This window comes from Aedes albopictus, chromosome 3, assembly GCF_035046485.1.
Source record: "Aedes albopictus strain Foshan chromosome 3, AalbF5, whole genome shotgun sequence".
Lineage (NCBI taxonomy): Eukaryota > Metazoa > Arthropoda > Insecta > Diptera > Culicidae > Aedes > Aedes albopictus.
The window spans coordinates 71302512-71374600 of record NC_085138.1 but is presented as its reverse complement, the minus strand read 5'-3'; positions in this window follow the sequence as shown (position 1 = coordinate 71374600).

Below are 72089 nucleotides of genomic sequence, written 5' to 3'. Positions count from 1 at the left end.
CTTTGGAATGCGGTTTCTGCACTATCACATCCAGTTTTAATTCTGGGTGATATGAACGCGCATGGTACAGGGTGGGGCGAACCATATGACGATAATAGAGCGGCCGTTTTCTATGATTTGTGCGACGATTTCAATTTGAACATTTTAAATACAGGTGAAGTGACACGTATTGCATCTGACGGCAAAGAAAGTCGTCTCGACCTATCACTGGGGTCAAGTTCACTATCATTCGATTGCTTGTGGAAGGTAATCGAGGATCCTCATGGTAGTGATCACTTACCCATTATAACCACCATAAAGCATAGTGAAAGGTCAGACCATCCAATTCAGGTTCCTTTCGACCTCACAAGGAATATCGATTGGCAAAAGTATGCAGAAGCGGTATCTTTTGGCATCGAATCATTCAATCCCCTCCCACCTTTGGATGAGTATCGATTCCTGTCTGAACTGATATATAAGAGTGCATTAGAATCACAAAAACGACGTGTTCCAAGTGCAACCTTCAAAAGAAGACCAGCCACACTAGGCTGGGATGATGATTGCACCCAGTTGTATCTTAAAAAATCTGATGCTTTCAAAACTTTTCGTAGGCACGGTACCTCAGATCTTTATCAAGAGTACGCAAAGCTCGAAAGACAGCTGAGAAACCTGCTGAAAGCGAAGAAGCGTAGTTATTGGCGACACTTCATTGAGGGTCTCTCAAGAGAAACTTCAATGACAACGCTTTGGAGAGTGGCTCGCAACATGCGAAACCGCTCTTCTTCTAATGAGAGTGACGAATACTCCAACCGTTGGATATTCAGCTTCGCGAAAAAGGTCTGCCCAGACTCAGTCCCAGCACAACCGATTTCTTGGGAAACATCCCCAAGAGACGGTTCTCTGGACAGACCCTTTAGTATGCTGGAACTTTCTATGGCTCTTCTTTCATCAAACAATTCCGCTCCGGGACGCGATATGATCAAGTTCAATCTTCTAAAGAATCTCCCAGATATCGCGAAAAGACGATTGCTGGACCTGTTCAACTCATTCATGGAGAACAACATTGTTCCGCATGAATGGAGACAGGTCAAAGTAATAGCTATTCAAAAGCCTGGTAAACCAGCGTCTGATCATAATTCATACCGCCCAATTGCTATGTTTTCATGTTTAAGGAAATTGTTGGAAAAAATGATCCTATCACGACTCGATCATTGGGTCGAATCGAATAACTTGCTTTCAAATACACAGTTCGGGTTCCGCAAGGGCAAAGGAACAAACGATTGTCTAGCGTTGCTTTCAACAGATATTCAACTGGCCTTTGCGGAAAAGGAGCAACTGGCTTCAGTTTTCTTGGATATTAAGGGCGCCTTTGATTCAGTTTCCATAGGAATATTGTCAGAAAAACTGCACAATAGTGGACTTCCAGGAATTTTAAATAATTTCTTGTATAATTTGTTGTCAGAAAAACATATGAGTTTCAATCTCGGACAACTGACAACTTCCAGAATTAGTTACATGGGCCTACCCCAAGGCTCATGTTTAAGTCCATTGCTTTATAATTTTTACGTGAAAGACATTGATAGTTGCTTGGAAGGACAATGCACGCTAAGACAACTTGCAGATGATGCTGTGGTTTCTCTAAAAGGCCCACATGCAGAAATGTTGCAAAGACCATTGCAAAATTCTCTAAATAATCTGTCAATCTGGGCAAGAGATTTAGGGATCGAGTTTGCTCCGCAAAAAACTCAATTGGTTGTGTTTTCTAGAAAGCGGAACCCAGCCCAACTGAAACTCAATCTTTTGGGAATAGAAATCGACCAGTCTTTGACTTCGAAATACCTTGGGGTCTGGTTTGATTCAAAAGGCACTTGGGGTACCCAAATCAAGTATTTGGTGCAAAAATGTCAACAAAGGATCAATTTTCTACGCACAATTACCGGAACATGGTGGGGTGCTCACCCGGAAGACCTCATAAAACTTTACAAAACGACTATTCTCTCTGTTATTGAGTATGGCTCTTTCTGCTTCCACTCAGCAGCAAACTGCCACCTAATAAAGTTGGAACGAATTCAATACCGTTGTTTGCGTATTGCTCTCGGCTGTATGCACTCAACACATAATGCGAGCCTTGAGGTCCTGGCAGGGGTGAAACCTCTCCAGAACCGATTCTGGGAGCTCTCGCTAAGGTTACTTATCAAGTGTGGAGTGAGCAACACACTTGTCATTGAAAACTTCGAAGAAATGCTCAGTCTGAACACTCAATCAAAATTCATGAGAATCTATCTGTTCTACATGTCATCTGACATAAGCCTACCAAGTTATAATCCTCCCCGTGTACACTTCACTAATGACAGTACCTCTGTGAAATACGATCTGTCCATGAAACAAGCTATTCATGGAATACCAGATCAACTTCGATGTATATCTATTCCTCGCATTTTTAACGAAAAGTACCAAAATGTCAATTCCTATAAGAGATTCTTCACTGATGGGTCTCGCATAAATGGATCCACTGGTTTCGGTGTCTTCAATGAAAATTTCACCGCCTTCTGCAAACTTCAGGAACCTTGTTCGGTTTATGTTGCTGAGCTGGCAGCAATCAATTTCGCTTTGGGGATGATTTCAAACATGCCCGTAGACCATTTCTTCATCTTCTCGGATAGCCTTAGTTCGATTGAGGCACTCCGGTCGATGAAACCTGTAAAACATTCATCTTACTTTCTTACAAAAATAAGGGAGCAGATGGGTGCACTGGTCGAAAGATCATACAAGATTACCTTTGTATGGGTCCCCTCACATTGCTCAATTTATGGCAATGAGAAGGCGGACTCTCTCGCAAAGGTGGGCGCACAGGAAGGTGAGATCTATGATAGAAGAATTTCACATGATGAATTTTTCCATTTTGTTCGCCAGAGTTCTCTTCAAAGTTGGCAAAATGATTGGCGAGATGGCCAGCTGGGACGGTGGTTACATTCCATTATTCCTAACGTTTCTTTGCGAGTGTGGTGGTATGGTCTGGATGTAAGTCGCAATTTCATTCGCGTGATGTCAAGACTTATGTCCAACCATTACTCGCTAGACGCGCATTTACACAGGATTAACCTCGCGTTGAGCAATGTTTGTACTAAGTGCGGTTCCGGTTATGATGACATCGACCACGTAGTTTGGCAATGCCCGGATAATGACGCCTCCAGAGCGCTACTATTGGATACCCTTGAGGCCCGAGGTAGACAACCCTTTGTTCTTGTGAGAGATGTGTTGGGGACCCGCGATGTCACATATATGGGATGTATTTTCGACTTTCTTCGCTCTGCTGGTATAAAAGTTTAATTCGCTTGTGTTTTCTTCTCCAGTTTTTTTTTTCTCTGTTTTGTCCTCTTTGTGTTACCAAGCTACTCCTGGCCATCCGGAAGACCAAGTCCCACAACAAGTTGGTACCAACACCACAAGGCACCGAATTCGCTAGCAAGATGCGATTCACCCCCGGATGAGCAGCAGTGAAACCTTTGGCCCAATCCTTACCCTGTCCATCCCTAAAAATGTGACCTTCTAACCTCGAGCTGCCACGAGTACCCTGGCTTCCACCCATTACTAACAGATATCATTAAAAAGTTATTACTCTGTATAATGTATACTATTAAGTACAAAGAAAGATCCTCGGCTCCGTAAAGCGTTATACGCGATTGAGCCCCAAATAAACGAAATAGATAAAAAAAAAAAAATACCAGTCGCACATTGAAGTTGAGAAGCAGTTGAAGGAGAATATATAACGAAGCTACACCCAGAATTTCCAAGACCACAAATCTGAAGAATTGGGGCCCGTGGCGTAGTTGGTCACACGTTCGCTTCATATGCGGATGGTCATGGGTTTGATTCCCAGCCCCGGCACTTGCAATTTTTCGTCAGTTGCTTTTCCCCCGAGAGCAACTGACACTGACCCTCTTCTGAGCCCCATGGCTCAAACGGACCCGGATACCTGGACATCGGCGAACTGCTACTCATAATGGACCCCCAATCGGACTGGAAAGGAACAACGGCCATCCATCATCCTCCTTGTGCTCATCATTCTACTAGGTATAAAGTAGAAAAAAAGTGAAAGCAGCAGAAAGGCAACCAGTTCGATAAAGTAGAATAGAATCTAGGCACTGTACAAAATGTAAGTGCAGCTGTCAATTGAAATTGCTCACGTAGTGCCCCAGTGGACAATAGAGCTGTAAATTAGGTTAAGTGATGAAGAATAAAAAAAAAAAATCTGAAGAACCAAACGACGGTTTTTGCTGAAAAGTTTATCGATTGGTGACCTGCTGGTACCAGTCAAATATGAGATATTAAGCACGACCTTACAGTTGACGTCGAAATACGTATCTGTCATAGGATACAAACTCATTTTTGGAATTCAAAGGAACAATATTTAACTCGATTTCATACTTACTGTTCTAGCCCTTTCACTAAACTGCCCATAAACACAAAACTGTCTCCTGTTGGATTTCCCATTCACATGGGACTATTATGCTTTTATGGGTGGAGTAATAAAAAAATATAAAAAGTCGGAAAGCCATGCTTGCAATGGAAAAACTGTCTTTCGTCATTAATGTGTACTCCGAAAACATAAAAATATCAAAATTTTCAAAAAAAAAATGTTCTAGACCCGCCGATAGAACTTTCTTATTTTGGTCTCAAATGAAAGGTGGGACCCTTAGCTTTCGTTTGATGGATGTTTTAGCGATACCGATTTTTGTAAATTAATGTTGTCCACCAGACACACCGTGATGGTGCACATCAGTATTCTTATCAGTGAGGACATGGAGTGCTTCGAAATACGCGGCACAAGAGGCATACGCAGGACTGCCAGGATGGCCTCTATGGTCAAATGGCAGCGCGCATGGGGCAGTTCCACCAAAGGAAGGTGGACCCATAGGTTGATACCGAGGGTAGATATTTGGATTAATGGTCGCCATGGGGAAATTACATTTTACCTGACACAGGTCCTTACAGGTCATGGTTGCTTCCGACATTATCTACACCGTTTCGGCCATGCGGATTCTCCCGAATGCCCAGTGTGCAATGGTTTAGACTTAGAGGAAACGGCGGAACACGTTTTGTTCGGTGCCCGCGTTTACGCACAATGCGTGACCGCATGCTTGCCACATGCGGAGAGGACACAACTCCGGACAATTAGGTCCAGAGGATGTACAGGGATGAGTTTAGCTGGAACGCCGTTTCAACAGCTATCACGCATATCGCCTGGGAGCTACAGAGAAGGTGGCGCGTGGACTCGGAGAATGGCTAGTCCAGATGTAATACAAGAGGTGGTTCAGGGGTTCGAAGTCGGCTTCGTAGGTCATACCGGTGCCCTGCGGTCGAAATCGACCCGACCCTTACAGCGATTAAGTGGCCGCGGAGAGAAAGTCCCGGTAGCGGTTCTGTCGTGGCGTCGGTCTACTGGGTTGGATCCGAGCCCGCGGTTGGAAAGGGGTCCCCGGCAAGTGTCGGGGTAGGTGAGACCCCGCTATCTGCAACCTTCGGGTGCATCTGATAGGGCCTGAAGGGTAGTGATACCCTTCCTTTGCGGGCAGGTCAGATCGGGTTGCACGTGGGCATCAGTTCTTGATGTCTGCCAAGCAGTTGGGCGCGGGCGGGGTTTACCCTGCCCGCCTTCTGAGGACAAAGGGAGTGGCGAGGACCACTCGGGAAACTGGCTAAGCGCCAGCATGTTACCGTGATGGACTCTCCAGAGCGAGTCATCGATGTTCGTTGCTGGTAGGCTACGCAGCTAACCTTGAGAGTGCGATGTGCACTAACCCCTCTCTGAAGCAATACCTTCTTGCCAAGAAGTGATTCCGGAGAGACGAAGTGTTTGGCGATCATATGAATGTGTTTTAGTGGGTCGAGGAGAGAGTAGTCCTGGCTTTTACTAGTGTTGTAGAAGACGGCCTTAACCCCACACTACCCTAACCTTCCTGTTAGGGTGTCTGTTGAGCAGACTTTTCCCCCTATGGTTTAAAGAAAAAAGAAAATAAAACCATTTGTCCTATTCTTCACCCTTACGCTCTAGCCTACCAAAGCTTGTAGATATAAATTCCATGAATTCGGAAAATCTGGCTTAAAATAATTCAGGAATTAATGAATCCATCAAAAACCTCAAAAGTTTTACCATGTTTTCACAAAAGAAGAAATAAGGTTTTGAGGAACATGACCAAAAATTTCTTCAAATCAATGTAACAACTCTATTGACTTCAACACAATTGTCTTATATCCTTGAGCAGGTTCATATCGGTAAATTATAGCTGTTGAGTTTTATGACGTTGAACCTTAAGTTATTTATCTCGGTATCATTATATACCCAATATTTCATAGAATTGTCTCAGGAACGGAGAATCTACCACAAGGATACAACTACTCTAGTCTAGTCTACACATACACAGCCATTCATTAAATTCTGGAAAAATCGTGGAAAATGATAGAATCGACAAATTCCAACAATTTTTGTTGTCATTATTAATGCTCGCAGTACATTCGAAATACAGTACAAGCAGCCAGGCCTACTGTGCTGCGTTATTGGTTTTATAATGAAGCCATTGAGTGGGGACATCTCGTAGTAGGCCAAAAACGTTAAATCGGTGGGGATGACGATGCTAAGAAGGTTAATGTCACCCCTTGGTCCAATGCAACCTGGATTGGAACACAGGTATTTACTCTGTGCCGAGGCTTAAGCGCCTTTCATCGATCTCTCAAATGAAACAAAAGAATATCTTCTTTGTGCGGACGACGACAATAAAAAAAAAAAACACTTTAAAATCTTCTATCACTAATGTCCCCAACATTGTAAACATTTTCCGCTGGAAGGTGTAACAAATTTTCACGACCCGATTTTCGAAAACAAATACTCAAGCGCGACACCTTTGTCACAACGGTTTTTTTTTATCGTACAAATTGTGCCGAAGGGTCTCAGATTTTCATGAATCTTTTTCCATTGGCAGGGCTCATGTATATACGAACAAAAAAAAAAATTGAGAAAAATTCAGGGTCACCTATTTTCCCGGAAAACTCAGGTGGCTTTTTTTTTGTTTTCCCCTGACACCACTTCCTTTGAAAAATCATAACTCAAGAACGAAGCATCATAGGTACAAAGTTTTTTTTAGAATATGAAAGCAAATATTCTCAGAAATAATAAAAATACGAACTGGAAAAAGTTTTCCACAAAATTTTTCGCAGTTGAGAAAATTCGTAAAGAAAAGTCGGAAAAACAAAGCCCGAACTCGTGGAAAATTTTCAGAAAATATATTTTTGAAAAGGTTGTTTCATAAGCTTTAATCACTGAAATTTTAAAAATGCACTTTTTTTCGTTCCTGAGTTGGCCAATTTTGTTGAAAAATGTCCAAATGTGTCATATAAGCCTTTTCTTTGAAAAATCATAACCCAAGAACGAAGCGTCGTAGAAACAAAGTGTTTTAGTGAAAATGAGAGCAAATTTTCTCAGGAATCAAAAAAAAAAATATAAAGTGGAAAAAGATTTCAACAAAATGTTCCACCATTGAGAAAATTCATAAAGAAAAGCCAGAAAAGCTATGCCTGAATTCGCGAAAAGAGGTTCGAAAAAATATTTTTGAGAAGGTGATTTCATAAGCTTTGATCACTGAAATTTTTGGAATGCACTAACTCAGTCAATTTTGTGAAAAATTACCATGGACACTCCCGTTCAAAAGTTTGGGGTCACCCCCTCAAAAACATGTCATTTTTTTAGGCCCATATCTCCGCCAATTTGCGTCCGATTTCAAAACCCTAGGTTTCATTCAAAAGATAATTAGTCAAAGAAACTTTGAACATGATTTAAAAGAATTAAATAATTAAAGAATTAAATTTGAAAGAAAGATGACAAAGATATCAACAAATCACTTTTCCATGTTTTACGATAGTGACCCCAAACTTTTGGCCGATGACATCAAGGATTAATTTACTTAATAACTTTTTCTCTAGATTTTTTAGCTAAGTTCTGTAAAAAGCAGTTGAAAGCTAATAGAAAATGGGTCATATTACCGCTCTCATCTTAAAATTTGGTCGACCCAACTTCCAGCGACACTGCCGTAAGTTTATATTCATTTTTTAGAAAATTTGGCAACTTTGGGTTAAGTTAACATACAATTTTTTTTGAAAAAGTTTCTTTTAAATCATTTTTTCACCTTAGATACCAACAGCTCACGCAGCGCATGAGACGAGCTCCCCGGGAGCTAGCCGCTTAGCTCGCACCCACCAGATTTTCGTGAGCCTCCTAGCAGCGCAGCACACTGCGATTTTGAAGAGCTGGGAGACAATTTGGTAGGAGGCTCGCTGTCACATTTATGTACACATGAGCAATGGGAAACTCTGATCACTACACACAAACACCTCTATTCAAACCCGAGAAGTTGAACCGGGTTGCGTCTAAAAATAACTTTCGCTTCTCTGCTGAGCTTCGCGTCCTATTGTCTACTGGGGCTGTCCATAAACCACGTGGTCATGAGGGGGGGGGGGGGGGGGGTGCGGCCAATGAGCATTTTGTATGGACGAATACAAAATTTTGTATGGACCAATGACCACGCGGGGGGGGGGGGGGGGGGGGGGGTGTTGAGAAGTCCCAAAAAAATGACCACGTGGTTTATGGACAGCCCCTACTAGGAATTTTCCACTTGCAAACTGCACACTGCCGGATGCGGGCTTTTCAGTGCACAATGGGTCTAGAGTCGTATTTACGAAGACAAAAATGTTTCTGCCAAGTTCCGTCATTTTTTTTTTGCATTATTGTGAAATTAGTACGGTCACTCTAGTGTGGCTTATCCAAAAATCTATATCTATATCTATATCTCGGAACTCTGGTTACTTACAAAATTGGTGTAGGTCAAGGGCTTACAGTTAATGGTCTACTTGTTTCAAAATTTCACCACTAGGAAGCGCTAGTTACACATTTCCCAAATTATGCAAATGAATGATTTTTTTCGTTAAGTAATCAAAAAGCTGTAATTTTGTTTTCTTTGAAGGTATTTAAGTCAAGTCAAAGGTTTTTCAAAGAGCTATGTATTAGTCATAAATGTGCAAAATTTCATTTCATTCAGTTCACTTAATCATGAGATATAGGGTAAGTGTACCAATTATGGCTATAGTACCAATTATTCGCCATAGTTGATTTTCACCCTTTAACGATGTTAATCAACAAGAAAAAAATTGTGAACAACAGATCACGTTCACAAAAGATGGTCGCACTCATTTAAGCTCCACATTTTGCTGAAATCATAGTAGAAATGAATCATTTTCCTTAAAATTTCGGCTTCCTTGCACCCTTTTTCGCCATAGTGTACCAGTTACAGCTAACCCCATAAGGAATGCATGCAAATAGTGCGAAAACGAACCGAAGTTAAAAAATGTAACCATAACTGGTACAGGGTTCCTATCATTGGCACACGCTGTAATAAATACTAAAAGTAGTTTTAGCTCCGTTTCTATATTTTTCCTGTAAAGTATGGAAACTTAGCTGTCTTTTAACTTATTGATGACATTCATTGGTCTTCTCGTTATTTTTGTATAAATAACTTTCCTTAAGTAGTGCCATAATTGGTACACGCACCCTAGTAGTTTAACGAAGAACCATCAAATTTGAAACATTTTACTAGAGTCGCTTAATGTAAAGCTATTAAATCGAGCTCAAATTTGTATCATTTATAGCTAACTAGTTGTGCAACTAGCAAATAAAATTTGAGAATTTTCCCTACACTTTATAAAAAGTTACAGCTTGCTGAATATTTTTGAGATAATTAGTAAAAGTTGCATGCTTCTACTAATTTGCAACTAGCGCCGTCTACTGTCAGAATATTGAACCAATCAGCTAATCAACTGAAAGACCTTAATAAACCAAACAACATTGCCGAGGAAATCAACTTTCTAAGTGATCAGAGTCCTGGGATATATGGAATATAATAGTTGATTTATCGTCAGCGCTACCTAGTGGTGGAATTTCGAATCAAACGGCCCAAGTTTCCACTAACGAACTTATAACATTTCTAAATTTTGCAAAATAAGGGACGGCCTATTGAATATTGAAGCCTTTACCACTAAAGGATGTACATAAAATCTAAGGTCTATTTAATCGAGGGTCTACTAAATCGAGGTATACCTGTACTTCAAACTCACCCACAACATTCGAAGATCCACTATATTTAATTTCTATTAAATTGTTGATTGATTGCTAACAAGTGCATTACGTTTTTTGATACGCATGTATTTACATTTTATAGGGATAGGCGAGAGAAGGCCTTAGTTTGATTCTTAGTCATACAAGATTTCTTTTTCTATGTAAATTTTAACCATGCCCTTTTTGAATGCACTTGAAAGATTTGCAAGAGAAATATGTGTTTGGTGGAATGATGGTTTTAAGTAGACAGGCGTATTCCAAAAGCAATACACACAAAAAAAAATAGCACTACAAACCAATATGCCGTTGCAAAAAAGGAAAAGCTCCTTTTCGAACATCCATTTTCATGCAATATCTTCTAGTATCGAACTATGCCACCACAAAAACAGAGCTCCATTCGTGAGAGCCGCTTTGTCTTGCAAGCAACCTAGAACCCCAACCGAAAAAAGGCATGGCAGCGGAAACTACAACGACGGCGATGACAACGTGTGGCGCCACCTGGAGATAATGTAACCATTATATTAAACACATCGTGCTGCTCTGCTGCTTGCGTGCATGGTGCAGCATTAAATGAGAAAATCCAGATAATAATCGAACCAATAACCGGAGCTTGGGACTTGTGTCCGCTTCGAACAACTACGACGACGACGACGACATGGATTCTTTCTCGCTGGCTGGATAGCAGCCAGTTGCCAATACCATCGATAATGGTTCGAAGCTTGTCAAACACGCGCTGACAATGGGTTTCGGCGGACAGAATGGGTTGTCGTCGCTCCTTCCGGCTCCGGTGTTCATATCCAAACTAGAGGAGGACAACAGCTGGCGTGTTTTCCTGTTGCCGAACCTTGGCAACTAGTAACGACGATGGGTTCTAGTTCTAGTTTCTATGGATGGGAGTCTAGCCGGTCCGGTTTTGATTTTGGCTACAACATAAGCTCCAGTAAAATTTTGGTTCACTTCCATCATTTGTGTATTTGCTTTGTAAGTGTTCATATCGTTTCGTGAAGCATTGTGCCTGTGCGATCCGACTCGATTAAATTTTCCCCGATATCAAACATGTGTTGCACGGGGATTCACCATGCCACGACCGTGTTCCTCCTCCTCATGTGACGACGGTTAAGACTCAAGACGTCGTCGTCGTCGTCTTTAGCTCAGGTTTGGACATGCGTGCAGAAATGTGGTCCCACGTCGTTAAAAAGAAATTGCACGGAGAATATTGGCGAATGGGATAAATGAATCACCCTTGGACCCATTATTGGCGTGTTGGTGGAAAAACGGACGTCGGCATCGGGCAAATGGCTGGTGAACTCTATGACTTCATGGAGAGTAAGGACCGGTACCAGGCGCGTCATTCGCCATGATTAATTGGCGGAAACCAAATGGCTGTTGTTGCCGCATGTGTAAGCGAACTTGGTTATAAAACCATCTCAACATCTCATCTTGATGGCTCCCGGTCGGTTGGATGGTGTTACGACGATCTAGTCGTTTTGGCGTAAATGACCGGGATTACGGCAAGATGGCGTGCGCTTGATTTGCTGTGGCGTTCTTGTGTGGGACGATGAGCAGTAGTAGATGTCGATTTATGTCCGTCCAATTTTGGGATGTTTACACCGATGGCAGTTTGGTGCTTTGGACTGAAATTTATTTTCTAATTCTAGCAGCCAAATGGACTATTTGAGCTGAGTTTGAAGGATGAAGGTTGAGGGAATGCATTTCACCAAGTCGTTGGCAATTAGATTTGTGTTATGATTCGAAGAACATTAAAAATGGGGTGCTCTAATCCCTTATTACTATTCCAATAAAAAATAACTGAGCTTTATCTAAAAAGTATATGCTACAACGAAGAACATATAATCGTGCAGCTATTCAGTACGATTATGTTGAGCAAGACCATGTACTCAAGTTCAATTCCTAGTACGATATGGGATGTTTTCGAAATAGAAGCTTTCCTAAATTCCGTGGATATTCAGTGTGCATGAAAGAAAATGAACTTTTTGCCCATTTTTCATGAAGTTCTTTTACACTGCTCTATCTTATTTCAAAATTTTCTTCGTTTCCACAACTTGTTCAATTACTAAAGGTACTAAAGGCGCTAAGTGTTCAGAAGGGAACTCTTACGATAAAAGGGGATTTATGGGGAAGATTTGAAAGGTTGTTGAGGAGTGGTAGGAGGGGGGGGGGGACTTCAGATGGTGATGTAAGAAATCTGTAGGAGGTAAAACGAAACCCAATATAAGTGAACCGGTAGATTTGAAAAGTGCACCAACCACTGAATGGATAACGTGCGACTATGTTCAACACATTTTAACTCACGATTGAACGGAGTGATTATCTATCCTTCGAAAAAGGCTCAATACATGTAGCCAAAACGTTAGGTGTAGGACATAAATTCGTTTATGATTACGCGAAGACTGGAAGCCGAAAACCCCCGTAACATAACCACAATCATAGTCGATCCCCATACACGCTTTTATGGAGATATAATTTTCAAAGATGTTCTAGATAATCCAAGAACTTACGCGAGTTAAGGCTTTAAGCTCAACAAGCAATATCAATGGAATATTGTTACATTAATGATGCGTTGCAACAGCCTACAAGTTCATGGAGCATGGTTTCATCATCCAAGAATTTCCACGAGCAAAGAGTTTAATATCTACAAGTGTAATGGATGGATTTTTTGTCACATTACTGATACGGTGTGACATCCTACAGGTCCATGGAGCATAGTTCTGCAGAGTTATTTTCAAAGGTGATCTAGTGCATCCAAATCCAAAAACTTCCGCGAATAAAGGCCGCAAATGTTCCTACCTACCTCAAATGTACATACACTGGATACAGCCCGAGCAGGTATCACTTGAAAAATATTGGTCATATTCAGAGTGATATACACCTAAACCTCGTTTTACATCCACTATTGACTTAGCGAAATAAAATTCTACTGCCAAAATAATAATTAAAATTGACTTTTTTATATTTTTGTACACTTCTCCTAATCACGGAAATGTTTTAAAAATTATAAAAATGTTGAGTTTGCTCATTATCCTGGCGGTAGAATTATTTGTCGCTTAGCCATGCATGGACGTAAAAAAGGACGAGGTGTATGTCGTTTCTGTAATACGAAAGGTGAAACCTCGGAACATCTGCTTTGCAGTTGTGGTGCTTTATGCACGTGCAGTGTATAAACCTCTGTAACCTGTGAATTTCTTGGGGTTTATTAATTCCAATGCACCTCACTGGGAGACGACGCGTCGTGTTAGAAGCTGATTACTTGACACATGGTAATTAGCTGGCTAGATGCGAATATCAAAACGGGACATGCCACAAAAGTTCAGCTTATTGGACGCAGTAGCTTGATTTCCCCAACAAAGGGGGGGGGGGGGAAAGGCCTCAAGATCTATAAGCAAAATCAATAGGTTATTGTTACATTACTGATGCCGTGTAACATCCTATAGGTCCATGAAGTATGGTTCTGTAGAGAACTACAGGGGATAGACAAAATGATCGGGACAAGTAAAATTTTCACTTTTCAAAAAATGTTCAACAAGCTGTAACTTTTCGAAAAGTGCATCAAATATTCTCAAATTTTTACTGTGAGTGCATCAACTAGTTGTGCATCAGTGGTTCAAATCTAAAAAAGATCGAGCCATTCTGTACGAAGTTATAAAGATTCTTGAAAAAGGTAAAATTATCCGATAGCCAACTTTGAGCTGTTATATCTCCGGATTCAATGAACCGATTGAAATGAAATTTTGACCATTTATGACTTATATAATGAACTCTGGAAAACATTTGACTTAACTTGAAATTTTAAACAAGAGACAAAATTATAGCGATTTTAATTTTTTCACGATTTTTTAGTAAATTGGTCCATTTTTAATATGCATTCTATAACTTTTTTTAATTTATTGGTAGCTATGTTGTTACTTTCCTTCAAAACACATTTATATATAAGTCAGTTAGAGGGAAATTAAATGAACTATAATTTGCATCTTGAATTTTGAAACGATGTTGATATTTTGGAAAATTTGGTGTTTTATTAGAAAAATAATCTAATCGTTATAATTTTCTTCCGTGTTAAAAATATTAAGTTAAGTTAATGGTTTTTCATAGCTCATTATATAAGTCATAAATGGTCAAAATTTCATTTCAATCAGTTCATTGAATCCGGAGATATAACAGCTCAAATTTGGCTATCCGATAATTATACCTTTTTCAAGAATCTTTATAACTTCGTGGAGAATGGCCCGATCTTCTCTAATTTTGGACCACTGATACACATCTAGTTGATGAACTTACAGTAAAAATTTGAGAATATTTGATGCACTTTTCGAAAAGTTACAGCTAGTTGAACACTTTTTGAAAAGTGAAAATTTTACCTGTCCCGATCATTTTGTCTATCCCCTGTACTATCCAAAAAAAATCTAGATCATCCAAGAGCTTCCGCAAGTAAAGGCCTTAAGGTCTAAAAGCATAATAGTGAAAATTTGTTACATAACTGATGTGGTGAAACATCCTACAGATCTTTGGCGTTATGTAAACTTGTTCTAGGTCATTCATGAAATTCCTCAAGTAAAGGTCTGAATCTACTAGCGTAATCAATTTTATTGTTATTACATTGCTTATACAGTGTAACGTCATACATATTTATCAAGCACGGTTCTATAGAAAAGTCATTTTCAAAGATGTTCTAGGTAACCCAAGATCTTCCGTGAATAAAGGCCTGAAGATCAATAAACATAATCAATGAACTTTTACCGATGCGGTGCAGCATCCTACAGGTCCAAGAAAGACAGTTCTGTAGAGTCTTGATTTCCAAGGATGATCTAGGTCATCCAAGTAGTGTAGAGTAGTGATTTCAGAAGATGTTGTAGGTCATCAAAGAACTCTCGCGAAAAGTAAGAGGTCCAAATGAAGATAGTTTCCTAGAGTACCAATTTCCAAAGATGCTCTAGGTCCTCCAAGTATTCTTGCGTATATATGCCATAAAATCTACAAGGGTAGATTACTGATTTGATGCGTCATCCTACAGGCCTATGAAAGATAGTATTGTACAATAGTGATTTACAAAGATTTTCCAGGTTTAGGTTATCCTAGTGCTCTCGCGAATATTGGAGTTAAGTTTTAAAAGCGTAATGGTTTCTATTAACTATATCTAGTCGCACAATCCATTGATTATGCTTGTAATCTTGTAGATCTCAAGGCCACTACTCGTGGAAGTTCTTGCAGAACCTAGAAGATCTTAAAATATTATTTCTATACAGAACTATGCTACATGGTTCTGTTGGACGTTACACTGCATCAGTAATGTGACAACAAACCATTGATAACGTTTGTTGATGTTCAGACCGTTACTCACGGAAGCACTTGGATGACCTAGAATATCTTTAGAGATAAGATCTCTTCAGCTCAGTGCTCTATGGACCTGTAGAATGTTGCACCATATCTGTTATGTATGAACAATCCATTGATTACGCTTGTGAGCATGAGCATGATTAACCGCCTGTGGTTGCTCCTCTGTTATTGCAAGGACAACTGCATTTACACAAAAAAAAATCCAACAGATGATGCTTGCGATTAGCTTTCTCCTCATTGTGTAAATACTGGAATCCCAATACTTTTCAATAAGCAATATCAGCGCTGGCCGCGCCCGAATGCAGGTCAATTGAGAATTGGGAAGGAAGTGATGATGTGAATCTTGCTTAGGCCAATAACCGAGGAGTTCTCTGCGTTACTACGAGAAATCACTAGGAATTTGGATAGGGAAAAGGGAGATGTGTTGGGGATTTCATCTTGGTAAACGAATGCAATCTTTTATTCGCGATTATACATGCACTTGCGAAGAAATACCCTTCTAAACCTTGAACAGCGAAAACGATCTATTGTGCATCAAAACTCAGCCCACAAGTTATGTATTCACAACTAAGGAGAACACAATGCTAAACACCTCTAAACACCCACGCATCTCTCTAAGCAGAATAATTTCTTCGAATGAGTGTAATCAGTTTTATACACTTTACGCCCTATTTTGCTTATCCTTTGACAGATACGTGTATTTAGACTACCACTTGTGATCTTCCTCAGTGTCAGTTATCCACACACTCTCAATCGCCACTCGCAACGGAGTCACTTTCACTTTTTCTCTCTGAAGCACACCGGCCTCCATTCTGCAATTCTATCAGAAATATATAATCAACTACATTATAGATTTTCGGAATTGACAGTCACACTGCATCCGTAATGTAACAACAAACCATTGATAACGCTTGTAGATATTCAGGTCTTTACTCGTGAAAGTTCTTGAATGACCTAGAACAGCTTTGGAAATAAGTTCCTTACAGAAAAATGGTTCATGGATCTGTAGGATGTTACAACGCATCAGTAATGTAACAACAATCCATTGATTACGCTTGTAGATCTCAAGGCCATATTTCGCGGAAGCTCATGGAAGACCTAGCATATCTTTGAAAATGAATTCTCTTCAGCGCGATGCTCAATGAGCTTGTAGGATGTTGCACCGTATCAGTAATGTAACAACAATCATTAGAGAATATTAAAGCCTCGTAAATATTAAAGCCTTTACACGCGGAAGTTCTTGGGTGTCCCGGAACATCTTCTTGGTGGTGTACATGCTCCATGGACTTGTGGAGTGTTGACAGTCTCCTTCATCCTTAGCTTCGTCCGTCTAAACATTCCTTAATACCCAAAATATTCCCTGAACCTAGGGGCGGTTGTTGTTTTGGCTCGGCAGCCTTATTTGATCATTAAACAAACTACAATTTCCTCGCTCCGACGTTTTGATCCTGGTTTGGGACCTTCCTCAGGGATAAAGAATTGTTTACTCTTGTCCTAAAACCAATGATGCCTATTATCACCTCACGAATGCTCAATCAACTTATCAATTGTATTTTAATCGTTTGCGATTGAACTGTAGCGGTGAGCAGAGGCCAAAAGGTGGCAAAACGAACATGATGTAACTCAAAAACGATTTTGCACACATCTGTCAGTGCCGCCACATGCTCACCCGAACAGCCGAACAACACCGAATGGGTTGGTTTCAGAAGCTACGGCACGAACGCTCGACACGCAACGAGAAGCAACATTCGCATGTACCGACACCACAACAATAACGTTTCCAGCCTACGATGCTTCGCGATAAGCTGATCGAAAAGCATCAAAAGCGATGAAAAGACAGGCTTGGCTGGAACGCAACAGCTCAACGGCGAACAGGAGCAGCCAACAATGCTGATCAGTGTCGAGTCTGTTCGTGTGCTATTCGTACGGGAGGTCGCACACTGGGGCAGGATTGAAAATACACGGAAAAAACCTCTAGCTCGTCAAGATGTCGAGATCCACACTTGGTGTCTTCAGAGAAAATATTTCTATGAACAAGGTCGATATTCTGAACGGTAGCATATTTTTCTTACGTTATTCGCATAAAAGTCCAATAAGTCATTTTGGCCATCTTTCATTTTAGCGGTATGGTGTCTTCAACAAAGTTGTTCGGCTATTTATGCTAAAAAAGTTTGCCGAGAACGTCAAATTTCCAAAGCCTATTGTTCTTGAGATATTAGTCGTTTTATAAAATACCTACCTAAAATCAAGTTTTTTTCATTAAATTACGTTTGTAAACAAATTGAATGTCCGTTTTCGGGGTCCGGTTCCGGGTATCCCGCCGGCAGTGTCCAAATATAAAAGTGATCCAAATCCATGCATGCGACACATCAAATCGCAGCTTTTTCTATAACCTGATGAACGGTAAATAGGAAAATAGTCGCAGATTATATCTGAACCGGTAGTGTTGCGGAACCGGTTCCGAGTGTCCCGCCGGAAGTGGTCAAATATAAAGGTGAACCAATCCCATGCATGCGACACATCAAATCACCACTATTTCTATAACCTGATGAATGGTAAACAGGAAAATGGTCTCAGACCATATCTGATGAGGTAGTATCCGGAACCGGTTCCGGGTGTCCCGCCGGAAGTGGTCAAATACAAAAGTCAATCAAACCCATGCATGCGACACATCAAATCGCCGCTTTTTCTATAACCAGAGGAATGGTAAGCAGGAAAATAGCCTCAGATCATATCTGAAGTGGCCGGAAGGGGCCTAATTCATACATTCGACACATCAAATCGTGGCCTTTTCGATAACTTGTACGATCAGCAAGAAAATAAGCTAAGCCAACATTAGAAACTACTGATAGTGTTCCGGAATCGGTTTGAGGTGCTCGCTGAAAGTGGCCGAATGTAAATAAGAACCAAAAAAATATTCGCGACACATCAAATGACTTTTAATGTATCCAGATGAACGGTTACCAAAAATGAGCGATTTCGGTTTGTATTTAGGGATGGCGCAAAGGGTTCAGAAATTTTTGCTAGGACAAACTTTCAAAAAACATTTCAAATTTAATTTTCAAACTTAATTTTTCTAGACTAAATCGGTGATTCTAGAACCCAATCGGGCCAAATTTGTGCTCAATATTGTGATATCTCTACTGGTTTCTGAGATATTTATAAAAAATCTAGCTTTTTAGTAGTTTTTGGGTTGGATACCAAAATATGACAGTACACTAAGTGTACTGGAAAGGCTATATGTTCACTCCAAAAACGACTTTTTGATAGAAGGCCCGGAGGGTCAAGTCACATATACCAATCAACTCAGCTCGACGAATTGAGGTGATGTATGTGTGTGTGTATGTGTGTGTGTGTGTGTGTGTGTATGTGTGTATGTGTACAAAAAAAACTCACATCACTTTTTGGCAGTAAACCTCAACCGATTTTATTGACCGATGATTCATTCGACGCGGAATCTGGTCCCATTGTTTCCTATTGAAAATGGTTCGGATCGGTCCAACCGTTCCGGAGTTATGGCCATTTACGTGTTCCGGACCGGTACCCTTGGAAGGGGCTATACATAAAAATGTAACAAACACATGCATGCGACGCATCAAACTGCGGCATTTTGGATAACCTGGTGAACAGTCAGCAAGAAAACAGTCTCAGACCATATTTGAACCTCTAGTGTTCCGGATTCGATTCCGGGAGCCCCGCCGGAAGTGGCCAAATATAAAAGTGAACCAAATCCATGCATGCGATATATCAAAGCGCGACTTTTTTGATAACCCAATGAAAGGTTGGCATAAAAAAAGACTCAGACCATATCTGAACCGGTAGTGTATCGGAACCGGTTCTGGATGTCCTGCTGGAAGTGGTCAAATATAAAAGTGATCCAAACCCATGCATGCGATATATCAAAGCGCGACTTTTTTGATAACCCAATGAAAGGTTGGCATAAAAAAAGACTCAGACCATATCTGAACCGGTAGTGTATCGGAACCGGTTCCGGATGTCCTGCTGGAAGTGGTCAAATATAAAAGTGATCCAAACCCATGCATGCGACACATCAAACTACGGCATTTTCGATAACCTGATGAGCAGTTAGCAAGAAAACAGTCTCAGACCATATCTGAACCGGTAGTGTTTCAGAACTGGTTCCGGGTGTTCCGCCGGAAGTGGCCGTATATAAAAGTTGACAAAACTTTTGCATGCGGTACATCAAATCACGGCTTTTTCGACAACTTGATGACCGGTTATTGAGGAAGTAGGCTAAGACCACATTATGGACTGTCAGTAGTGCCGAAACTAGTTTCCTCCGAAAGCGGCTAAATATAAAATTGAACCAAACCCATGGCTTTTTTGATAACCTAATAAACTTTAGCAAGCAAATAGGCTCAGACTATTTAAGAGACTATCGGTAGTGTTTCGCAACCGGTTCCGGGCCGGAAGTGACACCAAACCCATGCATGCGATACCTCAAATCACGGCTTTTTAGGTAACATGATGAACAGTTGCAAGAAAATAGACGCAAGCCCTATCAGTGTGCTATGGAACTGATTACGAATGTCCTGCCAGAAATGATCAAATGTAAAAGAGAACCAATACATGCGACATATCGATGACTTATTCAGTAACAAGATAAACGGTTAACCAACAAATAATCTCAGACCATATTTGGGAGAACCGGTAGTGTTCCAGAACTGGTGACAAGACGGGTAACGCGTCGGAAGTGGTAAAATATAGAAAGGAACTATACCATAGTGGTGTTCTTAATAATCTGATGAACAGTCAACAAGAAAATAGTCTCAGGCCACAGTAATTCGGAATCGGTTGCGGGTGTGATTTGATAGAAGTGAACCAAAACCATGCATGCGATACATAAAATCGCGGCATTTTCAAAAAATTGCCAGTTAGCAAGAAAATAGCCTCAAATTACATCAATTTCCGGCTTTTCAGGTCACGTGATGAACACTTGACAAAAACATAGTCTAAGACCATATTTGAGACAACCAGAATCAGTTCCAGGTATCCCGCCGGAAGTAATCAAACATAAAATTTAACCAAACCCATGCAAGCTGCACATCAAATAGCGGAATTATAAAGGTTAACAAAATAAATGTCAAAGCGATAAATCAAATTGTGGCTTTTTTGATAGCATGTAAACGTTGGGTAAGATTATAAATAAAGAAATGATCAAAGTCTTCATATATGCGAGAGAACGAAATCGTGACCAAAGCGATCTCTTCAAATCACACCATTTCAGATTCCTGCGGTGTAAATGTATAGTAGGATGGATCAACGTTTTATATAAAAATATAATTTAATCGCATCAACCTTATACAGTTTTTCAATCTCCAATCTCCTTATGCTTCTAAAATTACTGCTCACAATTTGGGTGCGGCTGGTTGAGCCCTCACTCTTCTCATTGCGATTGAAATTTGAATGAAAAATTTACATTTTCTGCATTTTCCTCGTAGGAAGGTCAAATTTTACATGAATCGTGTTACCAATGATAATAAAATATAGCCTGAAGTGTGCTGAAATAAACATTGGCGTAGATCACAAAGTGATCTGTGATTGTGAATAAAGTTAACCTTCATCAAGCATTTGCTGACGCTCACCCCGCTGCCGTAGTGGATGGGATGGGGTCACAATGACCCCAATGCACGACTAGAGTTAAGGTGGTCAAGCAGTCAACTGAGAGGTCTGATCTTTTCCTACTCTGTTTTGTTGTTGAACATAACATCGGAATATGTATAATCAATAAGTTTCGAAAATCGATGATGGCTTTGTTAAAATTGTTACTAGTGTTTCAGGATTGCTAGTGTTTTCAGGATTCAAGATCATTTTGGCTAACGTCGAAGAAAAGCTTATGAGTACATATTCGACGAGAAAGGCACTATCACCACTAGGTGGATTTATCTGGGTTTTTTATTTTGACATTGCCTAATGGTGTAGACATTGACACACAAACAAAAGTTCATATAACTATTGATTCTGGAATTTCGTACGGATCGATAGTTTTTCGGAAATCGAAAAAACGGATGTTGCGTTCGGGCAAATTCCAGACTTTCTTATATGGCGCTACTCGTAGCTCCTGGATTCCATTGGTAATAATGTAAGTTTTTTTTCTATGGTCGAAGGATCATGAAGGCCACCGTAATTTTCCTTTTCGATATGCCATGCCGTTAAGTCGCTGATTTCGCCTTTCTTTGCCATTTTTCTCATTGAGCGCATATATTTCACCCAAATATTCTTTTTGGTGGCAGCAATAACCACCCGCAACCTACTGTGATATGAGTTAGAGCTTACGTGCATGCAATAGAAACCAAGACATTGTGTGTGCAGGTGATATGGGTACCTTATTTGTACGATGGTGCAAGCATTATCACGCATACGGTATATCAAATCTAAAACTTTAAGATGTCATCCTTGTAGTTGCCAGCAGTTCCCGTAGAAAAGTTAGATTTCTAGACCAAGAAGTCATCGAAAAAAGCTTGAATGAAGGCCTATTTAAAATACCACTTTTTAGGCTCGATGAAACATTACCTTGATACTTTTTAGAATCTCAAAATCATATCCATCATTTTATATATGTGTTATTGGAAAGAAGTATCAACCTTCAAGGATCAACGAAGCTGGTCGCACTCGTGATTGATTCGCGAAGCCGCTCTAAATATTTTCCAGTTTAATGGAGCGCATTGACACGGCTGATGGCTCTGCTTTTTAGCAACAAGGAAGCATAAAACATTACTTTCTGATGAGTAATTATATGTTTTGCTAATAAAATCGCACTTAAATGCACTTCCAGCACCTCCACAAGACCTCTATTTTTTTCGTGAAATCATGTTTATTTTATTGGAACTTGATTGATGAAAACAGTTTTTATAAAGATTACAATTGTGCGACACCTTGGGCTATAATCCCTGGCAATTTATTTGTGGATTTTTCCGCAAATTACTTTACAAACTATTCCAGCAATACCATTAGTACTTCTATTCTATTCTATTCAAGTGCTTGCACAGCCAGTATTGAAAAGCATCCTGGAAATACCAAAATTTCTTCCGATATTTTCTTGTCAGCATTAATATTTGCAGCATATCAGAGATGATGTGACACAAACATCAAAACGGCCAGGCCCACTGTGCAGACTAATGGGTTGGAAGATAATTCAAAAAATTAAGGCAATCAGGTTATCCACTTATGAATAACATGATTGACAAACTTTTTTTGAATTGAATGAAGGAAGAAACGGGGACAACCGTACCAACCGTTTCGTTTAGGGGAATGGTGCTTGAATATAAAATCGTTGGGAGTGGTACTGCTAAGAAGGTTAATGCACACTCCGTTGGCGTCTCTTCCTCTGGGATGGGACACAGGCATTTCTCCATATGTCCGGCTTCATAGCCTAGGCTTAAGCGCCATTACTCGCTCTCTGAAACGAGAGAAAAAATTTATAATGTTCCCTTCCCCGGATGTACAGAAAAATAAACACTAAAATAGGTAAATTGCTACAAATACAAATGGCAGATACATTGAAAATATTAATTTCAGAAAGTCGTATGATGATTTACAGAAATTAATTTCATCCTCATCCTGGGTTGGATGTGGCTATTATCACAACAAACCACAATTGCAACAACACGAAGTCCAGCACGAAGTAAACCTAAAACGGCTCTGTTGCTACTACGAAAGTCGATGGACGAGATCAAATATGACCATGAGAAACTTGTGGAAACTGCAGCATCGGCAGAACCGGGGAACTTTTTGCACTTTTTTGCAAATTTTTATGAAAATATTAAGCCTTCATATTATAGAAGCAATTATTTTTCAAAATGGTTTTAATCGTAGTTTAACAGTATTTGGAAACGTTCAACCAGTGACCAGTAAGAGATTAAGTGTCTCTCATCGCCTTCAATACTGCACAATCGCCCCCTCTTCCCGCCTCAAGCATCACCCAACTATTCATCATAGTTGAAATTGCATATTAAAAGAATGATTGGCGTCGGCTTCGCATTTTCACACACTGCTGTTTCCTTGACCATCAAGATCGTCCTGAAGAACCAGGAAATTCATAATAGGCGCAATTCACACGTGTACCCTGATAAAAATCAAGCACTTGTTCCGCCGTCGCATCAGCGCTGTAGAAATGCATTTCGGGAGTCCAAATTACAGTACAAGGTATAACATTTACCATAAAATATAACCGTAATTGTGCGGTTGAAACTCATAGTTGGGATAAATATGACTCGGACACGGATGATATGATATCAACTATAAATGTACCCACGGGAGCATCCCTAAATGACGTAGCATTGTTTGGGCAGTTCTAGACATCCCTCCCCCATCTCAGCATATTTTCCATTTCAATATATGACCCCACACACTATCAAAGATTCCCCCATCCCACTCTAGTGCTGCATCATTTATGGATGGTTTCCAAATAGAACTCTCTCATCGGTTTTTGGAATCCCACGTCGCGTCGCGTTCTGGCATCGGTACCTCTCACTGTAACTCGAGCTTGATCAGTTCTTTCTCTGTCCACGCAAACACGGAGCTTTTCTCTTCTTCACAGATTTCTAGTCACGCTTCCGGACCTATTTTCTCATCTTTTTTCCACAAACCATGCTATGAAATCTACACTTCCGAATATCACTTTAATAAATTTTCACCATTAAACAAAATTGATTTATACACATAATAAAAATCTTCCAGATCACAAAATTTAAAATTAATGAAATTCAGGGAACTGACGGATAACTCGAGAAAAACACGCGGGCGAAATTTTTGCGTCCGTACTCGGGCGCAGCACACTACGATCTCCCCAGCAATACCATTAGTACTTCTTAACAAATTTACGAAAGAATTGTTGAAAAAGTCATCGGTTGAGTTAGATACATCGTATACCTTATTCGTAAAAATTGTCCCTGATTCCGTTAGAGAATAACTGAGAAACTTCCGGGAGAATTTCAGAACAAAAGCCATGAAAACCCTTGAAGAAATTACTGGGAAAATTACTCGAGGATTTGATTTTGATTTTTAGAGAAAGTTGCAGAATAAATTCCTAGCAAACATGCCTGCGGAGTTTCTTAAGAAAAGATGTCGTAAAATTACTAAAGAAAATTCCAAAACAACCCTTGAAAGTTGCAGAAGCATTGCAAAAGTAATTGTGTGCAAATGAGTAAAAAAAATGCAGGGAACATTTCTTGACTGATGATGATGATGATGATGATGATTGTGTACCCACCATCAGCGCAAGGATTACCTATGGCTGCAGAGTCATACCGGAACGGAATGATCTACCTGATGGTTTGATGTAGCAGGGTAAGCTAAATTCACTGGAGACCTTCGGAAAACAACATGATAATTGTTATCTCGTGACAAAGTCTGGCCACCCCACGAACATTTGCCCGGAAACCAGTTCATTTAACCGTTATGTGGCCGGCAAACTTTTTGCTTTTTTCTACACCGTGTATTTTAAATGGGTGCTGGGTACCCGGGTACCCTGCCGGCCACATAAGGGTTAACTTCCTTAGGCTACCCCTCCGAAATCCCCATATATGTCATGTTCAAATATGAAAAGTAATAATATGGAACTCACCGGGTAATCCTGACCAGCTGGTTTTCTATGTTTGGCTTTGGTCTCAGCATGCAAACGGTCCAAACCATATTAAATGTGCACTCGTTCACACCACTCGCTGATTCTCCGATCGTCCATCGAAGAATCCGAAAAAAATACATAAGCGAGAAAACCCGACGCACTGAAAAACAATCTCTTGGATACTAGCATTTCCGAACTCGGAATAACGACGAACACGAGCACCACGACGCGGGCAATGTGGTCTCTTGCCACCGAGCCATCGTCGATCGTTTACACAAAGTGCGAACAAAAAACACAAAGAAAAATACGAAAACGCGGGAACGACGAAATGCGGTTAGTTTCAGCCTCCGCGCCCTGCTTGTCACTGACGACCATCGACCTTTCACTCTTCCATCAGCGTTCCACCCAAGTACGAACTAAACATACAAAGAAAAATGCAAAAACACGGTAAAGACGAAATGCGGCATGTTTCAGCCTCCGCGCCCTGCTTGTCACTGGGAACATTTCTTGACTGATAGTGAAATACTACTTCCTAAGAAATTTGTATAGGGCCTCTACAGGAATTTCTAAAGAAATTGCCTAAAGAACTCTCTGAGAACATTTCTGAAAGGATTTCTGAAGAAATATCATGAAACATTGCCAGAGAAATTAATAGAACTCGGCGAATTCAGAAAATTTTTAAAAAAATGGACTACTTTGCAAATGAATTGTTTAATATCTTCCTACGTGTATTTCAAATACACTTGTATAATGTTTAAACAAATTGTCTAACAAATTTTTATAGTTAATACCGAAGAATTTCCGAAGCAAATTTCCATATGAATTCCTAGAAAAATATGCCAAAAATCTCGGAGCAATTATTACGGAAAATCCTTAAGGCTCATCCGGAAATTTCTTCAGCGATGGCTTCCCCCAGTAATTGTTAAACAAAAACCCTTGGCAAAATAGACACGAAAATGATAGAAGAAATTTCTGGCAGATTTTATGAAGAAATTACAGAAGGAATTAATAGACAAAAAACAGAGGGATTCTTGTGAAATGTATCCTAAAATTCCTCAAGGAACTTCCTAAGGAAACCCAGAAATAAAAGGCGGATAAAATTAAAATCTTATTTCCTGAAAAATAGATACCTGCACCATCAAAGGAATATCCGGATCAATTTCTACAGAAATTTCTAAAAAAAATCCTGAAAAACTCCCTGAGATCATTTCAGAAAACCAACCAAGATAATTATATACATACAAAGGAAGTAATGTAACTGTTATGGAAATTCTTTGAGACATTTCCAGATAAATTCAGAAATGAATTAACAAATTCATACATAAGGAACAATTGTCTAATGTCTTCCTACTTTTAATACCAGAAAAATTCTCAAAGAAATGGCCTGCGAAATTCCTGAATATAATTTCGGAGAAATTCCAAAGCGAGTTTCCGGACAAATTCTTAGAACATATACCAAAATTCTCGGGGGTGTTTTTTCGGGAAAATCCTTGAGGCTTCTTCTTCTTCTTCTTTATGGCTCTACGTCCCCACTGGGACTTGGCCTGCTTCGCTTCAACTTAGTGTTCTTTGAGCATTTCCACAGTTATTAATTGAAGGGCTTCCTTTGCCTGCCATTGCATGAATTTGTATATTGTGAGGCAAGCACAATGATACACTATGCCCAGGGAGTCGAGAAAATTTTCCCGACCGGAACGGGAATCGAACCCGCCGTCTCCGGATTGGCGATCCATAGCCTTAACCACTAGGCTAACTGGAGAAATCCTTGAGGCATTCTTCCGAAAATTCCTTTGAAGATTTCATCCATGACATCCTTCAGCATTTTTTAAGAACTCTCTGGTAATTTCTTCTAAAATTTCAACATAATTTCCGTAAAGAATTTCCAAAGCAAATTTTAGTAAACTTGTTGAAGTTTTTTTTTCAGAAATTGGTGGAGATATATCGGGAGGAAAAACCTGGAAGAATTTCTACAGGGATTTTCATAATAATCCTTAAGCCGATGTTAGTGTTCACTGATTTATTGTTCAACATTACCCCATAACCTTCTCATTTCCCTCTCATCAAACTTAACAAGCGCAACTTAACTTTTCTAATATAATCCGAACTGTAATCATCCTCCGTTACCCGTAAGCTAACGAATGAGCTAATCAAATGTTTCGAGATTCATACAAAGCGGGTTCATTCGGGCAAACTGTTGAACAACTTCACAACGGGCCCCATCCAGTAGTTCCCATTTCATTTGTATGAATATTCATAGAATTAAATTTTTGATTGCGCTTGCAACTGTGCAATAAGCCAACCACAGCAGCAGCAGTAGCGGCTGTGCAACAGCTTCCGCTTTTGCCCTGGTGCGAAATTAGAAACTACTAGCAGTACTGTGGAGCTTTGTATGGTTACAACAACGCAGCCAGCCATTCAGCGGGGATATAATTGAGATTTTTCAACTTGTTTCATCCCTTGGCCAGGATCGTTTTCATTACACTGGCACTGGAAGAAATTCCCGGGACCGACGACGACCGGCGAGGATAACATAATTCATGTTCGTCTGTGTATTGAATAGGGCCGGCTTTCGTAAGGATGCCCAAGCGTTGAAAAGAACCTTTCCGATACATAATATCGATGGCTTTGTGCTCACCGAATGGCCAGAATTAACTTGGATGTTCTCGTAGGAAAGCATATCTTGTTGAACCCGGCTTAGGATACCGAGCGGTGTGGACTATACCTTAGTGCATGGAATATGCGGCCGGCATGCTTCGGACGAGCCCTTCGATGTGTATAGGTTTACCATTTATGTCGCATCTTAATATTAATATTTATGGCAAGCAGATGAAATGGCACAATTTATAAACTGCTCTGCATAATTTATAAAGACCGAAAACCTGAATTTTATTACTGGAAAGTGGAGCCTCAAAAGAGTGGCACAACAGGATTCATAAATAATATGTGTGTGCATCGCTCGGTAGCCGGCATTCGTTGTCTAGCCTTTTGTGTTGGTTGGCTGCCGCTGCGCTGCCGGTTTGAAAATGAGAGAATGATATCCTAAGGATGCGACTTGGTGCTGCACGGGGTGCATGTGGGTGCCAATGGGGGAAGAGGGTTTTAAGAGGCTATCTAAGCATTAGAGATGATCAAAAGTACAGAATGAGCTAAACCAATAGAATTTGTCATATAATTTTGAACTTATCAGGGTTTGTTTCAATATAGATTTTCTAAAAGCATACTTCTTCAAGAAAACCTCTGATTATTTTCTGAGAAAAACTCTGTTGCATTTTCTGAAAAAAACCCTGTTGGTTTACCTGGAAGTACTTCTGGAGAAAGCTCAGGACAAACTACTGGAAAAAGTCCTTAGAATCTCTAAAGGAATTCCTGAGAAACATCCGAAAGAGTTCTTGGGACAATTCTTCTTCTTCTTGGCGTTACGACCTTTCTGGGATAAAGCCTTTCTTATATTAGTGGTCTCTGAGCACTTCCACTGTTATTAACCAAGAGCTTCCACTGCCAATGATCATTTTGCATGTGTATATCGTGTTACAGGCACGAAGATACTCTATGCCCAAGGAAGTCGAGGAAATTGACTTTTCAAAAAGTTTCTGGACTGGCCGGGAATGGAACCCGTCACCCTTAACGTGGTCATGCTGAATAACCGCGACTTCACAACTATGGCTTCAGAAGCCTTCATTCTGAGACAAACGTTGGAAGAATTCCTGAAGGATCTCCGGCAATACATGTGTACTTATCTCCGAAAAATAATCTTAATAGGAGGAATTTATAATGCACTCCCTCGACGAATACCTGATAGATCTTCTAAAGAAACTCTTAAAGAAAATCCATGAATCCAGATAGAGGAATTCCTGAAGAATAGCAAGAAGAAATTACTAGATTATCCAGAAGGGCTTCTGAAACTTCTGGCTAAGAAAATGATCTTCTTCTTTATCTTCTTTATGGCTCGACGTTCGCATTTGGAACTTGGCCTGCCTCTCTTCAACTTAGTGTTCTTTGAGCACTTCCACAGTTATTAATTGAAGGGCTTCCTTTGCCTGCCATTGCATGAATTTGTACATTATGTGGCAAGTACAATTATACACTATGCCCAGGGAATCGGGAAAATTTTCCCGACCAGAAGAGGAATCGAACCCGCCATCTCCGGATTGGCAATCCATAGCCTTAACCACTAGGCTAACTGGAGACCCAAGAAAATGTTATATAAAGCCTAAATCTTGTGCAGATTGAAATCACGACTCTGGATAATCGACTCTGACCTGTACTGGAGAAATATCTCTGGTAATTTCCGAGAGAATTCCTGGAAGAATTCCTGAAATTCTCTGGAGGAATACATGGAGACATTCCAGGAGGAACGTTAGAAGGAATTTCTGCTAGAAGTTCAGCAAAAATAAACCGGGAGGATAAATTTCCGAAACAACCTAGGAATTAATCCAGTAGGAATCCCTGGAGGAATAACTGGAAAAAAATCCGTAAACCTCAAATCCAAAGGAGAATCTTTTGTGGAATTTCTAGAAAGATCTTTGAAACAAAGAAAAAAAACCTAGTAACCTTCATGAAGGAGTTTCAAGAGGAATTTCAGGATTAAAACTACCTGGAGGTTTCTCTGGAGAATTTCCTGCAAAGTACTTGGAAAAAAAAATCTTAGCATCTTCAGAAGTATTTCTGCTGGAATCTCTGATGAAATTTGTGTAGTAGGTATTTTTGAGTACAATGTTTTTAAGGTAAAAACATTTTCTCCTTGGAGAAATTGCCGAAAATAGCCCAGGAGAAATTTCTGAAGATACCCCTGGAGGAATGCTGAGCCAAACTTTTGGAGAAACCCGTGGAGAAGTACATAGAAACATTTTTGGGAAATTTGTATATGAATACCTGGAATATTTTTTAAAAAATTCCACGATTACCTCCAAGGACACCGCCAGAAATTCCTATAGGGATTCTTTTCGGATTTATCAAAGTTTTACAAAATTTTTGTGGGAAGAAGTTTTTACAGATTACAGCGAGAATTTTTCCAAAGATTCCTCCAAGTATCTTTTAAGAATTTCTGTCCCTGTATTTATTTTGGATTTTTTCCAAAGATGTCTCCAAAGATTGTCACAGGAAATTTTCTCGGAATTCTTCTTGGATCTTCTAAAGAAAATTCTCAAAAGATTTATCGTGAGGCTTCCCACAAGGAATTTCTTCAACTATTGCTCCTGATATACTTTCAGTAACTTTTAGGAAATTCCTTCAAAAATTGCTACAGAAGTTCGTACATGTATTTCTCTACATATTATTTTAAATAATTCCAGGAGTTTTTCTTCGGGACATATCTTCTAAAAATTTCCCAAAAAAAATCTTCAGTTGATTCTTTTCTCTCCATTCGGAAATTTAGGCATTCTCTTAGGAACTCTTTTAGAAATTATTTTGAGAATCTCTTCAGCGGTTTCTTCAGGTATTACTCCATAAAATCAGGGTTTCTCTCAGGCATTTATTTGAAGACGCTTCTAAATGGTTCTTAGGGGTTTCTTCTGGTACTTCTTCCAGGGTTTCCTCCAGAAGTTCCTCCGGGTACTCCTCCAGGGATTGCTCAAGATTTATTATGACCTTTTAACCGAGTTGCTTTAAAAAAAAATCCGGTGGCGCTTCGGGAACTTCTGTAAACAATCTCACAGTGGTTCTCCAAGTTTCTTCATGTAATGTCACAGTTATTCATCTAGGAATTTCTCCAGAGATAACTTCAAAAAATTTTTCAGGAATTTTATTTTGGAATCTCTCCAGAAAAAAAACATTTGTTCTGCGATTCTTCAACAATATCATAAAAAGTTTGCCAAGGTATTCCTAAAGGCAATCCACCAGGGATTTCTTCAGAAATCCTCTAGGAGATCCTTTCAAGAACACTGTCAACTATTTGTATGCGATTTCTAAAAGAACTTCAAAAAAAATCATGGACAAATGTCTGACATAACTCCAGCAGGTATCTCTGAGGGAATCTCGGATATATTTCTGATGTTCTGATGGAACCACAAAAGCAATTTTCCTAAGAATCCTTGGACGACTTTCTTCAGGTATCTGTGTAGGAATTTCTCAAGAATTTCTTGGGGATAGCATTGTAAGAATTTCCCAAGGAATCTCTTTCGGAATGGTGAAGGAATTATTAAGGAGTTTCTGAAAAAAACTCCAAGCACATAGTTTTGAAGAAGTCACCTGCTGAAATTCTTGAAGAAATGCCTAAAATTTTGAAGTAGTCCCGGGATTTTTTTAAAAAATCTCTGAAAGACTTCCTGTAGAAATCTAGAGCAGAATCCCTATGGAATCTCAGGAAGTACTATTGCATGAATCTCTGGAGGAAGATATGATGAAATCCCAGTAAGATTCTTGAAGGAATCCTGAAGAACTTCTTGGATAAATACCTGAAAAAACTTTACGGGAAACTCTGCGTGGAGTATTAGAAAAAGTTATTTAAAAAAAATCGCAAAAAATCTTGGGGAAATTCTTTAATGTATTGTTTGCAGAACTTTAAACTTAATTCAAAAATCTATACTTCTAGAGTTTTTTTTTTATGAATCCCTGAACTCATCTTCTATGACGTGTACGAATTTCTGAAGATTTCTCTCGAAGATTTCCCGAAGGTACCACTGGAAGAATTTTTCAATGTGTCTTTGAAAGAATTTATGAAGGAATCCCCGCAAAAATCGTTGAAGGACTTTTAAACGAATCCCAAGATACATTTAATAGTTACCTTCGACGGAGTTTCACGAAGACATGAAAATCTACCTAAATAGATTCCTGAAATATTTTTTTTTCAAATCCTTGAGGAATTATTTGAAAGAAGCTCTGGGGATATTTCTTGAAGAATCGCAGAAACCACTATGCAGGATAAAAAAAATGGGCAAATCTATGGAGAAATTACAAAGAGTATTTGAAGGAATCTCCAAGTAAATCTTTAGAAAGTACCTGGAGAAAATATGAAGCAAACTTTAAAGAATTTTGATGGAGTCTGGAAGGTTTTCTAAAGAAATTGTTCTAGAAATATTTGGTGGATTTTCAAATATTTGACTTCCTGATCAAATCATTGAAAGCATTATTGAAGAAACTCATGAGAAATTTCCTGAAAAAAGTTTGTACTGGAGAACTTTCTGAGATTTTTTCGAAAAATTTCAAGGAAGCTTTTCTTGAGATATTTTAAAGAGTCTTCTAAAGTATCATCCAAAAAAATATCTGAATCAAATTCTTAAGAAATTTCAGAACCAATCAAGATGCTTTTAAAGAGCTTCCATAAGAAATCAATGAAAGTCTTTCTGAAAGGAGTGTCAAATGATTGCTTAAGGGAATTCATTGCGCAATTTCGGAAGGAATCCAAGAAAGAATTTATAAACAAGTTCTTGAAATAATTGATAGAGTCATCTCTAAAAACAAAAGCATTGAAAAAAAATGAATTTCCTAAGGTAATCCCTGGAAGGATTTCTCAAGGAATTGTAATAAAAGTCTCCAAAATCATTCCATTTCTTAAACATCCAAATATCTACAAAGATTTTCTTGTGGATTTTTTTGAATAAATGCCTGGAAGCCTTTTTTTTAAGAATTCATGGATCAGTTCTTGAGGATATCTACAGAAGGTTTCAAACATAAATCGATAAATTTCTGCAGGAGTATCTCAAGGAAAAAAAAAAATCATGGAGGAATTTCTGAAGCAATCCATGCAGGTTTTTGTGAAATAGTTTTCGAATTCTCGTGAAACATCTGAATTTTTTCTTACAAGAAGCATAATTCCTTATTCTTGGAGAAAATTTTCGATAAATTTGTGAAAAAAAAACCGGGACAATATTGTGAAAGAATTCCTGAAATGTTAATTTTTATTTTATATATTTCTGATGGAATCCTCAAAATAAGTCTCAATATCACAGTTTTGTTTGCACTTGTGAGGGCACACAAAATAATTAGAAAACTCCCAAAGGTCTTTTTCTACATATACGGGGGCACAAACAAATTCGTAGACGGTTTTCTTATATTTAAGAGGAGAACGTTTCAATGCGTATGGAGTGCAATTTGGGAGCGATTGGTTGCGTCCCCGTATTCCGCATTGCGATTGAAATTTGTATGGAAGTTAGTATGGGAAAACGTGCTTTTTTTTGCATTTTACTCATAAGTTGAATTCTTTTGCCCAATACCATGTAACTAATAACGTTAAAGTATAGCCTAGGATATGCCGAAAAACTTTGCCGAAGACCGCAAAGTGATCCGACGCCTGTGAAAAAAGTTATTCGCCTGGTAACTGGGGCCAAACATTGAGATTTTGTGATTGATGTTATTCCATTACATGTTAAATGTTAAGCACCACCGGGCAATCTGTACGTTATAACTTTTTTCACAAGTGTCGGACCACTTTGCGGTCTTCGGCAAAGTTTTTCGGCATATCCTAGGCTATACTTTACCGTCATTAGTTAGATTGTTTTGGACGAAAAATTTCAATTTATGAGAAAAATGCAAAAAAACACGTTTTCCCATACTAAATTCCATACAAATTTGAATCGCAATGCGGACTACGGGAAAGCAACCAAACGCTCCCAAATTTTGCACAGTTACTTTGGACGCTAAAATGAATCGAAAAAGCTTTGTTCCGAAAATCGACTTTGTTGACCCAGCTTAATAAGTATTCATAGCGAGTGGGTGAACATCAAGTAGTTTTTAGAATTATACTGCTGATGGATGGTCAAATGAGTCCTCTTGAAATTTTTAATGATAGGTATCCGTCATACGAACTTATTTTATTCAATAAAAACCCAGGTTAATCCACCTAGTGGTGATAGTGCCTTTCTCGTCGAATATGTACTCAACATTTTTTCCGGCCATAAGCCGAAGTGTTCCTGAATCCTGAGAATACTCTAGAACGGAATAAATCTCATTTTCTTCTTTTGTCACAGTGCTCGTCGACTCGTCAATGAGGGGTGGAGTTGATAAATAATAAATGTATTTGATGAAAAAATTCTTAAAAAAAAATTAAGCAAAACCGCTTAAGGCGAAACTGGAAGCATTTCCTATTTTTTGTTTGGTTTTTGATTTTTTATGAAATAACGAAGCAATATTTTCAAAATCGGTTTTCGTGCACATGTTGAGTATGGATCATGGTATATTCTGATTTTGTTACGCGGCATAAAATCTTTTTCATTTTTGCAGAAACCATTGTTTGTGAAATTTTGTTCAAACATGGTTTCTGCAAAAACGAAAAACATTTTATACCGCGTAAAAAATCAGAAGATACCCTGATCCACACTCTACATGTGCACGAAAACCGATTTTGAAAATATTGCTTCGTTATTTAACAGTACATCAAAAACCAAAAAATGAGGAAAGGCTTCCAGTTTCGCCTTAACTCATCGGTTTTGATAAAAAAAACTTCTGGAAGACTCTAATTTCACTTTAAAATTGATAAATCTATTGGTTTATTTATTTGTGCACTTCTTCAAGATGTTGAATTCCGACCAAAATTTCCAAGGGGGACCCCTCTGGGCTTAAGAGAAAATTAAAAATTTGTGTCAGCCTTATTCAGAAAAGCAAGAATTTCATCAAAGCCATAATTGAATTTGGAAACTTATTGATGGCTCATATTCCGACGCTATGTTAAACGTATAGGCCGAGCTGAAAAATATCGAATCTCTCAGTTGACTGCTTGACCACCTTCACTAGCACTGGATGCCGATCATTATCAAGACATTTCGGCAATTTTTTTCTGCGCACTTTAGCCTATATTTTATTATCATTAGTTATAAGATTCATGTAAAATTTGACAAAAAAAAAGTGCAAGCAAGCGAAATTTCCCCTATTAAAGCCCATTCAAATTTCTACCGTGTTACAGAGCGCGAGGACTCAACCAGTTGCATCAAAATTGTTCGCAGTTATTTTAGACGCAGAAGGGGATTGGTGCTATAAAATTTAATTTTTTCCATACAACGTTGATCCATCCTCTGTAAAATGACGCCTCAGGAATCTAAAATGATGTAATTTGACAAGATCGCTTAAATTTTTATCAAGATTTTGTTCTTTTACACATATTAATCGCTTGCATCGATTTTGTTCACCTGCGTAATTTCAGCAATGGATCCAACCCTGATTCTGCAACACTGCCGGTAATCTTAAGTGTGGTCAGAGACTGTTTTCTTGCTGCCCGTGTAAATGGTTAACGAACATTTTTGAAGATTTGATGTTTCGCGTGCATGGGTTTGGTTTTGTTTTCTAATTGGTCACTTCCGACGGGACACCTGGAACCGGTTCCGGAACACAACCGGTTTAGATACGGTATGAAACTGTTTTCTTGCTTACCGTTCATCTGATTATCGAAAAACCCCGCTCTTCCATGTGTCACATGCATGGGCTTGGTTCACTTTTTTAATTGACAACTTCCAGTGGGACATCCGGAACCGGTTCCGGAACACTACCGGTTCAAACTAGGTTTGAAACTATTTTCCTGCTTACCGTTCATCTGGTTATCGAAAAAGCCGCTCTTTGATGTGTCGCATGCCTGGGTTTGGTTCACTTTTTTAATTGCCCAATTCCGGCAGGACATCCGGAACCGGTTCCGGAACACTACCGGTTCAAACGAGGTTTGAAACTATTTTCCTGCTTACCGTTCATCTGGTTATCGAAAAAGCCGCTCTTTGATGTGTCGTATGCCTGGGTTTGGTACACATTTTTAATTGGCCACTTCCGGCAGGACATCCGGAACCGGTTCCGGAATACTACCGGTTCAAACATGGTCTGAAACTATTTTCCTGCTTACCATTCAACTGGTTATCGAAAAATCCGTTATTTGACGTGTCGCATGCATGGGTTATGTTCACTTTCTTATTTGGCCACTTCCGGCGGGACACCCGGAACCGGTTCCGGAACACTACCGGTTCAGATATAGTCAAAGACTATTTTCCTTCATCCCGTTCATCAGATAAACGAAAATGCCGTGGTTTGATGGGTCGCATGCATGGGTTTGTTGCATTTTCATATCTGGCCCCTTCCTGGGGTACCGGTCCGGAACACCTAAATGGCCATAACTCCGGAACGGCTGGACCGATCTGAACCATTTTCAATAGGAAACAATGGGACAATGTACCCCGTTGAATGAACCATCGGTCGTTGAAATCGGTTCATATTTACTATCTAAAAATGAGGTGACCTTTTTGTACACATACACACATACACACACACACACACATACATACACACACACATACATACACACAGACATCATCTCAACTCGTCGAGCTGAGTCGATTGGTATATAACACTTGACCCCTCCGGAAGCTCTATCAAATTTTCGTTTTTGGAGTGAACATATAGCCTTTCGGTACACCTTGGTGTACACTTTTCAGTTTTTCCGTTAAAGTTCAGATCATCGAGATTCATCCGAAGTTCACAGAAGTTTAGCTTTACTGAAGTACGGTAAAGTTAAGGTTTCTAGTCGAAGTTTCATATTTTTTTTGCTGATTTTTGTTATTTTTCTATTTTTTTTTTTGCTGCTGAAACTGGCGTGAAAGTCAAACAGAAAATGCCAATTGCAAGCAATAGCTTGAACTCATTTTTTTTTTAGAATACAAGTAAAATCTAAAATTTTATCCTAATCTTAAAATTTCCGATTGAAAACTCATAGTTTTAGAATCGATTTCCGAAGGCAGACAGTAATTTCAATGTTTAATATGCTCCAGACCAGACTTATGATACAAAATTTCAAATATAATTAAGGAGAAACCGAATTTCTAAAAATAACTCTTCTAGAAATAGAGTTTGAGAAACGCTGGTATAAGTCAAATGATCAGCATATGCTGAAAGTTATGGCATCCACCTGTCCACCTGTTCACTGCTAGTTACGAGAAGCTTTTGCACCTATGAATTATTTTGATTGTGATGTGGCCATACGGCATTCGGCTAAATGGACGGACACTTTCTTAATGTGTTGGATGCATATAAAGGAAGCGATTAATTTAACTCACACTTAGACTTTTTACAGTTGACTCACCATATCTCAATACCCACTGATGCCATGGAAACAAAAACTGCACTTTTCCCAAAAAAAAAAAAAAATGCCCAATGGCATCCCTAACCGCCCAAAAGATGCCAGGCGAAATTCTAAAAGCATTATCAACATTGGGACCATCTTCTAAAGCGCACACATAAAACCTCACTTTCTAAGCACCCGGGCAATGGCTGCGGGAGCAAACATGCTACTGTTGTTCCTGCTGCTGCACCTTCCAACCCGCCAGCACCTTGGATATAGGGTCCCAAGTTGCAACCAAACAGGACCCTCAGAATCCAGACTCAGAAGCAAAAAGGAACAGGAAAAGCTACTCAAAAGTTATACCTACCACCTTCATGTGAATGTGTATGTTGTTTTACCTTTCTTCCGTTTCTCGAGCGTCGTCGTCGTACACACTCACGTGCTATCAACAAGCACAAATGGGATCAGCCAGACGGGGCTTTTCGATTCCACCAGGCAACAAGGACTGGAGGGGCGAGGGAGAAATTTAGCTTTCTACCACCGGCAGCTTGACTGCTTGCTGCACGGGGTCGACCATAGAGGGAAGCGGTAGGTACCCTTATAGTCTAAGAAATTTATTTTAGAGATGAGGAAGAGACTTACGCTAATCCACAGTGTGTCTCTCCTCCATGTGGGAGATAAACTTGGCCGAAATTTGCATTTAAACCTCCCGGAGACTGACATTATGGATTTATGCTTGTGTGTGCGTGTATGTTTGGCTGCCGCCATCACCGTCGTTCCGTCGTCGTCCCTTGTTCACTTTTGGTGGCATTAAAGTGGATACAGCTGGCTTCCGGTTGCGGTAATTTATGTTGGTCTAAATTAGGAATTTCTACTCGCAAGGAGTTTAATGCATGGAGTCCAATAAAAGTCCAATGGGGTGATTATTTCCCATTCCGAACGAAATACATGCACTCGGGAGCAGGACGATGGTAAAACAATGGATTGTGGACAGAAGGAGTGTTGTGCTTCTAAAGCTGATAAATTATGGGGAAAATTAATTAACCACAGGGCATTGGGAACGTGTTCTAGCTTGTATTAATGCAATCCTTATTCATTAGAATTTGTACTAGATTTTCATTGCAAACAAGTTGAAAATTCCATGAAAAGCAAATAAATATATTCCAATGAACCGTATGTGATAATATTGCTGCCAAGTGCATACCGAGGAGGTTGCCTGAAGTACTAAATACATTGTACTTATTTGGATAAGTAAGCCTGATCGAAGCCGAATAGTAGCTCCCTTAGTGTTTTTTTTCTTCTTTCTCTTCTTGAGGTAACAATCCCACTAGGACAAAGCCTGCTTCTAAGCGTAGTGTCCTATGAGCACTTCCACAGTTACATATTAACTGAGCGTTTCCTCTGCCAATGAGTAATTTTCACTGAGACCGACCCACTATTTACACCTTGTCTTTAACAATGCTTAAGGTGGCAATTTTCAATCTTGCCAAAAAAGTAAGATAAATGCATTTGGTTACTCAAATTGATGGACTCCCCGTTAGCTAAAGCCACATCAATTTTTGCAAACCTCTCGATTTTGGTCAAATGGTGGCGCATTTAAACCGCTTCAACTCGAAAATTTCTCCAAAAATTACCTCAAAACGAAACGTTGCTGAAAAGAAGAAAGATAGAGCTAATATTTACAGCTATAAAAAGTTGGGTCGATCATATTGATTTTGGCCGCCATCTTGGATTTGAATACAAAAACTTCTTTTTTCACCATGATGGCAACCACCGATTTTCAAAACTTTTGCATCCATTGAAAGCTGTGACATTCATACAAAACATATAAAAACCCAGATTAATGCACCTGGTGGTGATAGTGCCTTTCTCGTTGAACATGTACTCATGATCTTTCTTTGGTTGGGATACGACTGAGATGATTATGCTTCAGAATGTTGGCATTGCATCCTTTTGGGGGAATCGAAAACACTTGTTTAGGATTTTTTCCAACGTTTCGGTCCGTATGGGGCCTTTTCATGGGTTCAATCGGTCAAGGTTTCCTAGACAAGATGGCTTTGCTAAACTTAAAAATGTCATAGGGATGTTTTCCTATGTATTGAGTCCGTTCGGATTGAAACCGTCGTTATGCGGACAATCTCCTACCTATCGAGCGGTCTTAAATTCGGTCCCTGTTTTTAGAATCTTCCACTATTGCTTTGTTTAGCTAGTTTATGTACATGGGTCATCATTCCGAAGCATGATCTTTCCGTCGACGTAATCCGAGCTGTTCCTGAATCCTGAGAATACTTTATTTAGAAAAGCAATAATTTTAATAAAATTGGGAAACTTGTTAATGGAATATATTCCGACGTGATGTTAAACGTACAGACAGAGCTGGACAATATCACAATTTTCAGTTGACTGCGAGCACCTTCACTACATCACTGAAGGCCGATCAACATCAAGACGATACTTACAAGCTAGGATATAACTTCTTTCACAATCACAGATGACTTTACGGTCTTCGACAAAGTTTTTTCTCCACACTTTAGGCTATATTTTATTATCATAGGTTACAAGATACAGGGGATGGCCAAAATGTTTGGGATAGGCAACTTTTTTCTCTCTCACAAAAAAGTTCAACAAGCTATAACTTTTCATAGAGTGCATCAAAAAATCTCAAATTTTAACTGTTTGTTAACCTATTATGTGTGCATCATTGGTACAAATTTGGGCTCGATTGATTAATTTTTCGCAAAGTTAGAACCGTTCGCGTAAAACACTATTTTTCAAACAACTCATTTTTGAGGTGTCATATCTCGGAAACCAGTGAACCGAATTGAATGAAATTTTGAACGAACACTAACAATATGTAAATACTTTACAAACTATTAAAACATAGGTACTTTTTAAACGTTGAAAAAAGTTTTTATGGATGGACACTTTCTGGATTTTTCTCGAAAAAATGTATTTTTTTTTACATCAATATCAATAAACTCAAGTGTTGATATCCAAAGATTTTCCACTTCTGTTCTCAAGTAATCTCTAATCAGATATATTAGAGCCTATTTAGATTGAAGTAGAACACATTTAGTATTTTTTGTGTGGTATTGTAAATTTGACTTATTTTCCTCTGTATGGGTAAAAATTTCAATCCGGTATAACTTAATTCGCCGTGAGAAAATATTACATTTTATAACGTCGTAATAAGTATCAATATATTGTTAATAAACGTTAAAAATTCATTCAATTCGGTTCACTGGTTTCCGAGATATGACAGTTCAAATATTAGTTGTCCAAATAATAGTGTTTTACCCGAACGATTCTAACTTCGCGAAAAATTAATCAATCGATCCCAAATTTGTACCAATAATGCACATATAATAGGTTGACAAACAGTCAAAATTTGAGATTTTTTTATGTACTCTATGGAAAGTTACAGCATGTTGAATTTTTATGTGGGAGTAAAAAAGTTGCCTATCCCAAACATTTTGGCCATCCCCTGTACATGTAAAAATTGACAAAACAATGCAAGTAAGTGAAATTTACCATGCTAAATTCCATAATGGCCGGGGCCCGTGGCGTAGTTGGTCACACGTTCGCTTCATATGCGGATGGTCATGGGTTTGATTCCCAGCCCCGGCACTTGCAATTTTTCGTCAGTTGCTTTTCCCAGCAACTGACACTGACCCTCTTCTGAGCCCCATGGCTCAAACGGACCCGGATACCTGGACATCGGCGAACTGCTACTCATAATGGACCCCCAATTGGACTGGAAAGGAACAACGGCTATCCATCATCATCCTTGTGCTCATCATTCTACTAGGTATAAAGTAGAAAAAGTGAAAGCAGCAGAAAGGCAACCAGTTCGATAAAGAAGAATAGAATCTAGGCGCTGTAAATGTAAGTGCAGCTGTCAATTGAAATTGCTCACGTAGTGCCCCAGTGGACAATAGAGCTGTAAATTAGGTTAAGTGGTTAAGAATAAAAAAATTCCATAATAAGTTTTCCCTGTAGTTTTAGACAGAAAAGAAGATTGAAAAAACTTTTGCCGGGATTGATGCAATAATTTTCATTTTCCTATATATCGTTGACCCATCCCGTATATTTTTACACCTCATAAATCTGAAATATTCATCGTCACGAAAAATAATCTCTAAATGCTAATCAGGTTGCGTTTCATAAGTCGCTGCTGGCTTGATGGCGGTAGTGAGTAAACGTCAAACGAACGAAAAAAATCATATTTGTTTCAACCGTTGAAAACAGCACAATGGGTAGTAAGTAGAGTGAGACGTCTATATGTATGTGGCATTAGCTCAGTCAAGATTTAGTTCTTTTACACATATTTATCGCTTGCATTGACGTTATTCACTTTTGTAGTTATTGCGAAGCACCCAATGATGGTTTTGCATCACTATCGGTAGTCTCTAATGTGGTCTGTGCCTATTTTCTTGCTAATCGTTCCTCAGGTTAATAAAAAAGCCGCGGTTCGATGTGTCGCATGCATGCATTTGGTTCACTTTATTTGGCCACATTCGGTAGGATACCCGAGAAACTGAATCCGGAACATTACCGGTAGTTTTGAATACGGTTTGAGCCAATTTTCTTGCTAATCATTTTTCGGGTTATCTAAAAAGTCACGATTTGATGCATAGCATGCGTGGGTTAGGATCACTTTTACATTTGGTCACTTCCGGTGGGACACCCGTAACCGATTCCGGGACAGTACCGATTATCCCTTATATCATAGGTTCCCAAACTTTGTGGTGCGCGACCCCCTTTGGCCATCAGACGCACTTTTCGCGACACATCATAGAAAATCTCGCATTTGTTGTCTATTACAGTAAAATATTCGACTGTCCCTGGCGACCCCTTGAATGAAGGCCGGCCATGGGGGGTCGCGACCCACAGTTTGGGAAACCATGCCTTATATGGTTTAAGACTAGTTTCTTGCTAACTGTTCATCAGGTTTCCTAAAAAGCCATGAATTGATGCGTCTAATGGATGGGTTTGGTTTATTTTTGCATTTCACCACTTCCGGCATAACAACCGAAACGATTCTGGAACACTACCGATATTGTCTAATGTGGAATGAGCCTATTTTCTTGCTAACCGTACATCAAGCTATCGCAAAAGCCGCTATCTGATGTGTCGCATGCATGGCATTTGGCCACTTCCGGCGGAACACCCTAGATCGGTTCCGAAACACTATCGGTAGTCTTTAAAAAGATCTTAGATGAGGTCTGAGCCTATTTTCTTGCTAATCGTTCACCACTTTATTTAAAAAGCCGCAGATTTGGTTTTCTTCTACATTTGACCACTTCCACCGGGACACCCGGAACTGGTTCCGGAACACTATCGGTTGTTCCAAATATGATCTGATACTATTTTATTGCTAACCGTTTATCAGGTTACCAAAAGGGCCGCGATTTGATGCGTCACATGTAAGGGTTTGGTTAACTCTAGTAACCTCCGGCGGGATATCTGGAACCGGGTCTGTAACACTACCGGTTCCGGTATGGTCTGAGAATGTTTTCCTGCCTACTGTTCATCAGGTTATCGAAAAAGCCGCTGTTTGATGTGTCGCATGCATAGGTTTGGTTTACTTTCATATTTGGCCACTTCCGGTGGGACACCCGGAACCGGTACCGGAACACTGTACAGCCTCCAAGTATTGTGGCAAAATATCCTGGTTTATGATGCTTACTGCACTTGTTGACCGATAGCATTTCCGGAGCTTTAGTATCCAGACGTTGGGTCTGGCTCACGGAACTTCGTCACTGCTGTGACCATGTGGAGCGCTAGTTCATCTCGTAATTGCTATCGTTGTGTGTCCGCTGTTGTTGCTGGAGCGGTGGTTGCAGTCGAATCACAACTCTCTCTTGTGTTCAATATATCTAGTCCAATGGGCTAGACATTATTAGTGTATTCAGTATACTTCGAAATAAAATAGTATATTAGCCTATATTAATCAACAATAAATTCAAATAACGCCATCAAAGCAGGTCATATCACCAAAACAAACAAGTTCAATTTACCTTGACAGATTGTTGAAATATTGCATGTTGTTCATGTTCAGGTTGATTGGAAAAAGTAAATTTTTGCTCCCATGCAAATGGTTTGTGATTGTGGTTACCACAAACGATTATCTTTTAAATAATTCTTTATTTCAGGCAATTATGAGCTAGATCATCATTGTAATCGATACGATGGCTAAACGGCGGCGTCATTGATTTACGCAAACTTTATCTTTACGGGGAACGACGCAGCATCGTAATCGGGACATTGTGGCTTGCAATTATCAGTCTCCGTTTTCAACGATAAATCATTTAATATGCCAAATAAAATACTATCTTGACCAAGAAAAACCTCTATGCTTGACACAGAACATCAAAACATTGTCCCTTTATTGCTTAAAGAGCCCAGTCCAAGCATGTTTAAGGGTACTATAGAATGCATAGAACCTGTTGGTAAAAAGCTACAACTAGGATAAACCAGAAGCAACATAAGCTTTGAAACCTTGGTTGAAACTATTAACTTCTGTATACATTTAGAATCTGAACAAACAGTGCCCAGTCCATATTCCGAGAGACTATGAATAGCACATTCTAGATCACCTTTGCTAATGTGATTATTCCCTTTCTCAATGAATTGCATTTTAAAATAAACAGTTTTGATTTTAAGGAATTCATATAATAAATGAAGTGTTGAAAGCCTGGTATTTCTAGAATTGAGAAAAAGGCTAGCACTCGGAAAAGGACACAACATGAATCACAATTGTCAAACGATTGTTTACCAGTTCATCCAAAGACCGGTTACTGTGATTAAAAAGTTTTCATTAATATATCTTAATATATTAACCGGAAAATTGTAGGTTAAAATAGGTGTCCGGCCCCTTGATCTAGTCCAACAGAACTCCACTCAACATATCGCTAGATCTTGTCCTGCCCTCTCCCAATAGAACAGATAGATGAAGTACTAGATTTGCAGTAATGAGCTGAATTTTAGTATGGTGAGATGGTCAATCCTCCATTTCTGCAATGAAATGGTGCAAAAAGCGTGGGTATTATGATTCCTTGCCTAATTTGATGCTGTTTGAGCAAAACTTTGGACAACTGTGTTGTTGTTTTCTTCATTTATTGCAACATAAACAACCTAAAGACCGCCCCAGAAAGTATGGACGCAGTTAGAAAACACTGGTATTTTAAAATTATTTATTAGTAGTTCTTTTTGAAGGCTACATCCTATTGGTCAACCTATTCTCTCAGCATATGTATAGCGGTTAATGCGATTCCAACAATTTGTTTCAAAATACATCAACTTTTAGGGGAACACCATCGTAAAAATGTGCACAAATGATGTACAGAGCTTAAAAGGACACTTGGGAGATGAGTAAAATGTGGAGGGAGTAAGTGAGAAAACAGGTTAAGCAGCAATCAGCAAACACGGTGGGGATATCACGTTTGAGCATATGTACAAAGATTGGGTCAAAAATATAGATCCTGCTAACCCTCGTTTGGATAAACGTACAATAAAGTTATGTGAGCACAAGGAAAACAATCTAACTTACACAGAGCGGTATATGACCAAAAAAGTTACCATTTCGAATTCCAATGATTATCCTGGCAAAGAACGTTTGAATATTCTATCCTATAGTAAACAGAAACAGCCAAAACATAGCCCGAAACAAGAACCATCGATCAACCCCAGACAACTGAAGATTAGGTGCGTCCATACTTTCTGGGGCATTAGGGGCCAATCGAATTAAGTCCCCGTTGTGAAGAGTGGTGAATTTGAATTCAGCACAGATTCGCTGTTTCTACTCGAGTTATCAATATTGGTCCTTCGAGCCGGATACGGTCGACGACACACCGTCCGTTCCGAAAACTCCACGATTCGTCTACAACCGCCATCACTACGGAAGACAAACCGCTCCGCATCCGCCATCATTGGGAACTCGAAAATCACGTAGGACATCGGAGTCCGCCATCTCTACGCTGCTGCAGAACTACATTACAATGCAATTTAATGGATCACTAAAATAACTAAAACGGCCGCTATGAAATGAACAGATAGCGCCACCGTAGCCTTGTGTGTTTGACGTAACTCGACTGCTGTCACTGTGTTATCGTACATATACGGTGGCGCTTTTGTTTTGATGCGGTGAGTAGCGGAAAAGTCGGCTTCAATGATCCATTGCCTCTAGTAGGTAATTAGGGTTCCTAGGGTATGTGTGCCATCAGTAATCTCATGCTCTCATTTTCATCTTATTCGAAAACAAGCGATTACGGCACCGATTGACTCCGTTCTTTTTGCTTTCATGGGTGCTCACTTCTAACAAAAAATACAAAAATAAGAAACAAAGCAAACAGCGCTTCAATCCTTTGTTTTTTGTGGGATGAAAATGGGAGCCACATGCTTAATAAGGGAACCAATACCCTATTAACCTATTCTCTGTTGTGTGCTTGCTACACTGAGAGGAAATTTCATTTCAATTTCACTGGGAAAAGTCAAGTAACCGTTCAAAAATTAATTTTTCAGTAGACTTACATGAACTAAGTGAAAGCCGCTTGAAAGCATAGTGAAACTCCAAAGAAAAGTTATTGGAAATTTCGCACTGTATCGTATTATAAATTGTAAATGGTTTTCAAGCGGATTTTACTGCAGCCGATAGTATACAAAATAGAAGCGTGTTGTTGTCACCCATCACTAACGAACCATGCATGAATGTGATGATGCCAATATGTTCTGTGATTTCCAGTGTTCCTTTCCTATCAAGGGAACCATTTGGTGGTCTCTGATCGCAGGGAGACGGACCAACTTTTTGAATTTACCTTTTTTAGTTTAAGCCAAATAATAATATTAGTAAAAATCAGTTCAATTATACTAAAAAATATTTTAAATTCATATGATTTGGCTGTGACAAATTTCACTTGAATTTTATTGGATTTTTTCAGTAGAATATTTTTACTAACGTATCATTTAAGTTTCAAATGTTAAGTTAGATGGAAAAAATCTACTTAAGATTTCCAGTAGAATTTAAGTGAATTTTTCGCTCAGTGTACGCTGACCGTTTGTCCACAGACCCTCCATCCTCCGTCGCCATGCCCACCGAACGTCGCATCAAAACGCTGAAACTGCGACAGAAGAGCCTGGTTGCCTCACTCACCCTCATCAAGACGTTCGTCAATGACTTCAACAAAGACACACAAGCCGACGAGGTGCCCGTCCGACTAGAAAGTTTCACCCAGATGTGGTCAGACTACAATTGAAACCAGAACGAGCTAGAAACACTCGACGAAGCCGCCATTGATGCCCACCTGGTGGAACGAACGCTGCTGGAGTACAGCTACTACAAGGTCAAGGGCATCCTGCTGGCCCATAATAAAGCTCCATTGAACCAAACTCCAAAGTCTCCAAATCATTCAACGCTGAATTTTCCTCCGTCGGCATCGCAGGTGCGACTGCCCGACGTAAAACTCCCGATCTACAATGGAAAGCTGGAAAATTTGATGAATTTCCACGATTTGTACTTGTCGCTCGTCCACTCTTCGACCGATCTGTCGAACATCCAGAAGTTTTATTATCTTAGATCAGTAATTCCCAAAGTGGGCGAAATCGCCCCCTTGGGGGCGAAAATCAGGCCCAGAGGGGCGAAAATTTGAGAAATCCAAATGGGGGGGCGAAAATACCAAAAAGGGGGGCGATTTTTTCAATGTTTCGAAAACATCCAAAGTATTGAATTACAAGTCGAGAATGTGAACTGAATCATAAAAACTCCCTGACATTCAAGCTTACAGTTCAAGTTATGTGTAGGATAATGAAAAATGCTGTGACTTAAACATAAGCATCGACTTAATTTTACAGAATTATTGGTATTTCTGTGGACTCTTTGGCAAAATTGCTAGACAACACTGCTACACGTATTACTGAAGGATTTGTGTGATTCTGGAAATCAAAATAAAAAATATATTTGGAAACTTTTATTATAAACATTCGTGAATCGTGATTAGTTTTTGTCAAAATTATTTAAAAAAAACATAGTTTTTTTTCGCGGATTGATGAGGAAAATTGCGTTTCAACTCAAAGGCGAACTTATCCATGGAATTTCCAAGCAAAAACATGAATATAAGACGAATTTCAAAACACTTTTCTGATGGAATTCGTATCACAGTGTTTTCAAACAACTGTGTTTGAAAATATTTCAGAGAAGCTTGTCGGAGGAATTCCAAAATTTACTGAAGTTAATTTAAAAACATTCCAAAAATTCTACGTAAAATTCGATTTAAATCTAGCCATGAGTGCTGCAAATTTACTTATTTGATAATTTATTTAAAACACAGAAAACATTCAAATTTTTACGAAGCTCGTTGATTTGAATCTGGATGTGGATTTGGAGAAACGTAACTACATTTGAAAATACACCGATATTTTTTTTATTATTTTTCTTTATTATCGAGATTTTCAGCCTTCGGCAACACATCGATATTTTTCTGAGTTGCACTTTTTTCACATAACATATGTTTGTTATTGTTTTCAAATTCTCCGCCAGTTTTATTTGACTACTTGTGACCAAACATTGACTCTCAGTTGTTGAGAAAGTCCTTTTAAGAACAATGATAAAACATCTGGTTGGGAATATCAAGTGTTCATATGTGTTCACAGTTCGTTCTATTTCGATTAATAAATGTTCAATCAACGGTTTGAGAAGTAGGCATAAACACGATTTCGATAATTTTGTAAGTACGATTAAAGTTCACTATATTTTTTAAAAAATGCGGAATATCAACGGATTTACAAAACAATTTACCAAAAATGAGAGTGACACAGATTTAGATACACTGAATGGCACTGCTAGATTTGCCACAGTAGCGCTTTTAAAGGCAGTTTCAGCCTTCTACTGTAGAAAAAATAAAATGTCACCTAGGGGGGGGGGGCGAAAATATTTTTCTGAAGCTCTAAGGGGGCGATACCTCCTAAAAGTTTGGGAAACATTGTCTTAGATCATCGTTGTCGGAATCCGCTCTACAGCTCATCCAAACAATCCCCATCAGTGCTATCAATTACCCGGTGGCGTGGAATCTGTTGCTGGAACACTTCCAGAACCCTGCTCGTCTGAAGCAGAACAACGTGGACGCCATCTTTGAATTCCAGTCACTGAGGAAGGAATCCGCCTCTGAGCTCCACAACCTAGTGGAGAAGTTTGAGGCAAACGTCAAGGTCCTGAAACAATTAGAAGAGCGCATCGAGCATTGGGACCTTCTGCTCATCCGTCTACTGAGCACTCGACTAGATCCGACAACCCGTCGAGACTGGGAGGATTTCGCCACCACCAAACCAGCGGTAACATTCAAAGACTTGACTGCCTACATACAACGACGAGTCACCGTACTACAATCGCTCCAACCGAACATCATCGATGCCCATTCGCCCATTCTGCCGAAGAAGCCAGCTCAACGCTTATATTTCGTCTCCAGAACCCACCTTCGATTCCGGTAAGACAGCTTCTCAATCTCACCAAGGTTCAAAAGACCGACAACAAATTTGATGTCACGGGCACAAGCACTGCCAAAAGGCGAACGCGATTCACCCCACGCAATCGTTATAGGCCACCAAACTTGACAGTTGTATCCTGTTGTACAACTGTTGTATCCTCGCACCAAACAACACAGCAGACGCCACCGATTCTAACTGAATTCTTCCAACGCAGCATTTGTTGATGAGTGGACATAGTATGGTAGTTTCGGTTGGATGCGTAATCAAACTCCAGTATCCTAAATTTTCCTTCATATAGGGAATCGCGCCACTTGGGCGGTGGCTTCTATATTCGTCTATTTTCCACTACACAGATAAAAATAATGAGATTTACACGTCATGTAAACTTCATTGTAGTCTTGTAAACTTACTGTTATGATGGTTTACATGATATATCATGTAAATTTGCGTTATATGTCTTGTAAACACTCAGAGTCATGCTTAATTACATGACATATAATGTAAGTCTACATTAAATTTTATGACATTTACATGATATGTCATGTAAACTTCTGTGATATCCCACGCTCCAATTATGTGCATCATATGTCACACAACTTTACATTCTTTTTGCCTTTCTCGTTCACCTAAGTGAACTGAAAGGCTATATGTTCACTCAAAAAAAAAAATTTTCGATAGGAGGCTCGGAGGGTCAAGTCACATATACCAATCAACTCAGTTCGACGAATTGAGATGATGTCTGTATGTGTGTATGTATGTGTGTCTGTGAACAAAATAAGTTCACTCACTTTTAAGGCACTTCCCATTGGCCGATTTTTCGGATTATAGCTCGAATCGAACCGGAATTTTACCGCATTGTTTGCTATTGAAAATGATTCGGATCGGTCAAGGCGTTTCGGAATTATGGCCAGTTTAGTGATCCGGACCAGCATTTTCACCCGAGCGACAGCTGTACACTGAGCGAAAAATTCACTTAAATTCTACTGGAAATCTTAAGTAGATTTTTTCCATCTACCTTTACATTTGAAACTTAAATGATACGTTAGTAAAAATATTCTACTGAAACAATCCAATAAAATTCAAGTGAAATTTGTCACAGCCAAATCATATGAAATTAAAATATTTTTTAGTATAATTGAACTGATTTTTACTAATATTATTATTTGGCTTATACTAAAAAAGGTAAATTCAAAAAGTTGGTCCGTCTCCCTGCGATCAGAGACCACCAAATGGTTCCCTTGATAGAAAAGGAACACTGGAAATCACAGAACATATTGGCATCATCACATTCATGCATGGTTCGTTAGTGATGGGTGACAACAACACGCTTCTATTTTGTATACTATCGGCTGCAGTAAAATCCGCTTGAAAACCATTTACAATTTATAATACGATACAGTGCGAAATTTCCAATAACTTTTCTTTGGAGTTTCACTATGCTTTCAAGCGGCTTTCACTTAGTTCATGTAAGTCTACTGAAAAATTAATTTTTGAACGGTTACTTGACTTTTCCCAGTGAAATTGAAATGAAATTTCCTCTCAGTGTAACAGCCTGCTTAAGTTGGTGCGCGACGACCGCGACGACGGACGCCGCAGCCCGCAGCACACCACGAGAACGAAAGTAAGAGAGAATGTCAGAGAAAACGACGACGACGAAAGAGCGGCGCTAACGTGCTAAGCAAAAAAAGCCTAGAGTTGTCACCCATCACTAACGAACCACGTATGAGTGTGATGATGGCAACATATCCTGATGCGCCCGTCCCAAACAGCGTTACCAGATCTACGGAAATTTCCGTAGATCTACGGAATTGCGCTTATTTTACGGAACTACGGATCCGTAGAATAAATCTACAGAAAACCCGGTTTTTATACGGAAACCTACGGAAAGCTACGGGAAATCTACGGATTTTCAACCTGAATCTACGGAATAGAAATTCTGAAAATCTCCCCCCCGCTCATCAATTTTCATCTACGGAAGCACTTGTGAAAAAATCTGACATCACTGGTCCCAAATTCTCAAAAATCGTGTTTTGGGACCGTTCATAAACCACGTAGACTGGGGGGAAGGGTGTGGGTCTGGCCAAAGTCTACGCTCTATACGAATTTCAAGAGTTTTGGACAAAAGTCTACGAGGGGGGGGGGGGGGGGTTTGAAATGGCCAAATTTTAGTATACGTGATTTATGAACAGCCCCTTCGGAATGACGAATCAGTCGTACGAGCGATTGCCACCCTCCCCCTAAAGTAATACGTCATCGAACTGGGCAACTGGCATGTTTACCCAGCGCTTCGACGCCGACCCAAACCCACCCGAGTGCATGGGCTGGGTGGAGGAGCCTGACCAAGCAAGCAGGGATTCATGGTTCGATAGCGATGGCGATGCTAAGTGATGGACGGGAGGCAGCCGAAGGTTTTCGTTCATTCGGTGGGCAAACACTGAGCGAAAAATTCACCTAAATTCTACTGGAAATCTTAAAAAGATTTTTTCCATCTAACTTCACATTTGAAGCTTAAATGATAAGTGAAAATATTCTACTAAAAAAATCCAATAAAAATTTAATTTACTGCCAAATCATATAAATTTAAAATATTTTTTAGTATTACTTTAAAGTTTTTGCTCTTATTATAATTTTATATTAAGGTAAATACAAAAATTTGGTTCACCTCCGTGCCATCGGAGACCACCAAATGGTTCCCTTGATAAAGAGGAAGCATCTGAATTCGCAGAACATTTTGCCATCATCACACTCATGCATGGTTCGTTAGTGATGGCTGACAGCAGACTACATGAGCAGTTCTACCACGTCGGAAGTTTAGCCACATGCCTGCAACAGCTTGTATAAATCAGTTTGTAAAACCAAACCTGTAAAAGATACCTATATCCGTATGCATCTAGGTGACATTGGAAATTCTCGATACTTAACATAATTTCAGGCATTTCTCGGAATTTTTAAGGTGTCAGAACTTTTGAATTGTCGCGAATATTCAAAGAAATTTAAAGGAAATTGAAGCTCAGTAATTTAAGGAAATTAATATTCAAAATTACATTTTATTTAAACTACGTGGCAAATGCGATTCTACTACAAATTTAGAGTCAAATTTAGATAAAATTTAGATAAAAAATAAAAATTTCTTGTATTCCTTTAATTGTCACACAGTGACCAACAAACATCGATGAATCACCTTAATATGATGTACACTATTTATGAATCACCATGTTTGATCAAATGAGTGATCGATAAACTGTGGTCATTTTTGTCGATTCATAAATTGTGGGGCACTGTACTAGGATAGTCTTGAATGGCATACACTGAGAGGAAATTTCATTTCAATTTCACTGGGAAAAGTCAAGTAACCGTTCAAAAATTAATTTTTCAGTAGACTTACATGAACTAAGTGAAAGCCGCTTGAAAGCATAGTGAAACTCCAAAGAAAAGTTATTGGAAATTTCGCACTGTATCGTATTATAAATTGTAAATGGTTTTCAAGCGGATTTTACTGCAGCCGATAGTATACAAAATAGAAGCGTGTTGTTGTCACCCATCACTAACGAACCATGCATGAATGTGATGATGCCAATATGTTCTGTGATTTTCAGTGTTCCTTTTCTATCAAGGGAACCATTTGGTGGTCTCTGATCGCAGGGAGACGGACCAACTTTTTGAATTTACCTTTTTTAGTATAAGCCAAATAATAATATTAGTAAAAATCAGTTCAATTATACTAAAAAATATTTTAAATTCATATGATTTGGCTGTGACAAATTTCACTTGAATTTTATTGGATTTTTTCAGTAGAATATTTTTACTAACGTATCATTTAAGTTTCAAATGTTAAGTTAGATGGAAAAAATCTACTTAAGATTTCCAGTAGAATTTAAGTGAATTTTTCGCTCAGTGTACTGATATTAAATGAATAGACCACATTATATATATGATTCATCTATTGATCCGGTTCTAGCGATGGCTAGACCCACATTCAACGGCGGCGGCTGATTTGCTGCGTTAAGATCTAATTCGTGCATCACTCTTACGAGTCGACTTCATGTGCAGCAAACGGCTCAAACATCCGTCATCATTTTTTGGATACGTGATATCACAAGGGAACGTCCATAAATTTCGTCACGCGAAAATTGCCGATTTTCAAACCCCGTTCCCCCTATATCACACTTTTTGTATGAGAACTCTAAAAAAATGCTCACACTTTCACACTTTGCTGAAGCCCCCTCCCCAACAACGCGTGATGTATACGCTCAAGAATTTTTTGCCATGTTCCCAAACGTGTATCTGGCGAACAGGATGCTGTTTAGTCATCAAAACAGTCATCATGAAGCATCCATTACGTACGTCACGCTAAAATTGGGAATGTACATCCCCACCCCCTCTCGCACGGGTTTTTCTGTGCGTTTTTACGTGTCAAACTATCCCAAACCCCCCTCCCACTCCAATCGTTACGTTTTTATGGGTATTCACTTATATAATTTTTCTTATAAGAGAAATAAATGTTCTTATTGGCCGTTGGGTTTTAAGATGTTTTAAGAGAAAAAATTCTACTCAGTTACTGAGATGCACCGAGAAAAATTTCTACTCAATGACTGAGTTGGCCTTACTCAGAAATCGAAAAATCCTTTGTTTTCTTACTCAGTTTCGGCTAAAAGTGGGACAACCCATTGGCAATGGGTTGTCCCACTTTTAACGGAAACTGAGTAAGAAAACAAAGGATTTTTCTATTTCTGAGTAAGACCAACTCAGTCATTGAGTAGAAATTTTTCCCTGTGTGGATTTATTCCAAATTATTTTTTTTCCTGCTCAGTTTCAGTTAGAAGTGAGGCAACTCATTGAGTTGTCTCAGTTTTAACGTAACGGAAACTAAGTAAGGAAATAGAAGTCTTTTCTTTTTCTGAGTAGGACCAACTCAGTGACTGAGTAGAAATTTACCTCGGTGTATGAATGTAGTAAGGCAATGGCACGTCAGGTAACGGTAAGTGATAACGCTAAGTTGCATACATCTGGGCGTTATATTGGATATTAAGTAAGACCAACTCATTGGCCAAGTGGGAGTATTTCTGCATAAGTGCACGTTTTTATTTTCAATGAGCCATTTTACGAAACGTTTCGGATCAGCTGATCGCTCATTTCATGAATGAAAATTTGACAGGAGGTTGCACCCAAGCCCGTGAATGTTAATATCAATAGTCCTGTTCAACGACGTAGGTTGAACTTACTCGAACTTGCTCCATCCCGCTCTTTCCCGTTTGTTGACAAATGGGTAAGAGTAGGATGCAGCAACTTCGAGCAAGCTCAACCTACGTCGTTGAACAGGACTAATATCAACACTGTTGTCGTTTCGTAAAATAGACCAAAGGCACAAGCCCATTGTTCTCTATTCCACAGGTTCGGACCATCAGACAAAGTGGTATTTGTGATTTGATATTTTTAAAGCCTTTAAAAGTGGCGCGAGGAGTTGCTAGGACATATCCTATGGACTTATCCACGGATGAACCGAATTCATCGCGGTCCGAGAATAGACGAGTGCACCGATGAACTGAATTCATCGCGGTCCGAGAACTTTGACACTACAGCGGGGTCGTTCCCAATCAGAATTGTTCAATTCTGATTGGAAATCTTTCACTTCTGATTGGAAGCGACCCCGCTGTAGTGTCAAAATTCTCGGACCGCGATGAATTCAGTTCATCGGTGCACTCGTCTATTTTGACACTAGAGCGGGGCCGTTCCAATCAGAATTTAACGATTCTGATTGGGAATGGCCCCGCTCTAGTGTCAAAATTCTCGGACAGCGATGAATTCGGTTCATCGGTGGATAAGTCCATAGGTATACCCACAAAAAAATGCTGGGTTGGACAGTCCATATGTCCTACCCACACTCTTAGGGTCTGTGTCAATTGGCGAATTAAAATTAATTTTTACTTAAATTTGACAGTTCAACACTTAAACTTAAACTTGACTTAAACTTAAGGAAATAATTATCGAACTGTCAAGTTTAAGTGAAAATTAATTTTATGCAATTCAGTATCATAATTTAAATTTTATATAACTCATTTTGGTATAATAATGGCCAATTTTTCCGAACTGGTTGTATAATGTTGTATAATGTTCATAATGCAACTCATTTGAGTTGCATGAAAATCATTGCATAAAATTTTGTATGGAACTCGTTGCAAAACTCGATTTTTTCAGCACTCATCGTATTTATCCAACTCGGCAAGCAATATACGACTCGTGCTGAAAAAATCAACTTTTTGCAACTCATTACATAAATAACTATTAATTCGCCAATTGAGACAGACCCTTAGAAAAAATCATGTAAATTAAAGCTAACTTGGATGCACATAAAAGGAGCGGCCCGTTTGAGACAAATTTACGTCTTCTATCACAAACAGTGAATCAAAATTCAACCATCGTGCAACAATAATGACAATGTCGCAACCTGTATTTGTTGCGACAAAACAACCCATGCGACACAAGTTTGTCTCAACTTGAAAATAATGGGATTAACATCGTACACCACGAGTTTAGAGATTTTTAAGCCTTGCATTTCGATTTTCGAACGGTAACTTCGAGTCGGTAAACACTGCAACTCTGGTGAAGCTCTATTATCAAACAGATTCGACTTTGGATTAGTAATAATTGATTATTCACGAGTTGAAAAGTACGCAACAAATTCGGCTTCCGTTTTGTCTGCAACAAAAAAATTCGAGATCATGTCATTATCTGTCACCAGTAGGGATAAAGAGTAATCGTCGCACCTTCTTTGTTGCTTGTTTTATGCCTCTTTTGTCTGACAATTCTCTTCACTGATCACAAATAAAGTCGAGCAAGCAATCGCTAGAGCCGAATCGAGAGATAAAACATACGTATGTAAAAAAAACAAACCGGACTTGAAATCTGATCTGCTGATAGAGAGGCACGTGCTATTCTTCATTACACCAACGCACCTAACCTCAAAATGACTGACAAATCTCAGGTCATTTTGACAGATGTAACATGTGCATGAAAAGGACAACAACAAGATCGATAAAGTAGAATATGTTATCCGTCTTTTTCGTGCATGTGTGTGATCTGTCAAAATGACCTGTGAATTGTCAAACATTTTCATGGCTAGCTTTGTTGGTGTAATGAAGAATACCTCTCGACTGTATCTCCGAGTTGTGAAACAAACAATAAATGTAAAACTGTTTCTACCTATCTGGTCAGATAGAATTGTTGACATCTTGTGCAACCAACTCGAACTTACATGATGGATGTAAAATTGAGTCAAATTTGCCATTCAGTCATGAAATATTTACGTATGTTGATGGTTTACGTCATGTGTAAATTCCTAATTTTTTAAGAGTGCAGATTTGTGTACTACAAGAGCAGCCTCACCGCTGTGTCAAATGTACATACACAGTTACTTTTCCGGCTCTGGCGCTGTTATGAGAACAAAATTAACAATTATTATTGCACTGATCGATTCCTGATAATGCATGTCATCGTTCAGAGAGAAACTTATTTAATATTGCGACATTTGCACCCATTTAGACTCGGCCCGAATTCATTATTATCACAGTTGAATTTCGCACACGACTTCGCAGCGGCTCACGTTCACAACTTTGCTCGAGTTCGTGAGAGGGTCATCGGTTGCACAACTGGTAATCAAATTAAGTTTGATTGATGCGAAATATCGCTTGGAAATAAAAATACAGTGGATTTTCAAATTATCACAGAAGTCTAAACAATAATGAGAAACCCAATAATTATGATCTTTGCTCCCATACCATGGACTTAATTTGTCACTTGTGTTTTGTTGAAAGAATATTTTATGGCACGAGAAAGGCACCATCACCGCTAGGTGGATTAATAAGGGTTTTTTGATATGTGTATAACTCTGTCAAATTTGAACCAACTGACACAACTTTTGGAATGTGGTGAGATAGGTATACTATCTACCCGTGTACAGCATATCAAGTCAATTGGTTCAAAATTGACTGAGTTATAGTAGAAAATAGACGAATATAGAAGCCACCGCTAAAGTGGCGCGATACCCTACATCCTATCTTCACTACTAACTCAATTAAAAAATTAAAATCATCGAAACCGAGTGAAAAGGTAATAATTTCGACCGAACCGTTGCGATGGGTGGGTTTTAGTGGACTAGGCATGGAATCGTTTATCAGAGCAAGACATCCATCCACCGTGCTTTGATGATCAATAACAATGACGTCATCGATGAGAGAATAACGATCGGCTGACCACTGCTCATCGGTTATTATTATTCCGAGCATCTACTCCTTCAGCGCGCCGCAGGCATCTTTCGCCGACTCTGTAGAGTGATAGACAGCAGAGCGGGCTGATCTTCTCGACCGTATACCCATGTGGTTCGTAAATGGTATCGATCGTCTATCCATCCATCCATCCATCCATAAGCCGTGGTAAACGATAAGACGATCTATTGTGAATCATCTATCGACGGCAATAATATGGTTACATATCGTCTGGCTAACTCGTCTGGTTTTTTTTTTTTTTTTTTCCTTCTAAACCATAGGGGGATAATCTGCTCAACAGACACCCTAACAGAAGGTTAGGGTAGTGTAGGTCTGACAGGCCGTCTTCTACAACAAAAGTAAAATCCAGGACTACTCTCTCCTCGTACCCACTAAACCATTCCTATGGTCGCCAAACCCTACGTCTCTCCGGAACCACCAAGAAGGTATTGCTTCAGAGAGGGGCTAGTGCACATCGCACCCACAAGGTTAGCTGCGTAGCCTGCAGCAACGAACATCGATGACTCGCTTTGGAGAGTCCATCACGGTAGCATGCTGGCGCTTAGCCAGTTTCCCGAGTGGTCCTCGCCACTCCCTTTGTCCTCGGAAGGCGGGCAGAGTCAACCCCGCCCGCGCCCTACTGCTGAGCGGACATCAAGAACTGATGCCCACATGCAACCCGATCTGACCTGCCCGCAAAGGAAGGGTATCACTACCCTTCAGGCCCTATCAGATGCATCCGTAGGTTGCTGACGGCAGGGTCTCCACCTGCCCCGACCCTTGCCGGGGACCCCTTTCCAACCGCGGGCTTGGATCCAACCCAGTAGACCGACGCCACGACAGCACCGCTACCGGGACTTCCTCTCCGCGGCCACTTAATCGTTGTAAGGGTCGATCTCGACCGCAGGGCACCGGTATGACCTACGAAGCCGACTCCGAACCCCTGGACCACCTCTTGTACTGCATCTGGACTAGCCATTCTCCGAGTCCACGCGCCACCTCCTCTGTAGCTCCCAGACGATGTGGGTAATAGCCGTTGAAACGGCGTTCCAGCCAAACTCATCCCTACACATCCTCTGGACCAAGTTGTCCGGAGTTGTGTCCTCCCCGCATGTGGCAAGCATGCGGTCACGCATTGTGCGAAAACGCGGGCACACGAACAAAACGTGTTCCGCCGTTTCCTCTGAACCATTGCACACTGGGCATTCGGGAGAATCCGCATGCCCGAAACGGTGTAGATACTGTCGGAAGCAACCATGACCTGTGAGGACCTGTGTCAGGTGGAATGTGACTTCCCCATGGCGCCTATTAATCCAACTATCTACCCTCGGTATCAACCTATAGGTCCACCTTCCTTTGGTGGAACTGTCCCACGCGCGCTGCCATTTGACCATAGAGGCCATCCTGACAGTCCTGCGTATGCCTCTTGTGCCGCGCATTTCGAAGCACTCCATGTCCTCACTGATAAGAATGCTGATAGGCACCATACCAGTAATGACGCAGAGAGCGTCGTGTGACACGGTACGGTACGCGCTCGCAACCCTCAGGCACATAAGCCTGTAAGTACTTTCCAGCTTCCGTCGGTAGCATTTAGTACTTAGCGCGGTGCCCCACGCCGGGCCGCCATACCTAAGTATGGATGTAGCAACACTAGCCAGAAGCTTGCGCTTACTGGCGTACACCGCAGAGCTATTGGACATCATCCGGGACAGTGCCGCAATAGCTGTGGAGGCTCTTTTACAGGCATAATCGACGTGGCTACCGAAGGTAAGCTTATCGTCGATCATCACGCCCAAGTGTTTGACGGAGCGCTTTGACAGGATAGTACAGTCTCCTACACTGATCTCCGTCTGCTGCTCCGACTTCAGGTTGTTAACAACCGTCACCTCTGTCTTGTGGTGAGCCAGCTCCAGTTTCCTGGACCGCATCCACGCCTCCACAACCTTAATCGAGTGGTTGGTAGTCAACTTTACCTCCTCGATCGTTTCACCGTAGACTTCGAGCGTAATGTCGTCGGCAAATCCGACAATCACCACTCCCACTGGATACTCTAACCTCAACACCTCGTCGTACATGACATTCCATAACACCGGACCCAGGATGGAACCTTGCGGGACTCCTGAGGTTATGTGAAAGCACTTCCGACCCACCTCCGTGTCGTAGACTAGTACACGATTCTGAAAGTAACTTCCGAGAATCTTGTACAGGTACTCCGGTATCCCCAGACGCAAGAGCGCATCGGCAATAGCAGACCAGCTGGCGCTATTAAACGCATTCCTTACATCCAGAGTCACTACCGCGCAAAAGCGAATTCCCCTCCTCTTAGGCTCGAGTGCTTTCTCGGCGGTTTTTGTAACCGACAAGATAGCGTCTACGGTGGACCTCCCCTTCCGGAAGCCGTACTGGTTACTCGAAAGACCATTTTCGCCCTCGGTGAACCGCAACATTCTATTGAGGATGATCTTTTCGAGCACATTCCCCGCCGTGTCAATCAAGCATATTGGTCTATATGCCGACGGGTCTCCGGGTGGTTTCCCCGCCTTTGGCAATAGTACCAGGCTCTGCCTCTTCCAAGCTTCTGGGAAAACTCCCTCGTCCAGGCATTTCTGCATAGCAGACCTGAACATCTCGGGAGCCTCTGCAATAGCTACTTTTAAGGCCAAGTTCGGAACTCCGTCCGGACCTGGGGCCTTACCTACGCTAAGGGACTTAGCTATCCCCGCAAGTTCCACATCGGTGACCCTCTCCTCATCGCCAGCCCCAGTCCCCGGCTGTCCTACGAAAGGAGGCCAAGGACTAGGATCATGACGCGGAAAAAGTCCTCCAATGATCCCCTCCAACATCTCTGGAGATTGCTCTGTAGGAGCCATCACACCTCTCGTCTTGGCCATAACGATCCTGTAGGCGTCACCCCACGGGTTCGTATTGGCACTCTGACAGAGACCCTCAAAGCAGGCCTTTTTGCTTGCTCTTATCTCGGTCTTAAGCGCGGCTTTTGCATCGGCGAACACCACCCGCCGTTCGTTTCGCTCTTCCTCTGATCGTGCTCGCTGCATCCGCCGCCTAGCCCGTAGGCAGGCGCGGCGCAGGTCCGCAATCGCGTCGGTCCACCAGTAAGCCGGTGGCCTCCCATTTCTAGGGTGGACTCGCCTAGGCATGGTCGCATCACACGCACGTGAGAGTACCGCTACCAGCTCGTCGCCGTCTAAACCGATTAAGTTTCGCTCACGGCGGAGCGCCTCCCTAAATACCCCTTCGTCGAAGTATGATGTCTTCCACCTGCGAGGGCTTGGCCTTGGCCTAGCCGCCTCTTCTTCTATCCGCTGTCTGCTGTTATTGTAGTCGATACTGTAGCGAACCGCCAGGTGGTCGCTGTGAGTGTAGCCATCATCTACTCTCCAGTTCGAACTACTTGTTAGGCCAGGACTACAAAAGGTCACGTCAATAATTGACTCCGCTCCGTTTCGACTAAAGGTACTCTTGGTACCGACATTAGCCAAGTCGACATCTAAGATGGCCAGTGTTTCTAGCAGGATCTGACCCCGCTGGTTCGTGAAACGGCTTCCCCATTCCACGGCCCAGGCATTAAAGTCGCCCGCTATTACCACCGGCCTTCGCCCTGTTAGCACGGTCGTTAAGCGGTCCAGCATTTGCGTGAACTGCTCGATCGGCCACCGCGGAGGCGCATAACAGCTACAGAAGAAGACCCCGTTTACTTTGGCGACCACGAAGCCCTCATAGGTAGTAGACACCAACTCCTGAACGGGGTATTTACCCGTCGTCCATATCGCCGCCATTTTTCTGGTCCCATCCGCGACCCAGTTGCCGTTGCCGGCGGGTACTCGGTATGGGTCCGATATGATGGCGATATCCGTCTCCCACTCAGAAACTGCCTGACAAAGCAGTTGCTGAGCCGCATCACAGTGGTTCAGGTTCAGCTGCGTTACCTGCACTGTGATTTGTTGTTCACTGCGGCTTTCTTAAAGGCCGGGCACCCTGGACCACCCATCGCATGTCTGTTTTTCGAGGTTTTCCCGGTACAGATCATGCAGATGGGCGGACTCGTGCAGCTTTGGGCCTTATGACCTTCAGCGCCGCATCGCCTACACAGTTTGCGCCTGTCGGGGCCTTTGCAGTCCCACGACTTGTGTCCTGGTTCCAGACACCTGAAGCAAACCTCTGGTGGCTCGTGGAATGTCAGGTGACATACACACCAGCCCACCTTTATCCGCCCTACTTTAACGGACTTTTTAACGTCCGCCACAGGTAGCTGAACCAGAGCTATCTGTGTCCCTGCTGGCCCCTTCCGCAGCCTGACGGCTGTGGCGGCCACCTGAACATCGCACTGTTGCCGCAGTGCCGTGACGAGCTCTTCCGCTTCGGTGATCTCGTCTAGGTCTTTGACCTTCAGAGTCGCCTCATGCGTAAGAGCCCTCACCTCCACTCCATCACCAAGGACCTCTTCTGCCAGCCTCTTGTAGGCGGCGCCCTTGTGATCCTTCTCGCGCTTAAGCTCCAGGATCATTTCGCCCGTACGAGTACGTCTGATACTGCGTACGTCGGCTCCAAGACCCTCAAGCTTGGCGTCGCACCTCATCGCCTTCAAGACGTCCGAGTATTTCGACTGTTCGGTCTTGATGACGATAGCGTCACCTTTTTCGCGCCTGGCACCTGCCTTCCTACGCCTTGGCTTGGCGACCTGCACTTCTGCCTGCGGATTCCCCTTCTTCTTCCTCTTCCGCTCTACCTTTGTCCAAGGAGGGTCCTCTCCTTGGATCGCCCTGCTCTGTGGCTGCTGAGGGCCAACCATTGGTCGCAACCCCTTGTTCCCATCATTCCGGGACGGGCCGGCCTTTTCAGGCCCACCCTTCCCAGCTTTCCGGGAACCCTGGCTGGGGTCCGACTTTCCGGCATAACCACCGGCTTTCGGGGTTATTATACGCCTGGCCTTGCGGGCACCGCCAGACAGCTCCTCACCTGACGGCTGCCTCGCCCGCTTCTGCGAATGCTTGTCACGTTTGTCACGAGCATTCGCTTCCACACTCTTCGGACTACCCGCGAAGGAGAAGGCCTCCGTTTGCGTAAGCTTAGACGCTTTCTCCTTTGCGGGTTCCGCCGCTGCCGCAGCCAGCAACGCGACCGCGTGCTCCTGCTTGGCCTCATCAACTGACGCTCTAAGCCGAAGCAAGGCCGTTTTCAGGTCCTTACTTATATTCGACTTAGTTGTCGCGAAGTCAATAATTTTGCCAAGCTGCTGCTCAGCTACCTCCAATGCGGGCCGTCCTTTTCCTGCTACTTGGCTGATGGCCCTCAGCAACCATGCTCCGTCCATAACCTCCGCCGGCTGGCTTGCCGTGGAGTGGACAGGAGCTCCCACGCTTGAGCTGCGTAGGCAGCTTCCAGCACCTGACTCCTCGCTTCTCCTTGTTGGAGACCGCATCAACCCGCTTCTTGCGAAGGGGTTGATCGCACCACTACTACCTGTTGCACTTGATTTCGAAATTTGTTTACTCATATTTGATTCCCACGAGTCGCACGAGAAAGAATGTCCACCACGCCAGAGCTCTGCATTAACGCGGTAAGGGACAGCTTACTGTGGGGGGTGCCCAGGTGCCCCACAGGCTCCGTTAAAGATCGAGCATCTTTTTCACCCCCTCGATCACTCATTCCTCGGCACGGGTCGCTTGACACCTTGAATTGGGGTTAGTAGTCCTATTCTTAGCCGGCAACTACGCGGCTGACTCGCAAGCGGGGGGGTGCGTCAGGCTGGTTGGACAGCCTGGTGTGTGCATGCGGGTGAGCAGCAACAAATTTCTCTAAAAATCTGTTTTGGATCTCCTCCGGGAATTCCCACAGGGATAAGAAAATACCTCCTGGGAATAGAGAGTTCTCCCAGGGAATCAGCAATTCCACTATCAACCGGGTTTCCTCAAGAATGTCTTCAGCAATTCTTCAAGGGATTTATTCGGGAATTTTCCCTTGGATTCCTTCGAAAATTTTCCCATGGATTCCTCAGGGAATGCTTCCAGTAATTTTTCCGGGAATTCTCCCAAAATTTCTACCAGCGGTTTGTCTAAGATTTCCCCAGGAATTCAGGAATCATCCCAGGATAAATCACTCCCCCCAGGGAATTAGGAAATCCTCTCACGAATTCTTCAAAGGTTTGCCACGGGAATTCCTTGCGGATTCCTCCGGGAATTTCCTTAAGGATTCTTCAGGGGTTCCTCTGAAAATTCTCTCAGGAATTCCTCCGGGAATTGTCCAGGGTTTCCTCTAGGAATTCTCCAAGTATTCAAAAATTCTCCCTGGGATTTCAAAACTCCTCCCAAGGATATAAGAATTCCCTTCAGGAATTCCCCAAGGGATTGCCCCGGGACATCCCTTAGGTACTCCTTCGGAAATTCCTGCATAGGGTTCTTGCGGAAACTCCTTCAGGGATTCTTCTAATAATTCCAACAGGGACTTCTTCTCGAATTCTCCCAAGGATTCCTCTAGAAATTCCGCCGAGGGATTCCTCCGGGAGTTCCTTCAGGCATTTCTGACAGGGGAAATTCCAACAGGGATTCGCAGGCGGAATTCCTGAGAAAATTCCCGTAGGAATTTCTGATTCCTGCATCATCAGCGTCGTAGTGAGCTCGTTCCCGGCCTCTGTTACACCAACGTAGTCATTTAACCCGCTTTCTTGATTCCCCCTGGTTACATTTTCTTCGCCATTTGGCTGCATGTTGAAGTGCTGCTACCACGTTTCGGTCGCCCCACGTTTGTCCGTCAGGAGGCTACCGTCCTTGTCTCTTCAGGTTAACAATTCAATTTTCTCGCACTTCACTGCTGCTTCCGCTTCTGTCTGTATCGCTCCACATTCTGTCGGGTTCCATGCTGCAGCATTACCGCCTTCGCTGCGTTCTTCAAGATCGCTTTGTACTCTTCGTCGAGCTAAACGTTCCATCGACTCCATTCCACGTACCCGATAGTGCTCACGACTGCGTTGCTGATAGCTGCTTTGACTGTAGTCCAGCAGTCCTCCGAAGGGGCAACATCGAGCACACCCTCGTCCAGCAACGCTGCCTCGGAATTCTACACGTATGCTGCAGCAACTTCCAGTTGCTTCAGTCACTTTAGATCGTACCGAGGCGGCCGATTTTACTGCGCATTGTTATCTACGGAAATTTTGGGCGCAGTTTGACCATCACCAGGTCCTGACATCAATAATATAAGAGAAGTGCTGTCCATCAATCAAAACGTGGTCGATTTAAAACTCCATCTGCTGTGGTGATCTTCTGGTATAACGATATGGAAGGCTCCGTTGCTATGTTCTTGGAGTTGGCAAGATTGAATGATCGTAGGCCGTTTTCGTTCATCAGCTGATCAGCGTTGGATTTTAGGTCTCCTACGATAGTTTTAATATTTTGGCTTGGGCAGTTGTTGTACTTGCAGCTCTAACGCGCGTGGAACGCGTCTTTGTCATCGACAGTGCTTCCGGAGGGTGGGCTGTATGCGTTGATGTTCTGGTAGATGGTATGACGATCTCAAAAAAAAAATGCAACATGGCCTTCCGGAGTTGGTGTTGAAAATACTTCAGAAGTTCCTTCAGGAATTGTTCCAGAAGTTGCCTGTTAAAGTCCGCCAATGTAATTTTTTTGAGAATTCTTCAAGAATTTCCTTCGAGAAAAATAGCGTTCTTTTGAGAATTATCCTACGATAATCTTGAGTTTTTTCTATAGTTTGCTTAAGTATACCTCTATAAGTTTATTCTGAATTGTTCTTATGAGCTTCTTCAAGAAATCATCACGCTACACTGCATACACCACTCATCGTAGCTCAAATCATTCTAGTAAGAAATTTCCAGAAAATTTTGACTCACGTTCATTCCAAACCACAGGAAGTAAAACGTTAAAATCACAAACCCTGCTTGGTGGTATCCCAGCTTACCGGCATAACATGCAATGTTCATTAATTAACAAAATAAAAAAAATCCCAGCTCAAGCATTAGAAATGGGGATCCACAGCAACAACGCAGCGCGGTGGTGGTGACAACGACACTCCCGGATTTGCACTTACATGTATGAAAGTTTTAATTGAAATATTATGTCGGTACAATTACCGTGCGAGTTCTCTTATCTTTCTTCACCTCTCTCCCTTCCGAGTCACACTCGTTGATGCTTACTCAGTTTTGCCTGTGTGGTCTGATGTTGGCTGTTCTATACCGCACATGGAAATGTATGTTTATGTTGTGTGGAATTTTTGTAGATCGAGGAAGCAGACGTTTCTCTGGAATGTTTCGAAGTGATTAAAACTACTCTGTGATGTGTTTAAAACTATCCAACCTAATGTTACACATCTAGTTTTAAGTGTGATTCAATTATTTGAGATTAATTGTCGGAATACAGTTTTTACAACCACACGTATTTCTCCATTAAATTCCCCGGAATTTTCATGCTGGAATGTTCGGTTGAACTGCCAATAAATTAAATCAGAAACTGTCACCAGCCAGCCTCCTCTGTACGTACACGTATGTCGAGGAATCCTACCGAACTCGGTCGAGCTCTTACGCGAAAGCCCTCGACAGCTATTAAAAATTTATCGCTATAAATTATGATCATCACCGAGGAAACTTCCATCCCTCACAAGTTCAATGCGAGCCTGGGAGGACAGTACAAGCACGCACACATACAGACAAGCAAATACACAGCAGAAAAGCCAAGTTTCCCCGGCACCACCGGATGAATAATACATTTAATAGACGAACTTCACCTTAATTGCGATGTATTTTCGGGCGAAATAATTTATGTCTTCTTGTCATGTCCTCAGGCCCCGGCGCCACACTCTGGCTAGGTGGCATTCCGTATAAGGATGTTCTGTATATGTGCATTATCCTTTCCTGTCAATGGATGACCTGTTGGGATTGGAATAGATCACCGGCAGTGAATCTTTCGCTTTGCTCTGGAATGAAATGGGGGGCTTATTGTGTTAGTTGTTAAGAAACGGCTTCGTGGAAAGTCTGTCCATTCGTTAGTGGTACAGATTTATGGACACGTTGTGAACATTTACCGCGGGTTTCTTCAACCCTTTGGAGCCGGAGGAGTCATATATGACCCCGACATAGAAACGGCTGAATAAATTCACAGATTCAATAAACTAGCACACTGTCTTCGGCAAAATGGAGTCCTCTATTTACCCTAAAAGGGATACCTGGGGTCCATTTGACCCCAGGCGCCTTTCAGAGCTCGTCTTTGATGGAACACACTCAGCGAGATGACGAAACTGAGGACTTGAAGGTATCCCTTTTAGGGTTAAGGAAAAATTATAATATTTGTATTTGAGATTTACATATCAGTTGTACTAAACGCTGAATCTGGATTAGGGTTACGTTCACTCACATGTATTCATTTAACCTTCGTCAAGAATATCTTAAGGTGTTTTATTTTCTGGGATGTTCTATGCGTTCCAAAATGTCATGTAGTAAAGTTCTTCAAATCTATAAGAATAACTTTATATGTTATATCCATAAATGATAGCATTACGTAATCAACTGGGATCCGTGAAGCTCTTGAAATCTACTATGTCATTTAAAGACACTATATGGATATTCCAGATCACCCAAAGTACCTTGAAGTTCAGAACTTCAGGTCTTCACTCGTAACAGTAGCCACATCTGTTACAGTGAGTAACGTTGAACAATTAACCGCACTTACTTTATCATTCTGAAGTCTACTTGATATTATTATAAACCTTTTCTGACATTCAGGGTCGTCCAAACTATCCTATAATGAAGTCCTTCAAATCTACAAGAATAACTTTGTGTGTTTTCGGCATAAATAATAGCAGTGCATAATCTGCTGCGATCCGTAAAACTCTTGAAATCTCAAATGTCATTTAGAGACACTATAGGTATATTCCAGGTTAGCCAAACTATTTAGGAGTTCAGAACTTCAGGTCTACACTCGTAACAGCAGCCGCATGTGATGAACTGAGTAACGTTGCATAATCAATCGTGGTAACTGGACCAATCTGAAGTCTACTATATATTATTATGAACCTTTGAGACATTAAGGGTCGTCCAAACTGTCCTGAACTTTAGCTCGTGGCAGTAACAGTAGTTATTCTCACAATTACAAGAAACTGTAACATTACACATTTAACTGTAATCTGTAACTCTCCTGGCATTTCATGAGTCAGTCCAAGATGGTTTTGAGATATTCCAGTTCAACCAAACTACTTCGGAGACCATAGCTTCAGGTCTACACTGAAAAAAGCCTTTGCCAGTACGTTACCTCTGTATTTACCAAAGTAGTTCGTGGAGCAATAAGCGTTATTAAAAAGTTGCGTCACCTAGTTTAAACCAGCCAGATCCGTGAACTTCTGTAAAACTCAGAGCTTTTACAAAATACATACTTTTGAAATATTTCAGGGTTACCTAAATTCCCTACAACTAAGAAGTTAAAAAAAAACACGGACACGTTTAATGCTTCCAGTGAGCTATATGCTCTTTGAAGGAAGCACGACACTAGACAACGGACTAGCATGCAACGCCCAGTGGCATAGTCGAAAACTTTTCCTGACAGCTGCGGCGGGGATGGAACCCGCGCTCCTCAGCACGATGCGGCTAAATGCTTGGTAACTCTAGCCACACAACCAAGAAGCCACCTTCCAGCTAAGGTGCAGATATGACGATGCCACGCCTCTACCACAAATCTTATAGCAAGTATGGGACGCGGCCGAGGATGAGGACTGCAGCCACGAACCGAGTATTGTGGTGAACAATTGTTGATTCAGTTTTATTATAATTGTTATTAACGCTGAAAAATGTAATGAATTCAATAATTACGGTTGGTAATGTTGTGTAACTCAAAAGAGCAAAAAAGATGGTACAGGGGATAGACAAAATGATCGGGACAGGCAAAATTTTCACTTTTAAAAACAATGTTCAACTAGCTGTAACTTTTCGAAGAGTGCATCCAATATTCTCAATTTTTTACTGTAAGTTCAACAACTAGTTGTGCATCATTGGTCCAAATTTGGGAAAGATCGGCCCATTTTCCACGGAGTTATAAAGATTCTTGAAAAAGGTAAAATTATCCGACAGTCAACTTTGAGCTGCTACATCTCCGGATTCAATGAACCGATTGCAATGAAATTTTGACTTGTATAATGATCTCTGAAAACATTTAACTCAACTTGAAATTTTTAACAAGAGAAAAAGATTCCATTACTTTTTCAATTTATTGGCGGCTATGTTGTTACTTTCCTTCAAAACACATTTATATATTAGTCAATTAGAGGGAAATTAAATGAACTATAATTTGCATCTTGAATTTTGAAATGATGTTGAAATTTTGGATAATTTGGTCTTTTATTAGAAAAATATTCTAATCGTTATAACTTTCTTCCGTGTTGATAATATTAAGTTGCGTAAACGGTTTTTCATAGCTCATTATACAACTCATAAATGATCAAAATTTCATTGCATTCGGTTCATTGAATCCGGAGATATAACAGCTCAAAGTTGACTATCGGATAATTTTACCTTTTCCAAGAATCTTTATAACTTCGCGAAGAATGGCCCGATCTTTCCCAAATTTTGACCACTGATACACAACTAGTTGATGAACTTACAGTAAAAATATGAGAATATTTGATGCACTTTTCGAAAAGTTACAGCTAGTTGAACATTTTTTTTAAAGTGAAAATTTGGCCTGTCCCTATCATTTTGTCTATCCCCTGTATTAGGACTGTGAACTCCATGTTGCATGTTGTCCATATTGCAGAACAGTGTGTTCGATTCTGAATATCCCGAAGTTATGTCATAGTCTCTGATTGTATTCTGTGAGCTCCAGTTAGTGTAATAGATTATACAACGTAGCTCTATATAGCCAAACAGAAACTTCAATTGCTGTAGATGCTAGATTTTGTTGATGATCTTCCGATCTGATGATGCCCATTGAATAGTCAGAAGATTTACCAGACTGATAGATTTTATATCGTAGCTTTGTATAATGAAAGAAATTACCATTACACCCGTAGACTTCAGGATCAGAATTCAAGAACAGTTTGGATGATCTAGAATATATCGACTACTCTGATACTGTCTTTTGAACTTACAGAAGATTAACTGGACATTATAGATTACAAATCGTAGATTTGTATAATGAATGAAGTAACCGTTACATCCGTAGACTTTAGGATCTAAACTCAAGAACAGTTCGGATGACCTAGGATGTGCAGAAAAAATATTCTGCATCTTCGATACTGCTGAGCACCAAAACCACCAACATACGTAGAAAAAACTCTATTATATCGCTTGAAAAAAAATGTGGCTTCAAAGTAATAAATCACCATAGAAATTGTTTTCAATAACTAAAACTAATGAAGACCTATAAAAAGTGATTCTACAGCAACCAAGAAGCCCAATTCTGACAAGCAATTGGGGTTTCAATTTTGAAAAATCTATTGATTTCTAAACGAAACAATCCTTGGAAGTTGAACAGACATTTTTTTCTCAATGAAATTTCTGAAGGGATTCCGGAATAATTGTAAAATTTTAAGAATGGATTGCTGGAGGACGTTCTAAAGGAATCTATAAAGCAATTTTCGATAGATTTCATAAAAGGTTTTTTGTTTTATTTTTCTGATAAAAAAAACCTAGTAGGATTTCGGAGGCAGTCTCTGCAGAATATCCAAAATAAATGTGAAAATAAGCTTTAGAGAGATTTATAAAGTAATTTTGAATTTCTGATTTTCAATGGGAAACGCTGGATGAATTTCTGAAAGAATGGAAGAAATGGCCAAGTAAGTTCGTCGATTGTTTTCTCGGGGAATGGTTGAAGAAATTTTGAAAGTAATTTCAGAAAGAAACTCTAGATAAATTTCTGAAGAAATAAATAGAGAAATTTCTGCAACAATTCATGCAAGAATTTACAAAAAGAATAAATGGAGAAATTCTTAAAGGAATCAGCGGCAACTTTTTTTTTGAAAAGTATCCCTAGAGTATTTTTGAAAAATGTCCATATAGCTATTTTGGAAATAATCAATATATGATTATGGGAAGGAATTCTATTTTTCATCTAAAAAAAATATGGAAAAAATTTCAAAAAGAATCTCTGGAGGAATACATAAGAATATTCCTGAAAAAAATTTGGAATAAATACTATTTTGTCCATGTGGTAATTTATGAGCAGAATTTTTTCAGCGAAATTGCCGAAGAAATTCCTAAAGAATTCCATGGACAATGTTACAGATGAATCAATGGTGAATGGAGAGATGTCTGAAGGAATTCCTGGAGAAATAACTGATGAAATTTATGGAGAGCTTTCTCAAAGAATCTTTGAAGAAACTTCTGATGAAATGTCTAGAAGAACTTATGAAGAAATTCTTGAAGAAAGAGACTTTTGGAACAATTTTGGAAACAACTCATGGAAGATTTTTTTGAAGATTCCAAGGTGAAATTTCTAAAAGAATTTCGGAAAGAATTATTTGAATAAATCATGGAAGATTTTTTTGTATGAATCCCTGAAAAAAAAACCTTCTTAAGAAATCCATGGGAGGTTTTCGAATGGAATACTTGGAAACCTATGCACTAATTTTTGGCATAATTCCTGGAAAACTTCCCGAAATCCTGTAGACAAATTTCCGAAGAAATTTCTGTTTGAATCAACTTGTAATTAAAAAAAAAATGCGACGAAGTTTTTTCTGGAATCTTTTAAAACATCATGAAGTATTGCTAAATTTCTAACAAAATCCTTGCAAGAACATCTAAGAATATTTTTAGCAAATATTTGAAAGTGAAATCTTGGAGGATTTGAATCCATGCAGAACTGTAGCAATTTCTGGAGGAATTATTGGAGAAATTTCCGGAAAAATCCCTGGAGAAACGTATGAAAAAGTTTTTGTAACAATTTATGAAACAATCCTGATAGTTTTGAAAATATATCTGTAGAAGTTTTCTAATGGAATTTCTAAAAAGATCTCTGGATGAAGTTCTTAAATATGTAATTCCTAAATAAGTTTTCCATTTTCTTCAATAATATTTTTTTCAAACTCCACGATAAATTTCTGGAAACTATCTAGAGCAATTTATGAAGTAATACTGAGACAAATTCCAAGAAAAATCACTGGAGCAATTTTCGTCAGAAACTCGTGGAGGAATCACTGAAACAGCTTATGCCTTTTTTCTTGTTAAAGAATGATTTGTGAAATTTTTCAAGAAATCTCTTGAGGTGTTTTCAAGTATATTTCTGAATAATATTTTCAAATGAAATTCTTGACGGATTTTTTTGTAAGAACCCATGTGGGAATTACTGGCGAAAATTTTTGAACAAGTTTCTGAAGCAATCCTAGAGAAATTTGTTTTACGAAATCACTGGAAAAATTCATGAAGGAATCCATGAAACATTTTACAGAAGATTCAGAGGACAGATTTCTGAAGGAATTAAAAAAAAATCGGAAAACTTTCAGAAAAAAAAACTTGTGGGAGATTTTCATGAAAAGTCCTAGGAGAAATTAAATAAAAAGCCCATGGATTATTTTATATAAGAGTCCCTGAAAATACATCTTAAGGAATCCATGTAAGGGTTTCTGATGAATCTATGGTGATGATGATGAACCTTAGCTTGTAAGGGGAATATCTGTAAGTAACAAGAAAATCGTATAAAGTACTGTTTCTTTAATTTGCATCATTGTTTCATGTCTAGTCAAGTACAAGACACTGAAGACGACCTTACAGTTGAGGTCGAAATACGTATCTGTCAAAGGATGCAAATTCTTAGTAGAATTCAAAGGAATAGTACTTTTTTTCTAGTTCATTTATTTGGGGCTCAATCGCGTATAACGCTTTACGGAGCCGAGAGGAATAGTACTTAACACGAGAATCTATAGACCAATTTTTGGTGGAATTCCTGGAAAACTTCCTAAAAGTCTTTTTAGAAAAATTTCCGAAAAGATTCTATTTGAATTGAATCATCGGGAAAATTTCGGAAAAAAACAGGGAAGGTTTTCTTCTGGTATCCTTTTATAATTCCTGGAGTTTTTCTGAATTTCTAAAGAAATTCTTGGAAGAACTTCTAGGAATATTTTTGGCGAATATTTAAAAATAAAATCTCGGAGGATTTGTTGCAATAATTTATGCAGAACTGTGAACATTTTAGAAGGAATCCTTGAAGAAACTTCCGAAACAAACCCTGGAGAAATTTATAAAAAAATGGAGGATTTCTGAAAAACTTAAGAGTTTCTGAAAAAATATCTGTGGAATTTTCATAATGAAAATCTGGAGGAATTTCTTATGGAATCCTTGGACGAATTTGTGATAGAATC